The sequence below is a fragment of the Rhamphochromis sp. 'chilingali' genome (assembly GCF_963969265.1).
Source record: "Rhamphochromis sp. 'chilingali' genome assembly, chromosome: 21".
In the NCBI taxonomy this organism is placed as follows: Eukaryota; Metazoa; Chordata; class Actinopteri; order Cichliformes; family Cichlidae; genus Rhamphochromis; species Rhamphochromis sp. 'chilingali'.
In genome coordinates this window covers 16,207,233-16,278,536 of record NC_137949.1, presented here as the reverse complement: position 1 = coordinate 16,278,536, position 71,304 = coordinate 16,207,233, and the positions used below count along the sequence as shown (strand labels likewise).

Sequence of the window (71,304 nt, the reverse complement as noted above, 5' to 3'; positions counted from 1 at the left end):
TTGCTGATGATGCCCAGCTTTAGAACTATCAGAAGATGGGTAAACATCTTCCAGCAAGATAACACGCCATGTCAGAAAAGTCAGGAATGTTTCCAGAACCCTGTTGAATCTATGCCTTGAAGAGTTAAGACCGTTCTAAAGGAAAAATGATGAACATCCTTTCCAGTGTTTCAATGATCATGGTCTTTAGGCATGTCAGGTCATTGGTTCAATTCCCAAATCCTTCTGAGTGTAACAGTGCATAAGAAAAGGATATACAGTGGAGGGCTTATTCCAGTGAAGTAACAAAGTGTCTGATATCAGTATTGGTGATGTGTTTGTAAGGGGAAATGTGGTGAACATCATCCTTTCTCACCACCTATGATGCTATTGGTAGTCCAAGTGTGTTTGTCCTCATCTTAGTCCCCAAGCATCCTGGATCTCCTTAAAATATTTCTAGGTAAGATGGAAACTCTCTCATTTTGTAAATTATGAACTTATTTACAGTATAATAAACAATAAAGCAGTGAGTGATAAAGGGTGTGGCTTTTTTTGTGATTGTATAAGCCTGCAGCTTCAGTGGTTTCTCAGTCAGAAACACCCTGTGCTTGTCTGGGTTGCAGAAACTGAGATGGCAACTGCCAAATTGCTCAAATTGAGGCTTTACGAACTAGCGGGTGGCATCCGGGATGCATTGTTGAAGCAGCAATATGCCTTTTTTGTGTTCAGTCAGAAAGTAAGGCTGTCTGTGGAGGTCAGGCTTGTGGATGGGTGTTCTGAGTTTCTTGGAAGAGATCTGCGTTCTCATAGAGATGTCTGCTCTAATGTTCTTGTCTGGCAGCAGGGTCATGTACTGAAGCGTGATTGATATTGGATGATATTTGCTGCTCTGGTAGAAATCTGTGTTTCTTCTAAAAGTCCTGGCTGAAAACTAAAAAAGTTGGAGGTTATGTTGCCTGGGCCCTGATGCCTAAAGTGCTCAAGAAGATAAAGTTTCTGAATCAGTCTTCTTTTAAGACTCTTCTCAAAAAACCTTTTAACTGAGGATTTTTTGGATTAAAGTGCTTTGCGTTGACAAAGAAATCAGGAGAGCTTATCTCATCATCATTATGACTTTAATTACTAGAAAATATTTCACAAGTGGAAGGGCTTGTAATTATAAGAAAAGGTTGAGGTAGTTGCCAATGGGCGGGTGGTGTTGCTGCATGATTTACTGCAACGAATATAAGCTTAAATTAAATATTAGGTGTTTGTTTTTTTCGACACAATACTTTAGATTTTTTTCTTTTGTTAATGCAGTGTGTGTCTGTATTGTTCTAAATTACTTGAGGTTTATTTTCTTAAGCTATCCATCCGTGAGTATATACAAATCTGTCCATCCAGTAAAATCGAAAAACTACGACACTACAACCTTAGCATCATCATCAACTGGCAAAACATCCCCAAAGTGAACACTCTCACTTTCCTTCTGGCTACATAAAGAGTGCTCTACTTCCTCCACTGGCACTGAAAATTGATTTTGGACTGTGAGGTGTGAAAATCCCCAATATGGATGGAATTCCTAGCTGCAGGTCAGTACAGTCGGTATCTTATGTAGAACTGGCTACACTGACATATTTACCCTTTATTCAAACACATCTACTTTTCCCCTGGACCTCAATGATAAAGACAGCCATGGGTACTTGGACATTTGCGATGCTGCTGCAGAGTTGCCATAACTTATCAAGCCTCTAAGAAGATTTTTTGTGCTCCTGCGTTCTGTTCATTAGTCCACTGATGGCCATGGGCTGTGGGTGCAGAAAAGGGAGGGACACACTAGCTTGACAGCTTTGGCAGCACAGAGAAAAAGCTGACTGGAGCTCTGCTATAATGTCTACGTCCTCATTATATACATTTTTCTTTTTAAATGTAATTTGTCCCTATAGTTTTGAAATTGCACGTGGATTTAGTTTTTGGTTGTTTTTTTTTAACTGATACTACATATAGCACTGTTGTGCCATTTTGGTGTTTGTCTCAGTCAGCTTTTATGCATTCCAAATGCATTTCAATGCTGTATGCCACCCTCTGAGTTGGATCTCTCCACAGTTGATTGGAAGAATACAGAGTTCATCTTAACTGGGATCGCACTGAGGAAAGAAAAAACATTAAGGGGCAGCATGTAGTTTATAATTCTGTGTTAATCTGCTTCATGCTTAATCGATCATTCAACCAGGGCTTCAAATTGAGAACATTTACTGTTTGCTCTGCATGTATCTGTTATTATTATTATTGTTATTCTGGTAAGAAAAAAAAGTAGAGAAAAAGTAAAGTTCAAACAGGTTTTTAGAGGTTTTAATAAAGTCAACATGTGTCAGCAATTTTACACATATAAAGAGCATCAAGGGTCAAGCCCTCATTATAAATAACTTACTCATTTGTGATTCATTACTATTTATTAACGTAATATGTAATGTTTAAGTTTATTTTGCCCTCAATTCATTGGCAACATCTAGGTTTCCACTTGGAGCTAGTGTCAAATACTAGCACCTTAAGGCTGGGGCCAAAAAGTCATTCCTCTTGGACTCACGTCTTACAGTGCCCAGCTTATTAAAGAATAAACAGCCTGGTACAGAAAATAGTTTGCTGTGTATAGCTAATTCATAACAACTCTAGCGTGCTTGCTAGCTGGCATTGGCATATTGCAAAAATCAAGGTTTCATGATGAACTCCATAGAAATCTTTGGGTGACATCACAGTGGCTGCAACCATCTTTTGTATGCATATATGTTTTTGATATTTAACTGAAGCCAAAGAAAACTGCTGAATCTTGAATAAATAACATTTAAAGCGAACATTTAGAGCTATGTAACTGTGTTATTAGCCTGTATCTGCTGATGCCTCTATTGCTATTGCTGCCTCCACTACCCTTCTTGAGCCTTGGGTTTGGCAGCAGTTGTTTGTCTCACATAGTGAGGTCACATGGGAAGTCATTTTGGCAGCTCCTGCCATCAGAGCGTGCCAGTCCTTTTCTCTCAGCCATCGGTACATGGTGCCAAACTGAGAAATGAAGCATGTTATCTGTAACTAATACAGTCCATCTCAGCTATGGGATTATCTGACATCTATGACTGGGCTTTCTGCTGTATTGCATCCACAGGCAGGGTGAAACTCTGCTCATTAGTGATGCGTGGGTCAGCCCATAACTTGCAGGTCTCAAGGGTTATGGGTTATAAAAAACAGAAAACATTGGAATACTCTAGGCTGTGACTACTAGTCCACCTTCACCCTGCCCTCCCCTCTGTTTCAAACACACACAACTACACACACATTTACGCACAGTATACTGCAAATCCTTTTGTGCCGTGGCTGTCAGTAATCTGCATTACTGAACCACAAAGCATCCCAGTGTTAGCTGGGAGTGAAGCAACAGCAGCATATGAGTGAGGAAATTAACCTACACTGACAGCACTGTGCTCAGCAGTTACATTTGTACATGATTTGAGGTCATGTAACGTAAAATGCCCCTGCTTGTAGTGTACAGTGAGAGGTATGACAAAATCCTGCCCGAGTAAAAATGAGGCACATTTCAAATGTTTTTACAAATTATTTGAATTTATAGAGTTACAAAAAGACTGTGCAGGGGGTCACAAGTTGTTACAGGCTGCGTTTGTTATGGTGGTGTAACTAACTTAAGTGTGGATGTTAAAACATTTGGACCTGAAACAGCACTGCAAGAGGAATAACGTCAAAGCTAGTACATGCAAGACAATGCTTTTTGATGACAGCAGCTCGAGGAGAGATCCCAGGTATTTTTGCTTCTGTCAAAGTGTGTTCTAAATGTCATATTTAAAATGTAAATGAATACAAATATTAATCCCAGTGTTTGTTCTCACTTACTCTTTGATTCCAATTTTCATCTAAGATTTCAAGCCTTCTTTCATCTGCAAACTACCACTTACTCACAGGCGGCTGCACCAACACAAGTAATATCCCTATGGACAGCAAACAAACAGCAAATGCTTATATCTTCCAGGCATGTAGTTGACAAAACTGCAGAACAGTAGGTGTCAATTCATTGACCAAACACATCTAAGTTAAGCTTCGAGTCAAATAGAGCTTCAAAACTTCCAGTGTGTTGACGTGTGTGTTCCACAACGCTGTGCCCTGGGGAAGGCTACACCGCCCTCTGTCATTCCTGCTTATATGGTGGCTCTTTCAGAGCTGAAGACAAGCTGAGAAGAACGCACTAAAGATGGTCTACTTTCACAGTATTATGCTTTAAAATTCTTTGCAACTCATGGAAAAAAAAACCCAAAACAACTATGACCTAAAATTAAAACAGAATCGTTTGCTTGACGCTGATAAACTGCACATCAACTGAACTGAAAACAAATCTGCTTGTATTGTGATGCAAATATCCAAACAATAATCTCTTGTGAATACACACCAGGAGTTGGGTCATTTGAGCAGTTTACTGCCAAAAACAAACCAAATAAAAATCACATTTAAACACTGATTAAATGCGTGGCATACTTTTTAAATTCCATAAGCACAATCTGCATAATTATTGTATAATCAATATTCTGATTTAATTTGCTGCTGTTAATCTTACTTTACGTTTAAGTTTTCGATTTAATGAATTCTTTTATTTACAAAATATTCTAAGATAATGCATGATATGCAGTTAAGGCCATTTTTTACTTTTTACTTTTAAGTAGCTCCACTCCTGTTTGTTTTGAAAACATTTGTATGCTTGACAGATCATGTTTTATATAAAGACCTTCCAAGACGTTATAATTGAAGAGATATTTGAAAGGAGATAATTCTTAAGGATCTGGGAACAAAGATGAAGATGATGGCAGGATTTACAATACCACAATACATGTAATTAAAACACTTTATTACCAGACACTGGTTTACAAACAGCATGATTCACTGCCACCATGTTGCTCTAGCTAAAATAGCAGTTCAACACAATAATTAGTTAATACAGTTAAAGACAGGCCACTTGGGGAGGCAACCTACAGGGTGGAGTGCTACCAGTTTCTCACCCTGGACGTCACAATGCAATTCTCACTGCAGCTTAAATGGTGCTTTATACTCATATCATGGTGTTTACACCCATATGCATAAGAGGGAATCTCACCAAACATACCTCACCAGACTGTGTAAAACAGGGAGGTATTTAAATTCATTTTTATATTGATTTTTGGCTGACTTTTTGTGTTTCCTGAAGTTATTTGGCTGCAGAATTACCAAAAATATCAAGAAATGGACTGTAACTTGTTCCCTTATCATGTTTTACATTTTCTTTCATGTGATCTTCAACATCCAACATTTAATAGTTTGATTATTAAAATCTGACAATTCTACATTTTTCCATTCATCCAATAATCTCAACAATATTTGATGTCGATGCCAATAGTAGTTCTTGACACTGGTTAGAAATATGATAGGCTTGCCTACAGGGAATTGTTTATTCTGTCAATGTTCATCTGCAAACATGTTCTTTAAAGTTTTCTTAAAACACTTTTTTTCCCTTTTTATTTTGGGGTCTACAGGGACGTATTGTTTCAGACTTGCGCTTGCATACGTAGAACAAAGAAAGGGCTGTTTTCCAGGCAAATATCAATCTCTGGGGAAATTGCAATGTTGCCAAAATGATTGATGAAAAATAAAGAAAAACAACACCATGGAATGTATTTAAGGCACAGCACTTAGTACTTCACTGCAGTGTATTATACAGTAATCCAATTCTAATTAAAAGTTTTGGTTCAGTCAGAGAAAGGTTTGAAGGTGCGGTGGGGTCAGATCACTGACCTCTGGATAGAAACAAAGCTTTGGGAGTGGAAAGAGAATGTGAAGTTAATCCTTTTCTTAAATATGTTGAAGTCATGAGCATAATGGTAACATAACTGAAAAGCAGCTATAGGATATTAATTTTATTTTTTAAGCATAAATACAAAAACCCTTCCAGTCATTTCAAAGTCTATAGGAAAATGGCTTTCTGTCTTCCTGCTGAGTTCATGGGCTCACTCACACATTATGGGTCATACTGACTCATTTATTTTTGGTATGAAACTGCATGCTCATTGGATAACGACGTGTTAATCACGCGCCTTTAGCCAATAAGCGCGTGGTTTCACAGTCAGACCTGCTCATCTCTCATCACATCTTTTTTTTTTTAACTAAATGGCAACGATTGCAAAAAAAATCTTGAGCCTTCAGCAGCTTCAGAAACCAGTGGGTGATGTCACAATGACTGTGTCCATCATTTATGCTGCCTGTGGTAACTAGGCTCTCTTGTCCATGACAGTAGATTGCTTTCCATCCAGATTAACTGTATGTAGTGAAAGCAACTGACAGTGTATGCCTTGCAGCTATCGTCGATTATTACCACACAGAGTGCACACTTGACAATGAAGGCTGTATACCTCCCAACAGATTTGTATTAATTAAATGCCCTGAGGGTAGGTACCACCACAGTGTTATTCCTTTTTATTTTCCTACTTACACATTTTTATCTCTCTTTCACCTACCTAGAGATATCCAGTCCTTAAAGTAGACTTGGTTTAAATGGATACCATCGAATCTGCCTAGGGAATGCAGGGGGGACAAAGAAGCGAAGTCATGTAGTGGAACATTGTTTTAATAGAGCCACTACAGACAAGAGGAAGCAAATGAAGCACAAAGGGTCAAGAGCTACAGCAAGGCTAAAAAAAGACAAGCTGAAGGAGGAGGAGGAGGGAAAAATAGGATATGCTGACTTCATTAACGCAATCTGCAAATGTACACCAGAGGCCATTGAAACTCTATTCGAATCTATAATAATGAAATTCTTTGTAGCATCAGGTCTTTCAGTGGGTAACTCTCTGGATTACATGGGGAAAATGTAAGATTACAGATATGCAGATTTAAGCTTTTGTGTTTTGCTACATGTTGAATTTCATTTGCAATTCTGCTTAAATGTTTAGTTTTTAATGTAATTAACATATCTCGTTTGATTTTAGTATGTACTTGGTCAAACCTGATGTATTCACAAAAATGTGTATTAGGAGAAGCTGTTAACATGAACAGATATTCACTCATTCCATCTTTAAGTCTGAGATTATCTGGCTTCACTGATTCTTGTGAAGCTGCTTGTAAACTCTGGGTGTATTGATTGGGTTTTGAACATTTTCATGTTAATGTGGAGGAGTTGTTGGAAAGCATGAAGAGTCAACATCAGAACCATGAGTGATAGTACAGGTTAATTAAGCTTGACTTTAGTTATATTGAAAGTGATACTCCAGGAGGAGAGCTGTTGGCTCAGACAGTAGTCTTTCTTGTTAGTTATTTTGTTTAATAAAGTCTGTTTTATTTAAATAAATCTTTTGGGTCAGCTCCTTTTTGTCACTTTCTTTGAGCAAGTTTGTTGCAAATTTCACATAATGAGAACAGAAGAAGATGCAGAAACCGGAGACCTAATTTCCGAATATTTAGGATATAAATAGAGTGCTAGAGTTATTAGAAAAGGCTAATAATGAACAAATGTGATTTACTGAAAAGAAAAAAATGTCATGTCAGACTGTTTCTGCTGCCAAAACCCAAAGTAGAGGAGGAGGAGAAAAGTAGTTAATACCAGACCTTGTAATCCTGGGATAATACAAGACAACCATTTCCAGTTATCATCACAAAGACTCCTGGTCTTATTCTGAGCTTTCTGTGAAGAAATAAGAATGTAAATGCTTCAACATTGACAGGTACAGAATTAAAGTAACTGAGCCTAGAAGACTGGAACAACAAAAGAGTTTAGCTGATGAATGAAAAAGTCACTTTATAAACTCCTGTTTCCTGTCAGGGTATTTTTGAAATGATGAATTTGTATTTGAGGGTGAGTTGTTGAGCTTTATAGATGTTTTAATGGGATCTTCTAAAGATAGCTGCACAGCACGGGTCAAAATGAAGATCTGTACCAAAAGTGTGAGTGAAAGTTAACCTGAATAACCTGATTGGGTTCGTATAATCGTAAAGTTCCAATTTCAAGCTATACGTTGAATACTGCAGGAGGCACAGTGGTGCACTGTTGCCTCACAGCAAGCAGGTCTGTAAGAAGGCTGTATGAATGGTGGTCTGTCTCTGTGTTAGCCCTGTGACAGAATGCCAGCCCGTCCAGGCTGTACGTTGTTTCGCACCCACAGAGATAAGCTCCAGCCCTCCCGCAAAACTGAATTTGATAAGCAGAAGGAAATAGGTGGATGGAAATTGTAGACGTATTGTAGACATCATCATCTTGTTTCTATAACACTCAGACAAGAATGAAAATGTGTTGTGGTTTTGACTGACAGACTAAGGATACTGCAATTTGTCATTAACAGCCAGGCCCTGAAGCATAGTTTAGAAGGTGGCTTTAAATCCCAGATCCATGGAGTTATGTCCATCCTTTATATATGTCCAAAAATAGCTGAATAGCCCACTGACTCTTTGTGCTGCTTCTGTCAGACAGACACAACGAGTCAGACATTAACAACATATATTCCTCCTTCATACTTCCATATTAACATCACTTGTCACTCTGCAAAGACTAGAAGCTAGTTAGCATATACTCTGCATGGGCTTTAATGTTCCCCACATTGGGCTCGCTGGAAAAATGGTAATGCATTAGTGTTTCTGTCTAACTCGTAGACATCTCCTACAAAGTAGGAGCTTTCCATCAATATCTCTTAGACTGCAGTTCAAATTTACTAAAGAAGTATGCCACCAACTTGAGGCTATGTTTAGTCCATACTTCTCTAGATCCTGTTATCTCTCACTCCAGGACCAATGACCCTTGCCCAGTCCTCCACCACTAGTGGCATTATCCCACCAGATAAGGTCCTCTGTCAGTCGCATCAACCTGTGCGACATTGTGACATTTGGCGAGACGATCAGTGCCGCCGCTTTTTTGCTGACCTTTCACAAAGGCTTCAGCAACACTGTGTCACAGGAGTTGCCCTCGACTGCATTTGTGGCCGACACAATCCTGAACTCAATTTGCGCTCTTGCTAAAGGGTGTAATGATTTTGCAGGTCTAAGAGATGTGCTTCTTTAATTCTCCACTTGCAGACAGGTGCATTCTAATCTTCAACTATAAACATGGATGAGTGAAGGTATTATATATAAACAAGCAAAATATCCATCTTCACATCTCTAGCATTAGATTAAATTGTGCCTCTTATTGCAGCATAACAACAGCGATGGTAAATGAGACGTAAGGTATCGCGACAAGAATGCCTTTGGTAACACTGCCACCCAGTGTGCAGAAGAACAGCTGCAGCTATTTACTGCTATTTTTCTCAGTATCAGTGCCTAAATGCTAATGCAGCTCCTTCATAGTGCCAAACTGAAGTGACTTTATTCATTCCTTATATGAGAGCTACTGCAAACATTACACAATAAAAGACTTTTAACTGCATTTATCTAATCAAGTCTGCTCCTAGTTTGTTGATATTCTCAGTCCAGCAGAGTTTACAGACCTTGAATGCTAATGGTACTATTAGAATGCAGTGCATGTCCGCACTGTGCAGGGACTCCAGCCTTCTTGCAGTGAGCAAAGCCCTGACATGTATACACACGCGCTGAACTCATAGTTCTTTCTATAACATATAAACCCACTATTTGTCTTAAGAGATGCTTGGGCATCTTGAAGCTTAAAGATCTATATTTCCTTCTTTGCTCACCCAATCCCTATAACAGTGACCTGTTTGCCCTTCTCTTTCTCCTCTATGTCTTATTTTTATTATTGCTTGTTATTACAACGACATCTGATTGAACCTGTTCCTGTTAATCATCAGTTTTCATCCAATCATCGCTCAGACACTTAAGCAATCTGAAAATTCTAACTCTCACATTGTTGCAGATCTTTGATTGCGCTATCTATATGCAAATGATGTGTGAAATTCGACCACAGCTCGTATTTTGCAGGCTTTTGTTGGGAACCTGTGTAACTCAATATCATCTATTAAAAAACCAAGTCACATATTCGGTAAGTTATAAAGAAGCTTTGTAGGGGGGGGGTATTTATTTGCAGCAGCCTTGGATAACTGTAATAACAATTTTCAGCACCAATCCATTCAACACTTAGTGTGTATGTGTGTTTACAGTTGCCTAGTTGCTGAATGTGCACAGCCTCGCGTTCTCTCCCAGCAGCTGCGTGTTTCCCAAGGCTATCGATTTTCTTATACAGCACATAGCAGAACAGCATGCAAATCTTCCACATGATCAACTCTCAGGAATGAGGTAAGTAACGTTTAATGGAGTTTAGTGTTCTGATTTCAAACTTTCATGAGGCTTCATAAAAGCAATTATGTTAGATGTCGGATACAAATGCAGAAGATTCAAGAGAATCAAATTCATATAACAGGATAACATGTGCTCACATAGACTTAATTCAAAATGGTTTAGTGTCATCATCATGTTTGAGATTTGTGTATTTAGAACCAGGATGTATCTTTATTAAAATGCAAACCAAGCTATTTTTAGAAGACTACTTTGATTTAATAGAGTGATTGTCTAGCGCTGGTGTGATTATACCAGCTTCAGTTATTCTAGAGGATCAGATTAAGTAGTAGTAGCCAGTATAGTGTAGTATATTACAGCTTCAGAAGTAAAACAGCAACCCTCATCCTGGTGCTCTGATGATGTGGACAAGGAAAGGAAACGTGGGTTTTTTTTTTATTTTGTTTTGTTGCTTTTGCTTGTTTGTTTGTTTTCTGACTTTTCCTTATCCATACAGCCCAGATTTGTTCATTTTGGCTTTACAGTGATGGAGCTTTCTTAATGGACTTGAGGATAAATTGTTCAGAATGAAAACTCTAAAGTGGCCCAGTGCAGTTAAGGGACTGTACAAACTCATTTGAGTGGAGTCAAGTATAAGACATTTTAATGTTGTATCTGGTACAGAAAGAGAAAGCTAATTAAGACATTAAGATTTTTTTCTGTATTCTGTCAACTAATATCCCAAACCCAGATTACAGGGTATATAAGTAACATAGTTCCAAATTTTAATTGCAAATGCCTTATGTCTCCAAATCTAGCTACTGTTTACCACCTTATTCTCTAATATAAACAGTAATAAGTTAATCAAGTTAATGTTTGCACCCTAGGCACCAATATGTACATTAGTAAGATTAGAAATGTCCAAATATATGGTCAACACTGAAAAGTTATGCATATTCCAGTCAGTCTAATAACTTGTTTTTGCTTTCCAACACTATTAAAACTCTCATTTGCTCTGCCTTTTTCTGACACCTGGTCCTTGCAAGAAATAAATCTGATAATGAAGGTATTTACATAAATGTCAACATGTGGAAACTGATGATGAAGAAATGAACATTGCGAGACTTGCTGTAAGTGCCACTGTTGATCAGTGAAAAAGAATCAGTCTGAGGCGACACAGATTAGATAGGAAGGAGCAGCTGATGTACAGTAGCTACAGTAGCTTCTCTCTTGTGTCTTTTTTACATTGCAAAGCTAACAGCAGCCAATATGTCAACAATGTAATGCTCATGTTCAAATAGATACCCATTCAGGTAACTCTAATAATGTGTATATATATATGGCTTATACCACTAATCTTGAGCGTACATATGGTTTCCTCCAACTTTGAGGAATAATCTAAGGATAAATGCAGTACTATAGTGGCTTTTAGCAGTGTAACAGGCCCTAATAATCATATGATTATGTAACTACAGTTTAGCAAGAGTGAAATTTAGAAGAAAGAAAATTTAAACTAACATGTCTCATCTGCTTAATCAAATTATAAATGGTTTAGTAATTACAATGCCTAACATAACAATGCTAGATCCATGTCAGTCAGGTGGTGCTACACGGGCTTGTAAAGAAATCTCAAAAGATTTAGAAAAATATTTAATCTGTTCAAAACCTCTTAATTAGTTCACTTGCACTTCCAAGCAGTTCAAAAAAACAAAGTGTAAAGGTAAGGTGATTTTTATTTTAGGAGGTTAACAGCTATTATTTATCATACAGCAACATTTTTATGCAATAACATATCCGTGAAATAGGCTGGAGATGACATCATATACAACCATATATCATAGTCTGACTAGTTGCATTGTGCAGCAAGTGCAGATACTCAAGTATATATAGGAGTTATTTTTCAGCTGTAACTGCATTTTTGCAGAACGTATATTTGCATCCGTTTGCCTAAAATGTGAGAAACCACATTCATCTTTCTTAAAATGCCAATAACAGCAGCAACATTGCCTGTGCCTGCTATTAGTCAGTGATTCAGGCATGCAGATGAGATGTCTCAGTGAGCCGTCTTGCCACAAATCTCTGCACGCTTGTCACGCTCATGCTCTCCCATTAGACCATGTTTTCTACATCTCTGCATCTGCATCGGTGCGTCGCAGCTTGATCTAACCTTCAGGTTAAGGCCGTTTGACACAGACGGTTATCAGATAGTATTATCATGGAATTGCCATGTCCAGACGAGCACTGAGCACATACAAGGTCTGATAAGAGGCATCCATGGCAGTTGGTGGGTCGTGTTTTTTCTTGAGCCCCACCGGACCAGAGTGTTCTGTAGTTGTAAGCCAGGTGGAGGAGGCAGCCTGTGTAAACTGGATAAAGAGAAACTCTGTTGACCTATGTATTTGCTTTGGTCTAGAATTTTGTATAATGATTAGGCTCTGAGGCCAGTTCAGCAAGATAGTAAGAGCTTTAAATCATGATAGTGGGTTTGCTGGTACAACAGCTGGTGCCATCTTGGAGTACTAATGTGTCATGAGTGTAGAGTTGCCTGGCAGGACTGTATGTGACATTAAAACTAAATTAAAAGTAAAAATACCATTCATTTTTGTTTGTTATTCGTTCAACAAACCTCCAATAGCAGATGGATTACAGAAATACTTGTAGTTTCAAATATTTTACAGTTATAATTGTTTTAAAAATTCCTGTTTTGACTGTTTTTGTACCACACTGTATTGTATTGGTCCCACAATCTGGAAGGTTCTCATTCTTTAGCCTACATCTGAGCTATGATTTTGTAGCATTTGGCAAATTTTGCTTGTGTGCGAGCATTCATTTCCATTAGTATTCATTTCAACCCATGTTTCAAGCTACTAAATTGATATAGCTCCGACTCCGAAAGTTCAGCTCTATCCGTGCTAAATTCCTCGTTGTTCACTAGCTAGCAGATGTATAGCTGTGTGTGTTAGGATGCCTGGGTCGTTGACCCAGGGTTTTTGAGTTTATTATATTATTTATAATTTCTAGTCTTTGGGTTTTTGTTAGAGTCATGTCTTATGGTTTGTCTCTGTGTAATCCTTAGTTGCTGTCTCCCCTGTCCGTTATATACCCCCGTGTCCAGTCAGTGTTTGTGTCTGCCCTGGTCCCACGTCTCTGTTCCCTCTGTTGTAGTGCCTGCATGTGAGTCTGTGTCTTTGTTCAGTCTGTGTTATGTGTTTCCTGTTTTACTTTGAAGGTCTCTGTCTTATCTCAGTGTGTTCAGTTTATGCTTCCTTGTCTCGTCAGTTCTGATTTTCCCCAGCTGTGTTTCCCTCCTGTTGTCCATTCCCTGATTGCTCCCTCTATGTATTTAAGCCCTGTGTTGCAGTTTGTCATTGTCGTGATCTACCCTTATCTTGTTGTGTGTTCTGTGTAAGGTTATTTTGTAGTCTCAGTTTTGTTACCCTTTTTAAGTTGAGCATTAAAGCTGTTTTGAGTTCAAGTTTTGTTTCTGGAGTCTGCACCTTGGGTCCTTTTCCTGCCTGCACACAGCCGTCACATAACAGTGTGTGTCTGTTGCTTTGTTTGGCAACTGGCACTGATGGGTTTTTTTTAGAACTTTTATGCTCGATCAAAGCTGCTGAAAGCAAGCAAACGATATTAAAAAAATGTGCAGTCTGTAAATATTCAGGTTGAAACTACAACTACTGTAACAGTCAGAAAATGGACCTGCTCGCCCATGTGACCAGACATTCGACGGATACTGCAAGTCCTGTCTTATAACACTCGTGGCTATTTTCACTATTGCAAAAACTGTTAACTGATATAAAAATTACCAAAAAAAAAATAATAACCTATTATATAAACTAAAGACTAATATTTTAATCATGTATAATATTTGATATTTAATATTTAATCTAATATTTTTAGGCATCAAGCCATTAAGTGTGTAAAATTAGAAATACCAAGGGTGGGTGGAGGAGCTAGAAAGGATACGAAAGGGGAAGCCAACAGTAATAATTGGAGCCCTCGGGGCTGAACTGGTAGAGTGACTCCAGCAGGTTCCAGGAACGACATCCGAGAACTCTGTCCAGAAGAGTGCAGTCCTAGGAACAGCTAAGACACTGCAAACTCCCAGACCTCTGGCAGAGGAGGAAACAGGGATCAAAATACTGACGGTCTCATCTTCTCACAGTTCCTTCATTCTCTTGCTCTCCAGTATTTTTTACTGTTCTCCTCCCTAATCCCCATCCCAGATTCTCTATTCCACAGATAAAGACTGACTCTCCATCCCTCACATTAAATTTTGGGGGACAAAGATGTCAGTGCTGTTGTCCTGACTCTCTAGAAAAGGCTTTCCTCTGAGATCACCAGAACTCGATCTGTGGACATTTTCCAAAAAGTAGTTGAAATAATAGTTATTCAAGCTTTGGGGCTTTGACTTGTTACTTTGTCATTATTATTATTATTATTATTATTATTATTATTATTATTATTATTATTATTATTATTATTGTTGTTGTTGTTGTTGTTAATATTAGACAACACATTCTACCTCCTAGAACACAGCCGCCATGAAAAGACTTGGATTGCCAACTGATAAAGAGGGCAGGACTTCCAGATATCTGCATGTGCAAAAACCTCTCTGAAAAACTTGTCCATAATTATACTGAGTTTATTTATCGAAATGTACATTTTATAAAGATATAAAGCTTCTCCATCACCTAGTGACCCTGAATTGAATAAACAGCTAAGGGGATGGATGGATGGATATGTTTTATAAAACTACTTTAATTGTGTGGTGCCTGTATGTAAAGTAATTAACCAAGAATAACCTCAGGCAAGGTTGTACTTTTCCATCTTAGGGGAACTATGAAGCTGCACCCACCAATTATCTTTAATATGAAGTGATTTTTAATTCAGGTACCTGAACGTAAGGAGGGGAAATAAAACTCAGCATAGATTGTAAAGTTCACAGACAGATGGTTAAATAATCAATTAGAAAAGATGCAGCATATTGGAGAGCAAAGAAAAGTAATGTGCCTCATTTTAAACATAAGTTTTATGTTATATTTTAAGAAGTTGCAAATGATGAAGAAGAAAGTTTCAGAGCTGATGGGCACTGACTGAAAAAAGCCTGCTCACCTCTAGCTAAAAGAGACATCGCTGTCCTCAAACACACCTAGCCTTTTGGCTGCTGGGCTGAGATTTTATAGACAGGGACCCGAGTTGTTTTGCAGAGAGGATATGGGCAGAGGGCAGGAAATAATTGTATCAGATTTATTTCCATTTTGCTGGAGGGAGCTGTGGGACATCTAGTACTTGATTTCTGAAAGAGCAGACATTAGCTCCTGGAGGTTGCTTTAATCACTGTTTTCCAGTGGGACATAGATCTGGGTGCTGTATGCATAACAGAGATGATAAGAAAAAACTGTGCTTGCATATAATGTGTTCTAATACTTATAGGCCTGGAAAGGTGCTTTGAGCTGCATCGCATGCTAATTTAAAATGAACCAACTACAGCATGTTAATGGTGTTAATAATTGATTATCTTAATCAAAGCTGTGTATGTGCTGTTCAGAGATACATCAAACATTAAAGATACAATTTATTTTTCTAAACTTTTGCTAAAAGCAGTCATTTGAAATTCAATCAGTTGAAGAATGAAGAATAGCACTGGAAGAGGTCATAGAGGTCATTTTGCAAAGTAGTAATAGACTTATTGTTTAGGTTGGAGGGCTCATTCTCATGATGGATTCAGTAGAACTGCACCTTATTAGCCATTTACATTCATGAACCATCTTACACAATGGTTGCCAGAAGGCATTTAATCCCCCAACAGCTTTCTTGTTTTACATATTAATTGTATAACTGTTTAGTTCTACAACTATCAGAATTAATTTTCAGCTAGATGACATCATTAATGGATATTTCTGAGTGTGTCTACTTACTGTCTGTCCTCTACTTGTTTAGCCAGCGTGGGTGCAGCCCTATGTGAGGTGATGTGAGCCAGTCAGATGAAGACATCAAATGCCATTGCTGGAACCGTGACACCCACTGAAGAGCTGGAGAGCAGGGCAAATGTTGATTTCCCTTCCTGACGGGCTGAGCAAACATGCAATAACAATATGGAGTAGGTAATTATGATGGGAACTCATTCAGTAAATATCACTTTAGCTCCATCTCATTAACAGAGGAATAAACCACAATGTTGAACAACATTAATAGATTGTTTAACTCATCATTAACCTCCAGTGCTTAACTTGCCAGATTCCACATTGTTTTTGCGCTGGAAGGAGAACCGGCGTGTCGGTCTTTCAACACAGCAGCTTCAGCAACAAAAGGTACTGTCTGTACCTGGTTTTCTCAGCAGAGGAAAGCTGCCTACACATTTATTTTCAGATCTAGAAAACACCGGGTGCACTGGCAGTGTGTGTTTAACATCCCCTCTCTGTCATCGCCCACAAGAGATAAGAACTGTTAAACATTCAGGTGCTCATTTGAGTCTTCCAGGCTAGCTAAAAAGAACAGCTTTGTAACAGCGCATTGCCTATTTGCTAAATATACTGCTGTGACATTTGTTGTCATGGATTTTCTCATTACGTGTGATAGCACGTGAACAGAATGCAAATCCACTTTGTCTACAGTATATTTATTTATATATGATTTCTAAACTTGTGGGGATAGGTTAATTGGATAATCCAAATTGCCACTAGGTGTGAATGTGCGAGTGAATGTGAGTGTGAATGGTTGTCTGTCCCTGTGTGTTAGCCCTGCGACAGACTGGCGACCTGTCCAGGATGTACCCTGCCTCTCGCCCTATGACAGCTGGGATAGGCTCCAGCGCCCCCCGCGACCCTGAAAAGGATAAGCGGAAGCGAATGGATGGATGGATTTCTAATATTCTATATAACTTTAATTTATAGTTACAACACTGGAGCTCATTGTGTATACAATATGTTATTTAAAACAAGTTTCACTGCATGCAGGTGGAATGTACTTACTGTACTCTTACTGTAAATCTATGTGCATGAAGCAATCAATTTGATGCTGGTGAAAATTATACATCAACCCATGCCTTCATCGATTGTTGGGGGGAGGTAATTTTCTCTAATAAAAAGTTAAAATCAGTTAAAATAAAAAATTCATAGCACAAATTAAAGCCAGTGATTAAAAATGTCTTGTTGATTAGAGGAGAATAGCCAGACTGTTTTGAGCTGATAGGAAGCCAATGGCAACTGAAATAACCACTCATTATAACTAAGGTATGAAGAAAGGAGTCTCTTGAAACACAGCATGCTTAACCTTGAAAGCAACAGAAGACCTGCATTGGGGCTTCTGAACACCATCTCCAGTGTCTTGTTGAATCTATGCCATGAAGACTTAAGGCACTTGTGAAGGCAAAAGAGGGACTACAAGCGAGGTGTAACTAACAAAGTGGCCAGTGAGTGTATTTGATTTTGACAAATTCATACTCTATGCCTGGCTTCTTCGCAGAACAGTTGTTTTTGTCCCTACATTTACATTAACCATTGTTAACTTTGCAGGTGATGCAACAGTAACTGGGCTTATGTCCAACATAAATGAGTCAGCCTACAGAGCGGAGGTACAGAACATGAAGAGCTGGTGCTTGGAGAACAACATGTTCTTTATTAAAACAAATGCCAAGTGGCTTATATTAACTATAGAATGTCAGAGAAGGCCTTTTCGTCAGAAGAGACAGTGTAAAGAGAATGCCTAACACATCTCACAGGGTCTCACGCAGTCTACCAACACTGTTTCAGTCTAGAAAGAAGAGCAGCTTTTCTTGAGGTAGCTGAAGAAACCATGTCTGGCACAATTCAGCACTGTAGAGTGCATCCTAACAAGTGAGCCACACAGCACCTGATAAGAAAGCTTTTTACAGTCTTGTCCTGCAAAAGGAAAACAGTTGGGTTCAGCTCAGTTAGTTCATCTATGTCTTGCACTGCAGCAGGAAGGCATAAGTGTAAAGCCTTCTTTGCATGCACCTCCAGACTGACAATAGTTTTTTCCCAGTGCAGTGACTGCTCTTAATCAGTCAACAAACTACCACACATGAGCTACTACTCCTGTAACTATACTGAGGACAGCTTACTTCATAGACACATGTTTACTACAGCATCACAGTAGTTCTATGGTATGAATTCTCAACTCGTCTCAATATCTAGATCTATAACACAGTGACAAACACTGTTATCATTATACCACAGTGTACAAGAGCTAACACATTTTATAATATTTACTTATTTTTTTACTATTACCAAATACTATTTTTTTGCTAGTTATTTTACAACAATTGCTTGGCAAACTTAATGTTGCTGAACGTGTGCAAGATTATTGAACTTTCTGTAACAAAGCTATGCTAGTCCCTTCTATCTTTATGTTCACTTCTATATGGAAATCCCTGAAACATGAATCATGGCACACACCAAATCATTTGTGCTCTAAGCAAATTTGCAATGTCTGTTGTTGTATTGTAAAACTCAGAATCTAAGATAACGAGTGAGAGAGACATGAGTTTGAATTATGCTGCTGAACTGTAACTAATATAAGCCAGCTGAGTGGAAACAAACAAAATAGTTCTCCCATTGTTAACTGTATTTCTACATGAAAATCTGTCCCATGACTGTAACTATGGTGAGTCAACATGTTCTTTAAGACTTGTTGTTAAAGAAAGTGTTGCACTTTTACTTTGACCTGTCATTTCAGGTTCTTGCATATAGGCCCACTGTCCCAGTAAGTAACTTCCCTTCTTCTGTATTCATAAGCCATGAAACAAAATGGATACTCCTTTCAATCAACTTATGGATTCTTGATGTTCACATTGTACTGGTCTAGATATTGTTAGTTCTCTTGTGAGTTTTTTGTTTTTTTTGCCTGTCCCGTTTGGCTCTTTTGACATCAGAATTATTGTCTAAAGGCGAAGAAAGATGCCCAACGTATTTGCTTTACCAAATTTTTACTTGTTAAATACGGGACAGACTGTGGAAAAGAAAGGGGAGAAAGAAAGAGGGAAAGAAAAACAGCGGAGAAGAGGGACGGGGATAAAGGGCAAAAAACAAAAAAAACAGCAAAATAAGCAGACAAAAAATACATATATCAATCACCTGGATCACCTGTTGAGAAAGAAAAAAGAAAACAAGCAGACGAAAGAAAAAAAAGAGCAAGATAATAAACAACATCACGATGATCTATGGGAATGTAACAGTAAATGCTAAATATTAAACATTATTGTGCAGCACGTAAGATCGACAGCGCAGTGTGGTTTGAGGTAGGAGCCAAAAAGGGTGTAGTTTGTGTGTGTGAGTCCCCGTGTGTACACCTGTGAGCATGAGCGCACTTGTATTTAAAAGGTTCCTTCATGTAATGATCTGCTAGAGGGTGTGGGGGAGCCACTGCCCCGTCCTCCAGGGCATGAAGCAGGTATGGAGGAGATCAAAACTCCAGACATCCAGAGGCCCCCAGAACACAAGAGACCAAGGAAGACCAACAGAGGGGCAGCCGCGCCACTGTCCCAGAAAGAGCTGAGGAGAGCCCCAGATGAGGGCTCACTCAGTGGCCGCGGAGCAGAGGCCAGTGAGCTCTGCCGGCTCGGTCACTCTGGCAGCCAGCTGTGCCAGAGTGACCGAGCCCCAGGCCGAGAGGCCGAGGGCATCCCACCCCCAAAGTGGCCCGAGCGAGCCCCAGGCTCCAGGCCCCGATAAGCAGCCACCAAGGAGTGAGCCGGTGTGTACCTGGACGCCCATCCCCGGACACAAAGAACCACCGGCAGGGGAAGTGGTGGGGGAGATAGACCTCCAAACCTTGGAGGGCCTGAGATGTCCCTAGAGAGGTGGCGTCTGACACCCAAACTGACATATAGACACAGACATACAAGCACACACAGATACAAACATCCATTCCCACCCTCGTGCTCTCATATGCAATTACTCAACACTCTCCCAACGCGGAGACAGACATAAAGAGACACTGTACACACAATCACACTCCCCAAGCGTACTCTAAGAGAGAAGCAGACCGCCCCGACTCGGCAGCAGCAGGGAGGCCCCACATTCCAGACCCCATTCGGCCAACTTCTCCTCCCAGCCCCCCCCGCTCCAGCAGGCCGCAGAGAACGGGGGTGTGTGAAGACTCCAAACTTGTGAGTTTTCCTAAGTTGTGTTCTTACACAATGGCAGCATTTGTTATTTTTCCATAACTAATAATTATGCTTTTAATGGATGCTGTTTAGCTACGGCTTCATTATTTACATTTATACTGTTCAAAAGCTATAAGGAAATTAATAAACTTCATTTTGTATCCCTGACATGAACTTAAATGGTAAATTTACTGTGTTTAAAGAAAATTTACCAGGGTTTCTTAAAGGTCTAGTGTATTCTTCATCTCTTGACTTTGAGATACTATTTAGGAATTGTTAAAATGTATCATATCAACTGATATAACACCATCCTGAGAGTCTGGAACCAGCTAATCAGGTATAGCCTGAAGCTTATCCCAGCTATTATAGGGCGAGAGACAGACAACCATTCACACCTATGGGCATTTTGGAATCACCAATTAACATATCCCCATTAAGTGCACTGTGGACTGTGGGAGGAAGCTAGAGTACGTGAAGACAACCTGGGCAGACACTGGAAGAACATGCAAATTCCACATAGAAAGGCTCTGGACAAGTAGTGCAGTCAAACTAAGGACCTTGCTGTGAGCTAAAAGTGCTAACCACTGCACCACTGCGTTGCCATTTCCTTAAATCTACATTCATTTTTATGCGCAGCAGAAGGCAATGACTCTGCGAAAAGAAGCCGCTGGATGACAAAATGACCTAAAGACCTTAGCAGAAACATCTGGTTAGTTTATATTTTTAGTCACTAGTTTTAAATCTTATTGAATGCAAAATGGTGTTTATTATGTAAATTCTGATTTCTTTTAGAATCTAAAGGAGTAACTACAGGGCTTTGGAGTTGACGTCACACCGCAATGCATTATGGGAGCGCAGCGCCATTTTCGGGGTCTACGAATCAAACCAAACACACTGTGTTGGAACGACGACTACAAGAAAGATGCTTAAAAGCAGCTCAAAAGAGAATGAACTGTATAGAGACCGATTTCATTCAGAGGCGAAGCGGCGGTACTTGCAGAAAATAGCGTGCATTGGAAATGTGGACCCGTATGAAATAAGGCCGTGGAGTAGAAACCCTGAAGACCAACCGCTATTGACGTAGCCTGACATATTCTCGTACCTTGTCTGTGGAGTCTTTTTTTTTTTTTTTTTTTTTTCTAAATGACATCAGAAACAGCAGTATGCGACATTACGTGATGGCAGAGCTTCAGTTCATCCTTTGTCATTTTTTTTTTTTTATTTTTTATTTTTTTTTTAATAAATAGGACAGGGGGAATGAATGAGAGAAAGAGGGGGAGAGAAAGAAAGAAAACCAAAGGGGAGAAGAGACGGTGAGAAGGGGGGGGAAGAGAGAGAGAAAAAAAAAGAACTCCTGGGTCACCTGTATGGAGAAAAAAAAAAACAAACAACAAAAAAAACAAACAGAGGAGACAGCAAACAACAAAGAGCAACATAATAATAGAGAAAACAAAGCACCATCACAATAAACTAGCTAGTCATAGATATCAATATTTACTAAATAATAAACGATATTGTGCAGCACGCAAGATAGACAGCGCACAGTGTGCTTTGAGGCAGCAGCCAAGAAAGCTTTAGTCCGCGTCTGTGAATACCCATGTGTGCATACCTGTGTGGATCAGCATGCTTGCATTCCAAAGGTTTCTCCATGTAATGATCTGCTAGGGAGTGTGGGGGGGCCACAGCCCCGTCCTCCAGGGTGTGAAGCGGGTATGGAGGAGATCAAAACTCCAGACATCCAGAGGCCCCCAGAACACAAGAGACCATGGAAGACCAACAGAGGGGCAGCCGCGCCACTGTTCCAGTAAGAGCCGAGGAGAGTCCCAGATGAGGGCTCGCCCAGCAGCCGCGGAGCAGAAGTCAGGGGGAGTTGCAGTGACGCGCCCGTGAGCTCCGCCGGCCCCCAGCTGTGCCTGAGTGACCGAGCCCCAGGCCGAGAGGCCGGGGGCACCCCACCTCCAAAGGGGGCCCGAGCGAGCCCCAGGCCCCGACAAGCGGCCGCCAAGGAGTGAGCCGGTGTGTACCCGGACGCCCACCCCCAGACACAAAGAACCACCAACACACCGACACCTGAGGGAGTCCGCCACCGGCAGGGGAAGTGGTGGTTGGTGGAGATAGGCCTCCAAACCTTGGAGGGCCTGAGGTGTCCCCAGAGAGGTGGCGTCTGATACCCAACCTGACATATAGACACAGACATACAGGCACACACAGACACAAACATCCATTCCCACCCTCATGCTCTCATATGCACTTACTCAACACTCAACCAACGTGGAGACAGACATAAAGAGACACTGTACACACAATCACACTCCCCAAGCGTACTCTACAAACCGGGTCTAGGTACCCTTGCCCCTGGAGGGGGGAATTGCACCCAGACCCAGGTGGTGTTACCCTTTTCCCTGCGGTGGGGAGAGGCAGACCACCCCGACTCCGCAGCAGCAGGGAGGCCCCACACCCCAGACCGCAGTCGGACGGCCAACTCCTCCTACTAGCCCTCCCGCTCCAGCAGGCCGCAGAGAATGGGGGTGGGAGAAGACTCCAAACCTCCCTCCACCCGCTCATTGTAGTGTTGATGCATATGTGTTCTAAGGTGCAATTAAAACCCAGGAGGGCATGGAGCTACCTGCCAAGGAGCAGCAGGTAAGCGCATAGTCCCTCCTGCTAGCCCTCAATGACTAAGTGTATTTAAAATTGAGAGGTGGGCAACGACGTCAGGGGTGAGGTATACACCCTGATGGTAATTTGGACTCCGTGATTGTGCCCACCCCCAAGATCCTATATGTATGTGTAATGAGAGTGTGAATAATGTGAATGTCTAAGTTGTGGGATAAAATTGAGGCAGAGGCAGCCAGAAGGGGACGGGGGGGGGGGGGGGGGGGGGGGGGGGGGTAGCCTCCTCTGCACCCTGGTGACATACCCCCACTCCAAGGCCCTGCATGTGTGGGTGGTTGTGGAGGAGCGGGAAGAGGGAGGCAGCTGGAGATGGGGAGGGAAGGAAGGGAGGGGCAGGTAACCCCTCCCTGGGGCCAGCTCCCCCGCTGACCCCAGTAGGCACTCCCACCCTTCGCGACCCGCCAGGGAAGGGGGGCCCAGGCCCATCAGACCGGGGCCCAGTGCAGTAGCGCCCTCCGGCTCCACAGAGCCCTGGACAGTCCACCCAACCCCACCACAGAGAAAACTGCACCCACCCCACCATCCACACATCTTCCAGACTACATAAGACGGTAAACGCCCAGGCTGAGATCTTCCTCCACCTCTCCTGTATCTCCCCCTCCTGCAGAGAGTTCCTGAAGAGAAGAAAGCTCCTGCAAGATGTGACCATCCCCCCCACCAGTTGAAGAGCCCCCCAGGCGGCTCGACGCACCGGCGGCACCCTGCTCCAGGGCCGGGCCCCCATGCACCCACCCGCCCACAACCCCGGCAACACACCAACCAGGACCCAAGCCCCCGAGGCCCGGCCCGGGCCCCAGCCCAGAGACGGAGCGCCCCCAGAACCTCACGCCCATCCCGGACCCACCCAGGGGCAGCCAGGTTGCCAGGTCAGTAACCCACGTCCGTCAGCACAGACCCTCCCCTAGCCCCGCTGCACGCAGCCGCGAGGAAACAGTCACCTGAGAGACAACAGAGCCCCTAACCGGACATGACCGCTACCCCGGGTTGAGCCCCCCAAGGAAGATGCCTCCGGGGAACCCCCCGACGCCCTAAGCCTGTCCCTACCCCCTCACCAATCACAACAGTGAAGGCGGGACCAAACTATGACCCCCCACCCCCACTAGGTGATGGAGCTGATAAAAGGGGCCCAGAGCAATTGATCTAATGTGGTGGCAGAGGCTGTGTCAAGACTAATGTAATCTAATAGATAATTTCTATATTGGTTAGAATTAAGATTATTTTTATTTTTCCAGTTCATGAGGACTGTTTTCTTGGCTATGCATAGGGCAGTGAAGATCATATGGGCTATATTCTTTTCTGAAGTGACATTATCTAAGCTGCCCAGTAAACACACTAAGGGGGAAGTTGGAATGTTACATTTCAGACACTTTGATAAGTCTTCACATATCTCGCGCCAAAACTTTTGCACTGGTGGACAGAACCAAAGAGCGTGGATGTAATTGTCTGGTGTATTGCCTTGTCTGTGGAGTCAGCGCGTACAAGTCGTCATTCAAGCAAAGGTAAGTCAGCTTGAGTACTGCGAGTGAAATGCGTTTGATTTCCCTGCAAACATTCAGATTAGTGCAGCATAAATTCATTCATGAGGGGAAATGACAGTGAGAACATGTGGAGGCTGTTAGGTGGATAACATAATGAGTTCAGTGCACTGATGTGACACTGTCCTGAAGGATTGTTATTCTTTATGGTTAAAGAAATTGCACTAATTTATTAATGTTTATTATAAATAATCCTTATTATACATCTTGCTTCCATGTTTGTATCTTGTGTCACTAAAAATACATTTTATTTTAATTTTATATATTGATCAATGACCTGCAGAATCTCCTTATCATATTAAGTGATTCATAATTGTCACTTTATGCTTTCTCCATCTCTAAAGTGATGACATCCTTGCATTACATCCTTTAGGTTCATTTTCTGCAGGCAGGTTTCTGACAGAGAACAGGCAGATTTAGAATATAACATGCAGCGTTCTATAGATGGATACATAAAAAAAATGAAAAATTACATGTATGTGCTAACTTTCTAAACACTTTGTTACATTTATGATAAAGTAGATAAAACACATTTACGTCGGCCTTGGCTCATTAGTTCTTGTCTATAAATGAACTTTGTCTGTGTGTGTTTCAGGTCCTGCACTCTCAAAGACTGAATGAACCAGCATTGCAGCCATGGGTCACTGTGAGCATCACAGGGAAGGTTGAAGCCGCCCACTGCACCTGTATGGCCGGAGTCGCAGAGACCTGCAGCCATGTCGCTGCTCTTCTGTTTAATGTAGAAGCAACAGTGTTGATCCGTGGCACAAGGACTGTTACAGATGAACCTGCATACTGGGTTTTGCTGGGTAATATTACCAAGATACAGCCAGAGGTTGGCCATAAGATAGACGACTTCTCTTCAGCTGCCCAAAAAAAAGGCTCTTGATCAAAACATAAACAGACCATCTGTAGTGACAGGTAAAAGGAGGGGTCCTCAAAACAGAAAAATCCCACCTGCTACTGTGGAGGAGTTGTCACTGCTATTGGATACTTTGCTGGAACACAGTAAAGCTGTGGGTTGTGGGAATGACCCATAATGTTTTATCTAGGGGTCTAGATTTATGCCTGTAGTGCACTGTCATGTAAATAATTTGCATTTACTGAATATATACTGACTGAGTCCCACTGTTCAAAAGTTGAATAAAGAAACAAACTAATTTTTGTCTCTTTTTTTTTTTATTGAAACCACCTTATAGAACATCACATCAGTTACAATGTAGAATCCATGTCATTTATAGTTTACAAATGACAAAATGTTTACACAAAATCATGAGTGTTTACATGACATCACCCACTACTAACATTATTTACTGTATCTTTTGAAAAAATACAGCTATTTTAACAGCACAATACTTAAGAATATTTAACAGGAGCAGGTTTCATTCTTCCCTGGTTTTATTATCACACTGTTCATCAAAACGGCAGCAAACCTTCACCATCTTATCCAGAAGGGTCACCTCTTCACCCTCACATGGAAGAAGTAATCTGATTGGCATGGTGGTATGTTTGCAGCAGGTCCCTTGTGTAGCGCTGGAACCCAGTCACGATGTTTCATCCATTTCATAGGCTGGTTTGCTGCAATAATGCCAAATAATTAGCATCTGTATAGATAGAAGGTAGTTCTGCAAAATCACTCAGTAGGATGTTTGTTCTAATTTGCTATGACCTCAGAGCGCATCGAAAATAAAACTAATAGGCTATAAAGAGTGATATGAACATATTTAGAACTTACCGGAATGAAAATGTCTGGAGCACCAACAGATATTTGGAGATGGAAGAGAACTGCACGTCAGCTCGTCTCACAGCTGCTATCCAGGCTAGACGCCTTCGTTTGGTAACATCAATACACGAGCTGCCTCATGTTGCTTCCAGGTTGGGAAAGAATGAAAAGATAAACCATTTTCAACCTTATTCTCTTGCCGGTGTTGTGTGTGACTTCGCTCCCTTTTCACTTGCGCTAGACCCCCAAAATGGCGGATCGGGCCAAAATCCTTTCCACGCCCACCCCCCGTGACATCACGCCCCAAAGCCCTACTGACTGAGCGTTCAGTGTTTCTCAGCCAGATTCACCCAAGACAGCAAAAACATTCAACACAAGGTGTACAGAGTGGATCTACAAACCACTGAATGGTATTTTAGATTTTTTTTATATACAGAGTATGTTCACAGAGTTCCTGATAGTAGTTTTAAGGAAAGTGGGTGTCTTGGTTGCATGAGGAGATTTATTCATTTTGCATGTTGATTTCAAAAGCTGTCTTTAAAGAAAGAAAAATCAGAGTGGGATTATTATTCATAATTCACACAGACATTAGGACAGTTAGACTCCCACCACTTGTTTTATATCATCCTCCTTCAGCATTATTTTTTGGCAATAAGCAATAAGTCAAGGCCACATGAGGTCGTTTTATGACAATGCTTCACTGTAAAAGCCATGTAAAATGTAAAAGCCAGGGAATACACAATAGTATACATCAAATCAACAGCAGTATTAAACTATACCATATTTTCACTGATCCCTATTGTCTTATCGGATATTAGTTTATTTGTATTATTAGGCATCATTTATACACAAAGCTGGTGGGTGCATTGCTACATTATTTGAAATAAATCTTACATAAAAGAGTAACACAGCATATATCTAAAAGCACTGTGTCTCACTTTCTGAGGGATTACTGAAAGATTCATTGGAGTAGGACAATGAAGACTAAGAGGATATAAACAACACCATTATGAATAAATCAACTATTCTTATGTCAGTGTTTGCTTATCAACATGAAGATTGTTTTATTTAGTCTATATCCTTTGGTATAATCTGCAAGTTTGTATTCAAGTTCCTTCAGAGAGGCGGGAATGAATTGGATGTAGCACATTTATCACAGTCCTCTGTGTTCTCTGTATATTTTCTCTACTGGGAAATTATGCTTCAGAGACTGTATAAGTCATTCATTGTATTGTCTAACACATTAGAGCATTCACTGATAACTCATAATCTAAGCAAAACAAACAATGGGGAGATTATGCTTCCATCTGTGTCTTTGAATCATAACCAGTTTCCACTTGATTGCACAGGAAGTGCAGCCTGATGGGAGACAGATTGTGAGGCGAGATGCTCCTCTGGTGGAGAACAGATGTCATTGCAGGCATGACTTCATGTAGCCTGTCCTTGATAGCAAGTGAGAGGACAGAGCGCTACTAATCCACCAATCAGATTACTGCAGCTCGTTAAAGAGAACATTTCCTTTAGTAAAGTGTAAAGAAAATGATTATTACACAGACATATGCAGTGGCCCTTTGTACTATTTAAACATAACTTTAATTTGGATATTTTACATCAGTTATTTTCTATATCTACTAAAGAAAAAACAGAATTGTAGATTTTGTGTTACTGCCCAAGATTTTATAAAACAGTAAAAAAAATGTACATCCTATAACAATGTTTGAGAATAATTGATCTTAGTAATATAGCAATATATTATAATACAGTAATTCAATTTTATAGATATTCTATTTTATACTGTGCTGTAAAATCAAACGTCTCTAATGTATATTCCCCACTCACCCTGTAACCATTCGTTTACGCTTTTTGCCAATTTTCAAACAAACAAGTCATTACGTTAGCCTTGAAGACCTTCGTGGATGTAAGATGAATATTAATGGATTGTTGACATGACCCCACGTTACACCCCTTCAAAGTCTTATCAGAAAATTGTAAAAATCTTAAAATGTTTCAATCATGAAAAAAAAACATACATGGAATTGCACTCAACAGCCATTTCATTAGTTAAGTCCTGATTAAACCCTTTTTTGGTCTCAGTTCTTTGTGGCATAAAATCACCAAGAGACCGGAGACATTCTGCTGATTTGCTGGCTGCACATCCATGAGTTTCCACCACATTCTAAGGTTGCTCTGTTATATTGAGATCTGGTGAGGCCATTTGAGTACAGTGAGCTCATTGTCATGTTGAAGAAAACAGCTTGAGAATATCTGAGCTTTGTGACATGCTGCAATATCCTGCTATAAACACCCATCACTGTGGTAATCATGATCGGATGTGCAACAACAATACTTGGGAAAGCTATGGTGTTTAAACAATGCTCAGTTGGTACTAAGGATATAATATAATATAATATAATATAATATAATATAATATAATATAATATAATATAATATAATATAATAAAGAAAACATCTCAACCTCAATTTTCTGTTCTAAGCTGTTCGATGTATTGTGCATTCAGAGATGCTCTTCCATATACCTTGATTGCAGTGAGTGGTTATTTGAACTACTGCCTCCTCTACTTTAATTTACAAGGCATTTCTCCCCCTCGCTGAACTCAAAGCAAGATCAGTTTTCTTGGGTACATACTGACATATATACATATACATTACATACATATACAGTATGTAACTTTTATACCATCTCTACTTACATTTTAGCAATTTTATGCTGTGCTGTACAAGTCAAGCCTGTTTACTGTGTATAGCATTGCAAATCAACACTGAAGATAACAAAGCCTAAATAAGAAAACATATTGAAAAAAAGAAAGATTTCTGAAAGAAGTCACAGTTTCACTTGAGGTTGGTTTTAAGAAAATCGTGACATTATTTTAACCAGATTCATGAGGTCATTACCTGGATTACTTTCCCTTGTTGCACTTTGCTCATGCTTGTTTCAGTCCAGTTAGATTGTGGAGGCTGGATGAAGCACACAAATACGACAAGGACAATATTTTCTTAAAAGATCATTAAAAGACCATTTCTACAGGATGCTTGTATGCTAAATGTAAATGAAATGAACGTGTTGCAATGAAAGAAAAAACAACAAAAAAACCTTCTGACTCATGGATGGAAAAATAAATGTCTATACATTTTTTTTCTTGTGGTTCCCATCTGTGTTTTTTCCCTCAACATTAAAATAGGCTGTTTTTTTCCTGATGAGATATGATTACAAAAGTATACAAAAAGTATTCTTTCCCTATTCTCTTTTCTTTTATCCTTACATGAAAGCTTTACTTAATTATCAGTTAAGAAAACAGAGGATTTTTTTCAGTAAAGGTATATGTTCCATTTCTAGCCAGGATTATGGTAAAAGAGAAAAACGTGTAGGGGAAAATAGGACATTTTTAATAGCTAATTTGGCATTTTTAGTTTTCTAAAGTGTTAACATACATAGAAGAAAAACTAAATATACATTGTAGTTACAATGTAACTACAATGTATATTTAGTATATAGTTACTGGGGAAGAAATATGTAGCATTCGATTTATCTTTTTTCTCATTATTTTGAGAACTTGATTTAACATTCTTTAATAATAAAAATATGAAACTGGAACCTTGAAATCTCCTTATAATTAGAAAGTAATTCATAACTATAAGAAAAGATTTGTAACTTGTTGATCTTTTCTGAATACAGTGAGGATTAATGTAATAGATGCCGAGAGTGTAAGACGCTGTAACGTTAGGTCCAACCATTTCTCTTATTCTTAGTTGCATTCCCATTAAGTTCACCAGGTCGCAACTTCTACTTTTCCATTAATTACAGGACATTAATTTCAAATTACACATAAACATAATTTGCCCCCTAAAGATAAAATGCTGGCATCACCACTGTGAGCATAATAGCATAATGATGTTAGCAAGAAATACAGTATCCTAAGTCATTTTCAGGGATCATGAAACACCTAAATGCAGCATTATGACAGTTGTTATTGATAGTACATGCAAAGTTGGGATGGAATTATTTTTATTACAAAACAATAAAAAATAAAAGACAGAATAATAATACTACAGTTTAAAAAAAACATGAACATACTTTTTATTTATGAATTTTGATGCCGAAATGAACTTAAGGTCAATTTGTGAATACTTTGTGATTAAATACCAAAAACTTAGTCATTAGTGGGAAGACAATCTATAAAAAAAGAGGAAGACTAAATTGTGATGTAAACATGAAGCTCAGGAGCATGTTTTTTTTTTTCAGATACAGTGCAGACATGAATGCAGTGAAAAACACCAATGAAAGAATTACAACTAATAAAACCTGAAATACATATAATTATAAACACTGTGGAGGTGTGTTACAGCAGAAGAGTGGATAGAATTAGCTCTTCCTCTCTTCCAAGTGGAATAAACAGCATCGACTTAAATCCTCAGTAAGGCCTGCTAATCCATAATCCTCCTGGCTCTGCATTGGCCCCTTTAGTCCTTGTGCAAGGCACGTCCAACAACACACAGGTCTGGGTGTGATGCAGAGCGTGTTGTCGTTCTGAGGTCTGATTGGCTACCCCATGAGTCATCATCTCTGGTTGGTTCATAGTTTAGCCTAAAAGAAAGAACAGAAAATGTTGTCATTAGCAATTAGGTAACTGGGCCAGGTGAGTCCGAGTCACTTGGTGCAATACTGACTCGTGAAGTACGAGAGATTAAATGTTTTATATAAATCTAACGTAATACAGTAATAACAGCAGGGGAAAATCAGTGGGAGGTTGGAGCGTAGCATTAAGTACAGAGAGTTATTTGTTGCATAATGTATCGTGAGAATGAGCTTCTGTTTGAGAGACACCTACAATGTAAGCATTTTTTATATTTAATATAATTACTCTTTAAGTGATAATGTGGCCTAAGAGTGGCATCACTTCATATCAGAAAATCTCTATGAACTGAAAAATAAGTCTACCAAAAAAGACAAAAACTCTGTCATTATATATGTTGCTGCTTAATTTTCTTTGTAGCAGTTTCTATCTGAATCACCAAAATCTGCAACGCTTGTGAATCTTTGGTCATGTCTAACTTTTCCTGACGGTTACAGAATTAGACAGACCATCATTTAACTTGAATAAAAAGCTGTCCCTTTACATGGATTAGGTAAAAGCCATGATTTAGAAAAGTGCATATCCTCCAAAAACATTCAAAATAGGGAACATTGTTTCAAGGTGTGGGACAGGAGGACAAAGAAAAGAAATCCTGTGCAAGGAAATCTTGTCACCCTGCTTTTATTATATTGTGATATTCAAAAATCTTTTAATTGCTTCCCAAGTGGACCCCATGCCACTTAATTGTTATGTATGTTATTAATACTGTTTTCTTTCCAAAACCATAACCAAGTAGGTGTTTTTAAAATAAAATAGGGTAGCTCCTACCAAAGAGGGGCATTTGTCCAGAATTTCTCTCAGAACGTTATATAAATTTAAGGTAAAAAAACAAACAAAAAAACAAACAAAAGTCATGAATAATCATTTAAGAGAAGTACAAATGTGGTAAAATCTCACCCCTGTGAATATATCGCTGGTTCACTCCCACAAGTCTCAGCCACTGAGATGCGTTGTGATTGTTGTGGTAGACTTAGACTCTGCCTCCGGTCTGAATGGCTACGTCTGATAAAGGGTCGTGGCCCATGGACAGATGCAGGAGTCCTCCCACGTGTCTCAAAAGTATGTAAGAGGAATGAAACTTTGGTTGAGGTCCATGCTTGCGGGGGCTTGCTTACTGAACAAGGCTGGGCTTCAAACATGGACAGAGAAACGGGACAGAAGACTGAACGTGCATTACTAATTGTCCTAGCACTTGATGAGTCTTCACTGCTATTTTCCCTTGACCATCTTTGTACTTTTGGCGAAGCTGGGGGAGATGGTGCTTTGAAAGGGTATGAAGCGACTGAGTTTGAGCTCGAAATGTTCTGCTTTGATACGGGTGGGCTGGGGAGTCTCCTCTGAAGAGCAGGTGGTGTAGGAAGTGTTCTGTTAAGAGAGGGGCTAGATGAAGAGGGTGGAGTAGGCTGATTTTTGAAATTGTGGGGACTGGGAAGTCTTCGATGTAAGCTGCTTGGAGTAGAAGGTGTGGAAGGCAACATTCGGCCTCTAGACACAGGTGGGGTGGCAGGTGTTTGGCTAGTCTCTACCGAAGCAGGCACAGAAGATGCTGTGGTGTTGAATCCAGGCACTGAAATGTTACCACCATCTTGTATGTCTCTCAATTCTGTTTGAGTGACACACGGTCCTACGTAACTTGTTGACAATTTCTCTGACTGAGAGTTTGAAGAGGGTTTTAGTTGTATGTTCTTTCTGAGTTGCTGATATAAGGAATCCTTTTTGATTTCCGAATCTGGTTGATTGACCTTAGACAGAGGAAATGTCTCTTGTTGTTCCACTCTAACAGGGGAAATGTGTTTGGAGGTTTGTGGTAAGCCTCCTTTGCTTGGCAGTACCGTCACTGACTGAACTGAGGCCTTCAATCGTTGTGATATTAAACCCCTTTTCAACAAAGGTGATCTTCCTACTTTTGTTGCACCATCTGCTGCTACACTAGTTGATGTACTCTGAGCGCTTTCAAAGGAATTGTCCAATAATACTTCCATTGCTGGTGGAGGAAGACTATCCAGGTCTAAATCTGTTTTCTCACATGTTGTAGATTCAGACCTACAGCTAGTTATCCCAGCAGTCAGCACAGCTTCTACATTTCCTAAACCGGGTAACACTGGAACACCACATTTTCGCACACCTTTGAGAGGCCCCAGGACTTTGGGACCTTCTAGTTCCTCTATTCCTTGACTGAATGTATCAATCAGTTTTTTGACTGAATTCCTACCTCTGTGAAGGCCAGAAGATGGTTGGGGTGATAAAGGGGGGCTAGGAGGTGGAGTGGCTTTTATAAGACCCTTGGGTATATTCTTGTCTTTTTGTTTATCATCATCAACTTCACTGGTTGCCTCCTGTTTTTTACTATTGGACTTTGTAGGACTTGCCTTGTCTTTAGGTGGTTGGGGGTTGTTTTTCTTTTCTAATGAAGGCTGTCTCTGATTTATTGCTGGAGATTGTGCTGGTGAGTTTCCTTGGTTTCGTTTTAAAGGATCAGTCCTTGTTTTTCTTTCTTCTTTGCTTTTATTTATGCTCTGCAATCTCCGGTTTAAATCTTTCTGGGTCCTTTCTAGTTCAAGAAGAGTAGGATCTTCCCCTTTGCTCCGAAGGGAATCTGCTGACCGGGAACGCTGACCCCTGTTCACCGGGGTCTTTTTCACTTGTGCCTTTCGTACAGCTGCTGCTGTTTGAGGCCTCCTTGGAGATCGTACCTCATCATCTGTCCAATCCTGTGTGCTAGTTTTTGTGCTCGTTGATGCCTTTGTTTTAGAACTAGGGTTTTGTGACGATACAAACTGTATCCTACCACTTATTGCATTTTTCATTTTCATAGTCATTTCTAGATTTTGAGGATTTTCTATCCTCTTTGGGGGTAAACGTCGAGGTTCTTGTAGCTTACAGTCTACAGGAGAACAATTAAATTGCTTTTGAACTGCTTCTTGGATATCTCCTATATCTCTGTCCACCTCATCATAATCATTGACATCCTCTTCCCCGTACTCTGTGGAGACAGATCCGAGCAATGAGTCTCTTTGGTCATTAGCCATTATGGTACATGTAGAACCTAGTGAGTTGAGTGAGGTAAGGGACACACTAGGACTTATTTGACCCCGAAGCTTTCTCCTTGACACTCTTCGCAGAGGACTGACAGGAGTAGCTCTATTTGTCCCGGTAGACTCACAACTCTCTCGTCTTTGGCGTCTCTCAGATCCAGCAAGGGATTCATTCTCAGCCCCAATTCCACTGTCCTCACTAAAGAGAGCTGAATCCTCTGGGCCAGGCTTGTGCAGAGAGGCCATTTCAATGCGGGATAAGAGTTGCATTAACCTACTCTCTGTTGCACGTTTGACTTTAAGTTTCTCCTCTAAAAGCTCTGAAACGGAGGCAAAATACTCCACTGCCTCTTCTAAAGCACAGTCCCCAATTCTTCCAACAGTCTGGCTCACATTTCTCATTCTCTGTGTGGTGTACTGAAGCAGCTGCTGCAACAAATCCGGTGGGGGTTCGATATTGGGAGAGCCAGACTTCAGAGGGGTAGAGGATGAGAGATTTTTCATTTGGCTTGGCCAAGCAAGATGTTCGCCATTTTCTTTTAAAAATTTTTCTCCCTCCTCCACCATGTCTTCTAGTCCCTGAATTATTTCCTCGTAACGTAGAGCCATGAAGGCAACCATAGGCTGAACAGAAACCTGAGTTTCAGCTGCTTGTTCTAAGAGTCCAAGCAAAACATCATATTTGTTTATGCTAGGATTCAAAAAGGCATACGCAGCTTGGTGAGCTTTTACCAAGGGTTCTGGAAAGTCCACTTTGTGCTCTTCAGATAGCTTGTCTTTGTCCTTCTTTTTAAGAACTTTTGCACCTTTGGCATTTTTCTTTGGTTTCCTGTTAAGCCTTTTGTCTGCCACATCCTGTTTGTCATTGTGTTTCTCTTTCCTCTGTGATACTGTGCTTTTTTCTGTTGCTTGATTCCCCAGCTTATCTATGTTAACTGCTTCCATATTCACTTGCTCAGTATCAAGCCTCTTTTTCTGTGGTGTCATGTGTGACTCTTTCTGAAGTACCTGGGTTTGTCCACCTGTCTTCTTTTCCTTTGTAGCTCCATTTGTAGCTCCAGATGAAACATGATTTTCCTCATCTTCAAACTGTGGATCTCTGGGGTTGTCTTGAGGTGCAGGGGGTAGCATTCTCCCCTTCCTCATAGCACCCAGAGTGCCAAAATTGTTACCTTTAGATGGTGAGCAACCCATTTCTGCTGTACAGGGTGTTTTTTTTCTCTCTTCTCCCTAGATAACACTAATACAGACAGTGCAGTCAATTGTGTAAAAAAATAGCAAAGATTCTTAGCCACCAGCTGTCATTTTCAGATGGCTAATGTCGTTGACTCGTTGAGTAAGATCCCTTTCCGCAAGTAGACTGCCAAAACAAAACGTAGATAAATCCATTTTACGAATTGCTTCCAACTGTCACAGACAGACAGAATAAATCCACAGTTTGGTGGCCATGTTTAATAAAATTTCCTTGGCGCATGTTCGGAAAAAAAACATCCCTCTGCACCTTATGAAGGACAAGCAGCTGAAAGGATTAGTGAGTCTTTCAGTGAACTCCTCAGCCTGCACATATGTCACGTTAAGTCATATAAAACTCACCTACTTCTAAGAACTTAAGCTCATTTGGGTAATGAAGGCTGGCTTCAGGTGGGTTTTTTATAGCCTGCAAAACAATACATCCTAACTTAGCCAATAGAAAAAAACAGAAAGAAAAACACAGCATTTTGTTTTCATCAGAATTAGAAAATGTGCTACACTGATTCTATTTTATCCACATTTGACAACATTAAATCAAATATAGTTGCGTATTACACATCTTTCCTTCAGCCACTTTCTTAAACAATCAAATGAAGTGAGAACAAACCACCAAAACTAACTACTACACTAAATAAATAAAGTAAGAGTAAATAAAGTTCATGATTTACTCCTTTGTGATTTTGCCTCCTACAAATTAACTTGCAAAAGTTTCCCTTATATAAGATCAGTTATCCCCAACGTAAAATAATCATTTGTTACAGCACCTTGAATGTAACTCAAACACAATAAACAACCACAATACACAGAAAAATAGCATAAATAAGTAGATTGGTAGCCTTTGTTGTCTATTTCAACAAAATAAAATGAAATATAACAAAACAAATATCTCATTAAGAGAAAAAGTCATTAGAAACTGATATGTGATTTTTACACTCTAAGTGCTTGGTGTGTTTTTAATATAGTATTCTTCATATTTAAATTGTTTGGCTTGTTAATAATAACTCCACACAGAGATCGCCATAAGCAAAGAAAACGTGGCGCCAGTGCGTGCTCGTCCTCGCGCGCAGGTGCACCGCTGGCACAGATCTCGAAGCGCGCTCCAGAAACTGCCAGAGCTGCCAACAGCAAACTACTATCTCGTCTGGTCAGCGTCCTGAAGCGACTGCTTTATACTCACTTTCATCCTATAAAACGTGTTGCTGGTTAGTATGAGAGTAAAGCTTCTCATAAGAACAATACTTATTTAATTTTTTAGCGTCTCTTTGTGCCGCTAAAAACAGTCGTCACTTAAATTGAGTGATTTTTTTTTTTTTTAGTCAGTTTTCTAGCTAGCTGATAGCTCGTGTTGCTGAAGAGCTGCGGGCTTTCTCTTTCTTTTACTGCCTATTGTTAATGACGTACAGATAACCTGCCTAACTTTAAACACTTTAAACTCTTTAAACTTATTCGGAAAAATTCATTATTAAATAATGTTCCCATTTTTCTACGCGGTAATCCAAATCATTTAGGGAAATTAAGCATACGTGTCATTCTAGTTTTGCCTTAGTCACGCTCGTGAAAGTTCGTATTGATAGAGACACTATAGCAGACCCCTCCCCAAGGCCTTAGTTAAAGTAATTTTTGAGATAATTTAATTTTTACATTGCCTCTTGAAAAATGTCTGAAAAGAGAGAAACATTTAGCTCTTTAAATGTGTCTTGAGGGCAAATGATGGTAAGAAACTCGAATTTGGCACAATTTAGTGGACCCCTTTGACCCCCCCTCCAAAAAAAGTGACAGTCTATAGTGATGATGCTCACTGCTCATACTTTTTCTCTCATTTGCAGTGATAACATACCAGAGGACTCCTTTCTGCAGATGATTCAAGCTGAAGCATGATGAAAACTCCTCCCTCTGTTACCCTTCGGGTCAAACGCAAAAATGTTCGCCCAATCAGAAGAAACCTCAGCCTCAGCAGACACCGTGGTCAGAACACCCGGGGTGTGGTGTGGAGTATCCAGTCAAACCAGGGTGACCTGTATTTTACCAAAGTGCCTCAGTCAACTGTTGTCCAGCGGCAGGAAATGGCAGCATATTTCCATCTTTTTGGTAGATAGATCTAACAAGAAAGCAGGATGCGCTCAAGAAAATGTGAAATTTGGTTTAAATTCTCATATATTAACATCTCTTTGTCTACAGAGGATGACCTGATAAAAGACTTTCTAAGGGTGGATGGTTGCTATAAATTGACAGACAAGGTAAAGTTATTACTTTGATGAAAGCTACAAAACTTTGTTATGCTTTAAAGTGACACCATCTTTTCCCTCTATTTCATCAGTACCTCCTAGCCATGACCTTTGTGTACTTCAAAAGGGCCTGCTTCACTAGTACTGAATACACCAGAAAGAATTTTTTCATTGCACTGTAAGTTCAGAGAAAAGCCTGAAAATCCTGCTTCTGTATTATATTCTGTCATGAAAAGGAAACTTTGTTTGCTTCTGCTTTTATATGTGATATTTCTTGGCAAACCTACAGCCCTGAACTCGGCTTTCGCTCTCCTCCTGTAGGTATCTTGCCAACACCATGGAGGAGGATGAGGAGGAGAGCAAGTATGAAATTTTTCCGTGGGCACTGGGCAAGAACTGGAAAAAACTGTTTCCCCGCTTCCTTGAGCAGCGAGACAAGCTGTGGGCTCGCATAGAGTACAGAGCTGCTGTCAGCAGGCGCTGCTGTGAAGAGGTACACACAAGTATAATTGCCTGAGGAGACTGATAAATGGTGCTTCTCTGGGAATTTTTAAGGGTCTTGTTTTTGCTGCGCAGTGCCATTTTTATTGCTTGGGTTTAATGCCAGACATTCCATCTCTAGTGTCTGTGAGTGTGTTTTGCAGTGATGTGATTTATTTATTTTGTTATTTTTTTCTGTTTGAGCTGTATTTATTTCTTCGACCTGTCTTCCAGGTGATGGCCATTGTGTCCTCTCATTTCGTGTGGCAGCGGCAGCGTTCCGATCACCATGGCGGTGCCCAGCGGCAGTATAATGATGGCGACCGTGTCCGTTTTCCCCGTGGGCCCTATGCCTCACCTGTGTCCTGTTCCCTATGTAAGCGTGACACCAGAATAGGCCACACCTCCTCCCTCCAGAGGCTCAGCTGTGCAAATCCCAAAGGAGGTACCAAGTATATATAACTAATGCTGGTGTCTCTGTTTACTGTGTGGTTTATAGTGTAAAGAGCTGGTCAGTATAGGATGCCCAGTTAAGTTTAAAACCAACGTTCAAGAAGCCCTGCAATCCAAACTGCAGAAATAATTTCCTCTTCAACAAAAACGCATAATGTTAGTATTTTTTGCACTTGAACCTATTGTCCCACTAAGTGGATTAGTGGGATCATTCACTCACTCATCCAAATAACTGAATTCAGATGTTCCAATCACTTCTATTGCTACAGCTTTCTTGTTATATGTAAAATTGTATTATATTATTTAATTTTTTTTACTTTAAAATATTTTACTTGCATTTTTAATCACTCTTATATTTAAATGTTCATTTTCTATTTTATCTAGGGATTGAGAGTAACGAAGTTTCTATTCTCTGTATGTCCTGTACATGTGGCAGAATTGACAATAAAGTTGACTTTGACTTTGAGCTGCATAAAATCAATAGCCCCAGGCATGCAGACTGCTTCTATAAACATTTGTGAAAGAATGGGTCACTCTCAGGAGCTCAGTGAAGTAGTACTGTGATAGGATGCCACCTGTGCAACAAGTCCAGCTGTGAAGTTTCCTCGCTACTAAATATTATATAGTCAACTTTTAGTGGCTTTATAACAAAGTGGAAACGACTGGGAACGACAGCAACTCAGCCACAATATAAGGAACACAGGACACGTATTTACAGTGCTCGTATGTATACAGATAAAGCTCTGCAGTTAAGATTTAAACTCATACCTAACTACATGTTTCCATCTTTTTTTCTTAGGGAATGACTCTTCCTGCAAGTCGACATTGAACACCTTCATGGACTGGATTAATGAGTAGAGCATCAGCGACTTCCTGTTTAAATCAACCAAGCAGTTAATGCTTCCTTTACTGGATTTAATAGCACTTTACTCTGAAGTAAAAGTCTGAATCCCCAGTTTGTCAGTCGCCTCAAAAGTTAACAAGGTACTCACAAGATATTTGAAGTACAAGTGACAACGATGAGCTTATGTCATTTAAAACAAGCAAGTTGGCTGTTTGTGGGCACAAAACCCTAAAAGATTGTTAGTGTGAAACCTAGATTTGCTTAAAATGTTGTTGGTATTTATTTATTTATTTAACTTATTTGTGGACTCTGTCACATACTATTTTTCACAGATGTAAATGAGTTAAGCACTGGATGCTGTCAGTTACACAGAAGGGTTTGTTTGTAGTTTGTATTGGTGTTGTGTTGCCAGTGTGCTGTTTGATGATCCAAGACTTTTGAATTTTCATAGTCTTCATTGCAACCTGCTTCAGTACACTAAACTGTTCTGTTGCTCTTTACTCACACACAGATTCTGTATATTCACTATGCCACAGAGCCATTTTCACTAAGAAGGCAAATTTTGCATTAAAGGACAAATCAGTTTTGACTTTTTATTATCTTCTTTAAGACAGTTTATTTGATGTGTAACAATCTGTGTTCAGGGTTTCCCCACAGGTAGAAATGTTACTGCACACACTTCCTCAGTTTCACCAGGAAAGCTGAAAAAAGGCAAAAATTACACATTTAATATTTTTAATTATATCATCATACAATAACTGATACTGGGACTAGATGCGTGGTAACATCTGACCTGTGTGGCTCATTTGTTCAGGGTGAGGTCGAGCAATGTAAGGGATACTCCCAAAAGGTGGGTCGGGGTCTTCTGAAATGACAATCAAACTTGAGTGGAAATACTCAAGGGGACTCTGTGAGACTCTGCCGTGTTACTTTTAATCACCTTTGTCACTCTCCTCCGATGCCTCGCCGTCCTGACTTAGGTTTTCATCCAGGATTTGGGCTTTCTTGTTGCAGTATCGTCCATCCTTCTGAAGGGCTGGAGCCACCACCCATTCCCGGAGTGGAAGCTCTATGACGCGTTCACACAGTAAAGGGAGTGTTGAACATCGAACTCCTTCCAGCAGGTCGGTGACTTGAGTTATGCTGTGGTATATAGACACAGTTAACAGAGCAGAAAAGACCAATATTTTTAATTTCTGAAAGGTTATTTTTTCCTCATGGCACAGAAGCTGTAGCGTATTTGGTCTCCAATAAATTAGCTAATGTGTGCTGGAAATACTAGCAGGTTAGCTTTGGTACCTTCAGACAGATCAAGGCGGGCTGTTTTCTCCTGTGTCTATTCTTTGTGCCAAGCTAACATTCTCCTGGTTCTGACTTGATATGAAACATACCGATATAACAATAGTAGTATTGTCTTCATCTAATTTCAGCCAAGAGAAAAGTGTTTCGCTTCAGAAAGCAAATAGCTGTTTCCAATGGGCCCTTCTTGTGCTAAGGCCAGTTTCACAGCTAAACTATAGAAATCTGGATCTACAACAAATTTTTCTTCTTTTGCAAGTTTTCCACTTCTCTAGAAAATGTAACCAAGCAGGTAATATTACATAGTGACGAAAAAAAATGTCTAAATCTGCTGGGGTGAGAGGAATAAACTACATTTAGTTTATAAGTAGAAAATGACACGGTCGAGCTTCATACTTGGCGAGGTAGACGGCACACACAGCTCCGGGGTGGAGATGTGGAATCACAGTGGGTAAAACCAGGTGAGGGTTGATCAGATCAAGAGCAACCTGCAGTAGAAATTATCCACTTGATAATCAGATCTACGTCTAACCAATGATGTGTTCAGGTGGTGTTGTACTGATAGAAGGACAAAAAATGTTACAAATGAGGAACATTTCAACCCGACACTGACCGCATGAAATCCCCGACCAGCAAGGAGCGAAGAGGCTGTGCAGAGGTCAGCCTTGTGAAACTGGACGTTATCGGGCCACTCCTCCCCTCGTCGCAGACTCCATGATGTCCTCCAGCGGTTGTAGTTAAGCACAGCTCTCCTGTGATGATCCTCCCTGACTTCTACGCTCAGCACGCTGCCCTTAGAGCCGACTGGGGAAAACAAAAACATAATCAGGCTCCACAGCAAGCAGTTACACTTTGTCTAAATGATTTTTTCCCTGAGGAAATGTGACATCCACCACTTTCCTTCACATCACAGATTTGACTTTTATTGGTTTTCATAAAGATTAATGAGGACAGTCAGCACTTGAGAAGTTGAGTCGTTCCCTGGACAGCAGTTCAAATGGAAATTTGATCCACGCTGTCACCCTTCATCTTTGCCTTATTATAAAATCAGTTCACATAAAACTGTTCATTTAATATGTGCTTTGTGTTCATTTAATGTGTCAGTCTGCTGTAAATCTTCTATTAATTTTTACCTTATGGAAGCACAAGGCCATTGTGTTTACTTTTTTTCTACTTTTTTTTTTATTTTTTTTATTTTGGGGTTTTGAGCAGAAATGTACAGTTTATATCCTCTTGTGATTAGTGTAATGAATGGGCTTATTTTGCTTAAATTTGAGATGTAGCTAAATTATTTAACCATTTGAACATTTAGTCTGTTTATGTGGGGGGGATAAAAGAATTCGAATAATAACTGTAGCTTATGTTGTTGATTTATTTTAAGTAAAGCCACTTTGAATTTATAAAAACAGACACTTTTGGGAGATCATTAATTCACATTCCGGTTTGCTTTCATTTCCAAATCCCACCCTCCCCACACCTTTCTTAGTTTTCACCTTCTCTTATCGGAACCAGACCCTCACTGAGTTCTTTGCTCACTCCAACTTCCATTCTCTTTCAAAAAATTTTGCCCAATCATATTTGAGGGTGTGGTCCCGGCTAGTGAAATTGAGTGAAATTCTTTCATTTTATCACCTGCCTGCATATCCAGATATGTCAAATGGAAGAGAAAAACAATCTGCTATCAACTTCTGTGTGTAGCGAAACTGGTGATTGTGCTTCCATATACGAGTTCAAACCTGCTTTTGACAGGAATAGAGACATGGCCCCCGATCCAGATCCTGACTCCAGGACACAGTCTCCCTCTGTGACGTCCATCATCATTAACATAGAAGCTGCATCCTGAGGAAAGAAAAACATTCAATAGATTATCTGTCAGAAAACTCTGAAGCTGAAAGGCAACTGTGTACATATATCATTCATTTACTGCTCTCTACCTTAGGGTAGGCAATTGCAGGTCCCCGCTTCATACACAGCACATAATCCTCCAAACTAGCTCGCCTTATAAAGATGGGGACCCCCCGGTGGGTCTTCAGAAACAGCCCTGCTGGCTGCCCTGCAATGTCATTGTGCAGTATGACCCCCCAGCTGCTCTCCAGACGGGCCCCTGTCTGCAGCTGGAACATCTTCCTGAATTCCACGCGCTTCTTTCTGCGATACTCTGCAACAAGCAGCTCTCCACAGGTAAGCAACCTTTCCCCGGGCAGAGCCGCCCACACCTGCTTTTCCCGGTGATGAACTGAGCCGGTGTCCAACTCTTCTGCTCCAACAGGTGGACTGTGAGCCTCATGTTCAGACTTTTTAACGATATCCTCATCCCCAACTTCTACCTGCGTGCGATTTGGGACTGATCCTTGGATCTCTGCCCCCTTATCTGACTCCTGCTCTCTCAGCTGCATCACCTCAGGGCTCAATGCGTCCTGGGGCAGCAGGCCACTGATCCTCTCCAGCGGGGACAGAGGTCTCCTCTTCCTGGATGTCACCTTGGTACTCAGGCGTGAATAGTCGGAGGTGCCCTCCTTATTATCGTTACGCTTCACAGCAGCACCTGAAAAAGTTCTTGTGTCTCTGACACTTTCACTGAGATTCACAAGTAAATCCCTGTGCCGGCTGTGTCTCTGACTGGATGCCCAAATTGTCAGCGTTCTGTGCGTAAACACAAGTCTGTGGAGCGCGACTTTCAAAGCCATTGCGACATTCAAAAAAGTGACAAGGTGGAAGCTGTGGTGTCGATCCCATCCAGTAAAGAAAGCAGAAAAACCTAGAATGACACAAACAGCGTGTAGACCTGCGGATTAAAAGCCAGAGCAAAGAAACATTAAAGGCTGCTTAAATGGAACTTACGCTGTAAAAGCTTTCAATCAGTTTACATCCGTTTCTCGATAACCAGGCTGTTTACAGACTCAAGGAGGACACCATGCTGGACACTGACATGTGTACAACGTCACAATTAGGCGACTGCTGTAATGATTAAAATCTACCGGCAGAGGGCGATGTTGTAACTTATATGCCTCATTCAACTATGATTTAAAAATGTAAAATAAAATGTAATTTTGTATCATCACGCCTAATTTAATATTCCAAACTTTTCGATGAATAGACTTTTTATTACGGTGTGACTTTGAACTCTTTGGATTATCTTTCAAACCGTTTCCATCGACAGTTTTCGCTCTACTTTACAAGCATAATTAATTTCACACTAAATTTCACAATAAAAATGTTTTCAACAACAGGAGATTTATTTAAATGGAGAACGAGAATCATTTTAATGAATAGAAAAGTTGAACTTACGTTAACAATTTTGTTTTATTTGGAAAAAAAATAATTCACAAATGTAGGTTTGTCAATGATGTGTATAGTATGGAAATTTGTTTCTGCCACGAGGGGATGCAATCCATAACTTGATATTTGGAGTTGGGTATCTCAAAATTTCAAGTTTATAAGTCACACAGATGCGTGATCAGCACTACTTGATAAGTTATTTAAAGCTGTTTAGTCTAAAATGAAGCATCCCACAAATTATTCTCTTAAAAACGAATTAAAAATGTATTTTTAGTTTAGCTCTGACCCCTTTTACTGGTTTATTGCTTTGTACAAGTTGAATCTATTTTGGGTTTTTATCTTTGAATTTACTTATTATATATTAGCCTGTGTTATTGGTCGGTGCGAAATAATCTGCCATTTGTTGTTAATTTTTGAATACACATGATGTTCAGCACAATAAAAGGAGGAAAAATGGGCAAACAATGAAACTTAAAATAATTATTTAATGAAAATACAACGCTTGACTTTAGTATTTTAGTACTCATAAGAAAAAATTAAAAGACGTAAGTTAGTAATTTAATGTTTTAAGTAATAACCTAAAACATTAACATCATTGGACAGCCTGTTCTACAGCTGAGAATATAAAACTGAGTGCTTGAGAGCTGTCAGTTGTAGAATTTGCAAATTTGGAACAACTTTTAAGGTGAAAATAACTTCAAACAGTAACACGTCTAAAAGGAAAATTTCTGTCTTCTTGACATTTAATTTCATATGACATTAATATTTTGAAAATTTGTGTTGAGTTTATGTTATTTACAGCAAAAAAGCTGTATCATTATTATTATTTATGAACTTGCATATATAAACCTGAATGTGGACATGTACACTGGATGAGTTCATTTGTTGGTGATGCATTCAAGAGCCTTGGGAGAAATTTACAGTGTGGGGATATGAGGATCCTATAGGATGATACAGAGATAAGTACCCTACAAATTGTGTTATTTATAGGTAGTTGTAAAATAAATGGGAACACCCAAGTTACGACCTATTTTGTCAGTACAAGTAAATGCATTGACCGATTTTAAAGGCTGATATTTACAACTAAGGATATGCTTGCTTTGGAGGGAAACATGAACACAGCATAAATCAACCTGCTTGTTGTCTGGAAGGAACAAGATTTCTGTATTTACGCTGCCCTACAGATATGTGGTGGCTAAAAAAAAAGAAAGAGCTATTATTTAAAATCATACATTTAATTCATTTTTATTCTATTTACCATTGATTAAAAAAGGAAGAGATATATTCTTTTTTTAATTATAAACTGAAACAAAATAGTTATCCCAGTGTATATATATGTCACTTTTTTTAATGTTGAACATGCTGTATTAATAATACAGCACAATGCTACCGTGGTTTGTCTCACAGCAACATTTCTGTTTTATCTTTGATCATTTTATACGCACGAAATCGAAAAAAATACTTGATTAGTACCACTAAGACACATGAAATACAAAATAAAGAGTAGTAAGAGGAAACAGGAAACCGACACGAAACAGCAAGGAATTCTAGCGGATAGATCCTGACTATTGCTGGCTCTTGCACTGATATTTGGCAAGAGAAATGACTGTTGAACAGAGCAGTGGTTAGCTGCAAAGATTAGGTCGATAAGAACAGGGTTAAAGGTCTACTTGACTGTGGAGACTCGGCTGATGAGAAGTGTTTTTTCGGGCTAATTGCTGCACTGTAAGAAATCATAAAGTGTGAACAGTTAGTTATTGACGACTAGGAGGCAGTAACGCAACCTGAAATGTTACCTGCTGCCGGGAAAACCCAAAGAAGAACGTAATACGAAGCGAGTGGGAGGTGCTGGGACAAAGTGCGCATGTGCTCAGAGGGCCACACGTGGGTTGTGTACACCACGGCGCACGCACGCAGACGCAAGTAGCGCTTCAGAAATGGCGGCTGACGGTGGCAGTTCTTCGCTGCAGCTACCCTGCGTTTTTTCACCTAAATCACGACAGTTCTTAGCGCTGTGTGCCCAGGATGGCAGACTTCGAATTTGGAACACAGATAGTAAAACACTTCACCAGGAATACGTGCCTTCAGCTCATCTGAGTGCCACCTGTACGTGCATAGCCTGGGGACCATGCCGGACAGTCAAGGTACGTGAGGCTGTTGTTAGCGTCAGCAGCTAGCGAGGCCCGAATAAAGCCGCATTTGACAACGTGATATAAAGGAGCAGTTGTTAAATCGAGAGAAGTGTTACTTTTCAAAGAGTGAAGTTTTTACTCAGCGCGGAAGGCCCTGGCGTTTGCCGTTTGAAATGCTTTACGGAGCTTACAGACGTGGTTAGCGGCGGAGCCACGTTAGCAGCTCGCTAGTTTTCCACAGCTGCGAAGAACGCACATGTTAGTCCCACATGGTGGTCCAAGCAAATGACGAACATGTCTTAATTTCGTATATTATGGCGAAGTTAGTCTGAAAAACTCTGAAAGTGGCGACTTTAACTAAAAAAGATGTTTTTCTTTGTTTTTAAATGGTTATTATGGTGAATTAACGAGTTATTGAAGTTAGCATCAGCTCAGCGGAGCGTGCCACCATGACACTTCTAGAAGCAGGGTCCGCTAGCTGTACCTCAGTTTATCGAGGGGTAGTTTGTTAAAAGTTTGTTACGAGGCCAAAGTAAACATAAATTGGGCGCTGAAAGTACTGCAGTTTTAAATCCACGGATGATAACTGAGATTAGAAAACTAGTTTTCTGTTCTCGGATTCAGTTTTATGATTCTTTTAAATGTCATTAAGACGAGAAATTGTTTGCAGTTATTCTTTTAGCAGTCACTGTGCTGCCGTAGAATTGGTTTAATATGTGGAACGTTAGTACTAGGCACTAATGCCGCCGTATTCAGTGATGCACTGGTCCTGTTTTCAGTCCCCATACAGATTCCTGGCTTTGATTATATGTTAGTGTTGACTTGATACCAGGACCTGAAAGAAATTCTATTAATTCTAATTGCTTTACATTATGTATAATATCATCACCTTAAATATGCTTTGTGTCAGGAGGGGCCTCAGAGGAAGAAGAGGAAATCGGAGGCGGTGCAGGTGGAGGAGAAGGCAGACCTGTTGGCCATGGGCACAGCAGCTGGAACTGTGCTCATCTATAGTACAGCAAAGGGAGCATTGCATTGCACCCTGGTAAGTTTGGGACCTTACATGGTTTGCAAAGAATCGCTTCTTTGCAACCTTATGCAGGATGAAAAATGTTATGTTTTTCTTTGTATTTTTGTCTTTTGTCAGAGTTAATATTTTTTTTAGTGTTACACTCACTTTTTTTCCCCAATATAATAGGACTAGTTGTTTACAGTTGCTAACTGTGCAATTTGTGTGCCAGGATGGAGCCCACAGTGGAGGAGTGAACTGTGTCCAGTGGCACCCTGAAGAAAGCTTATTATACAGTGGTTCAGATGACACAAACATTGTAGAGTGGGACTTGCAGACTGGCAAGACAAGAAGGTCAGTAACTACTTTCTCTTTGGGATAGTTTGTTTAAACCAAGAACAAATGACCAATCACTGATCAATACATTTCCTGTAATGATAACTGGTTAAAAACTGGTTTGTTAGCCTGAAAATTATTTCTGATATTTGCTATTTAGGCTCTCTTTATTTGTTCATGCTGCAACACAGTTTTTTCAGCTATAATACAATTAGTTGCCATTGTTTTATAAAAACCTGTTTTAGGTTGTTTAATAGATATCCCTTTAAAGTCACACAATGTTATCTAGTAATGTATTTGTCAGAAATTGTCTTTGTGCAGCCAGAACTGTTAGAAAAGAACAGTCCAACACGGTGGTGGACGGTGTCATGCTCACTGTCACAGGCTTCTTTAACACATTTGGACTTGAAGTGCTTCCTACATTTAAACAAGACAGTACTTTAGAAGCATAAAAAGACATCTGTAAACACTTGAATGTTAAGAGAAGTTCTAAATACATCTATGTGACATTGCAAGTTTGTTTGTGAGAAACACTTGAAGAGTTCACACCTGAAAATCTGTTTTTCAAAAAGGATGTCACATTCTGGGTATAAATCATGTCCTTCTTAAAGTGTTTATATTTTTGACACTAAACTATCCTTCACATAGAGCGTATATTGTAATATTACCTCTTAAAATTGCACTGTTTCCAAAAGGACATTGTTTTCTTGTTTTTCTACCTGTAGAAACAACACTGGTGGTGAGAAAAGTAAGAATGTGGTTCCAGCTTAAGCATGCCTGTCTTTCACAGACCCACCAAGGCCTAAAATACACCAGCATCATTGAACGTTATACCATCAGACATTTACTATCACTATATTTCATCATGAAAGCCTCTTGTCTGGTGACAGATATATTAGCTACACAGGCACAGTCAGCAGCAACAATCATGAGCACTAATGCCACCATGAATCTTCACTTGATGCTCAGTAAAGCCAATTCGAGGTGCACAAAGTGGGTTGGAGAGTGTTTGTTTCTTGCTGTTATTAGGAGAGAGCACCAGTAAATAGTATGCTGTTGGCCATAAACTTTTTAGGTTCATCACTTCAGTAGGAGAAAGAATAATGCAGTGATAGAAAACACCATGGTGTTTCTCACACATCACACTTCACAAGTCATTATCTTCTTTTTGTTGGTGCAGTTAGTGGAGCATTTCGTTTAACTGCTTGCATCAACCAAACGAGTTCTACTTTGGTTGTTGTGTGGCCAGCTGTCTGAAGGTTGTCAAAGTGGTGCAAGTGCCATTCAGGTCCAGCTTTCCACATCGATCTTTGCTAACCTTAAAAAGACTTCAATTTCATTCAGACTTAAATGGTTTTTCACTCTGTGCTCACTAGAGCAGTTTGTGATTTAAGGGATAAGAAAAGGGTGTTGTTGTTTTTTTTCTTGCTGTTTTTAAAAGGTTGAATGGGCTGCTGATATTTAAAGCTGATCACGAGGAAAGAGGAGAGGAAAGTGCTTTAATGTGGTTTCTATGACATCAAAAAGAAAGCATGAAAAAAACTTAAACTTAGGAGATGTAGTCAGCTGCCTCTCCAATGAGTCTTTCACCCTGCAGATGAGCTCAAGCTTCACTGCCTTGGACTGCAGTTGGTCTTGTTCTTCTCTTCAGCGAGCTTCACATACTCACACATGACAGTACTCTGCCTCATGCAGGTTCTGGTTAGTGGCCTTGCTCACAGTGGCTCTCCAGAGTGGATTGAGAACTAGAAGATGTAGTCCTAAATACGGGACTTGAAATATGTATGACTGCAGGACAAGATTCTCTCTGGAGAAGCAGCTGAATGAGGACAGCTACAAAACAAAAAGTCTAAGAAATGGAGGGGGGAGTGCCAAAATGAGCCACTAGATGTGTGTGGTAGATGTTAATATATCATGGAAGCCTGCCCCGATTAAGTTGTTTTATGGGAAAAGCTAGTAGTGAACCTAAAATTGTCATCGTCTCTCTCACAGTAAGTGGAAGGCAGACCATGCAGCGGTGACCAGTTTGTGTGTGAGCCCTGATGGTAAACTGCTGCTGTCAGCTGGACACATAATAAAGATGTGGGACTTGGACACCAAGGAAGTTTACAGGGTGAGCTAAATTCCAGATTCTTTAAAAAAAAAAAAAAATTATTATTAGACATAAGTCACCTAATAAACTTGGTTTTAATGCAGATATGTTAGTCACACTCCAGAAGAGTCAGTATTGTATTATAGTGTTATAATAGTGCTTTACTTAGACCTGAACTCAGCTGTTTTTTTTGTTTTTGTCTTTTTCCTTGCAGAAGTTCACAGGCCACTCCACGGCTGTGACGACCCTGCGCTTTGCCACCACACGACCCCCTGACAGCAATGGCCTCTACTTTCTGTCAGGTGCTGCCCATGATCGACTGCTCAGTGTATGGTAAGTGCAGAGTTGATTTTAGTATGTTTGATGTTGTGTAATTAAGTGCATGTATGAAAATGCACTGCAGTCAGATTTGCATGACTTAATTCAAAGCTATCTTACTGAAGGCAAGTACGAGAAGATGGAAAAGACAAGAACTCAGTGGTGTCCTTCACACTGACGGATGAGCCGCAGCACATTGACCTCGTTACATCCAACAGCAAGGAAGAGGTAATGCATTACTTCTCCTGTATGTTAAATTACTTGCAGTCGGTCTTTAACAGGGTAAAAGATAATAACTTGAAACAGAGTCGTAGGCTCTATGTTGATAATTTTCTTAATTAGGAAATGAGAAAATATTCATACGTTTTTTTTAGCAAACGCTTAGAATTTAATGATTCAAAGCATTTGCTAAAACGTGTCTTCTGTACTGCGTTTCTGTTAGAACTTTTGTTCTTAAATATTTTTTCATGTTAGTTCTCGTGTGTGAACATTTTGGGCTTTTTTGTGTGTTTTACAGGCAGTGAGGCTGGCAGTGGTGTGTAAGGATGGGCAGTTGCACCTCTTTGAGCACTTTTTAAATGGGTAGGTTTCTAAAACACTAGTTTTATACAAGACAATGTACGGCAGTGCAGGGTAATGGGATGAAATATTTCGGCAATAAGCATTCATCTTCTGCTCAAGAGAGGCTGTGTTGCACTTTTCATTGTTTATAACATTGTAGGAAGCCACTTGGATGTAATAAACAATCTTTGATCTTATACAAATGCAAAGTGGACAGGTTAAAAAAAAATCCTGACTGCATTTATCAAACCATAGACTGCAGTAGAGCCATGGGTAGGCAGGAAAGTATGGACTGACTGCAGCGTAATAAGACCAACATTTGCATGTGCATTAACACTAGCACTGAGATTAAAAAGCTAGTAAAAGTGAGACAGCCAAAAATAAAATGATCCAAAATGATGCAGAGAAAGCAAGAGAGAACAGGGTGAAACGGAAGGGCAGCATGAAAAATTAATAAATAAATGTGTGTTTTGACACGAGCAGGTAGCAGAGTGTCCTTGGCTGAAAGCAATAAAGAGAAGAATGAGTTGCACTGCACAAATAGTGCAAACTGGAGAGCTGCCAAGCAAAATTTAAGCATAAAAAACATTAAATTCTACTCTTTAGAAAGATGTGTTTTAAATGTTTCCGATCAGAAATTCTTAAACTATACAATACATACATTTGTTCAGTTTTTCCTTCTGGCCATCACAGGAGAGCTCACATTGTCTCGGCCCCCTTTCTGCTAATAGTCATCAAAAAAGCAGTTAGTCACTCCGTGGTGGATGAACTTGACTTTTACTTTCAAGGATCTATCAAGGATCCACCAGCCCACAAGGTGTCAGTTTTACAAGAGCTTTTATTGTTCACTAAAACGAGCACAACAATGAATGGATTTACTGTAATCTCAACATTAAGTGTCCAAGTAACCCTCCAAAAGCCGGTTGCTTTCTTGCAGCTTGTTTTTGTCCAAGTCATTGGTTGTGATGTTTGAGAGAAGACTGACTCACAGAGGACTTTGTGTAACTTCTGTTGCTAATTGTTCAGTTACACCCGTCAGCGTCAATCTCCACCCTGCAGTTTTTCAAGGTCCCTCAAAAGGACCACATCTAAAAGAGATCCTACAGCAAGCAAGCCAGACTGCCTAAATGGCCCTTTCAATAGAAAACAGACTGCTGTTCCACTTTATCTAGACTTTGTGGCACCAGTGCCATCCTTTTGAAAAATTAGTCTAGAACCCTGAAAATTGGTGCATTTGTAGCTGAGGAGCCCCTTTTCCATTAGTACCTACTTGCCAAGGTTTTCAGGGTTTTCCATTAGGTCATAATACCTGTACCAGGTACTAAAATAGTACCTGCTCGGCCAGGGTTCCAAGTGACCTGAGCAGGTACTAAAATGTGACGTCGTCAGACAGCACGCCACCGATTGGTTGGTCATTGGCACCCCTCAATGAGTCGGGAGAGTTCACAAAAAAATCTAATCGCAGTACTACAAAATTTAAAATGTATGTCACATGGATTTCAGGTTGTATATATTAAATACCACCAAGTACATGTTCAGCAATTTTGTATGCTGTCTATGCTAATGGTTGGTTTGTCCCCTCAGCCCCTGTAAGAAGCCCTTGTCACCATCATGTACGGTGCAGATGTCAGACACAAAGGAGTCCCCGATCCCAATCCCACTGCTAGCAGCGGTGCTTGGAGCGGATACTCGAACTGTGATGCTGGCGTACGGCAGCCACCTACAGCCAGTAATGGAGAAAGTGGTGAGTCTTCTGAAGGAAACCGAAATACACAATGTTATATAATAAGTAACCTGGACAGTCATGTGTTTTCTTTTTGTGTGTGTTTTTTGTTTGTTTGTTTTAATAGCCAATAGGACAGTTCTTTCCTCTTATACAGGAAAAATTTCAACTAATTTACAGTCTTCATTAAATTTCCCAGATTAAATAAAGTAAGTTGATGTCCTGGTATATCATCTTGTACAGTATAATTAATAAAATATACTTTTTTTTTTTTTTTAAATCTACACTGGGTGCCCTTCCTGGCACAGCCCCAAAGAGATTTGTGTCTCCTCTAAGGATCAAGTTGGGGATCTCTCGTTTATTAGGCAAACACGTAAACCACTATACAGAAACTGGCAAAACATCTGAAGTGGAATTCATGCTCACATTAACACCACAGTCATGCGTGGGCTACCAGTAACCTGATAGGAGCTGCATGTTTTAATGAGCACCTTGATCACTTGAACAAGAGTCATGGTAGCATTCTTATTGGACCCCATTAAACTATATTAAAATATTACTTTAAAGACTACATCAGTATGAATACATGTACTAGAATTAACAGATACACACATGTCAGTACCTGCCTAGTGTCTCTACAACAAAGTTTCTTTAACACTAAAAACGGTGCTTGTTTTGAATAGGGCCATTAAGACCAATAACCTCTACAAATACCATTATATGTTGACAGCTCTGTTTCTAATTTGCACTGTGATGCATTTCATTAATTCCAAGTTTGGTCCTTCACTTTCATAAAGTGTATGTGAGGGACATGGGTAGGTCAAGCTTGGTGTCTATACCTTCTAAAGCCGTAGTCTCAAGATTGGCCAAATTCTCATTGGTCAGACAATCACTAGGATTAGTTTCAGAACAAGAAAAGCATGGCATCATTAGCCTTACAGGGTTGGTCAATAATTCTTTGGCAGCGCAAGAACGGAGCACCTGTGGAAACAGATTTGGGCTTTGTCCATCAACAGGAGACTGCTAGGGCTGATTTGGTTCATTTGAACATTTACTACACATTTGTCCAACGACGAGGAGGTTAAATGTCTCACAGAGTAGTGTAGTGAAAGATAAACTTATGCTGAATAGCCCTAAGACTAAATATGTCATTGTGCCCTTAAGATCTGCAAAGGCCACAAAATCCACACTTTACATAACACGATTTTCACCTCTTCATCATTTATCAAATATTTGTGTGTTTACATCCAACTGTTCTCTCTGAGGAAGCTGCATCAGGCTGTGCACTCACCGGGTGAATTTCTTTAGGAGCACAGTAGAGAGCTTTTTGTCGTGATTTTATAGTTGCCTTTCTTATTACCATTTTTTGTTTCTTTTAGAACTACTTTTATCCTTTGCTGTTGGTTGATCCTCTCCAAACAGAATTTCATTGCGTCTTTCTACAAATAGAGAATGTTAATTCTTAAGTAGTGAGCTCAAATTACAAACGCCGTCATCTTCAAAGAGAACATCTGTGTGGCTGCGTTCTCTTAAAAAGGCTGGCCAAACAGCTGGAGTAAACTTTGCAAAAAGGCAGCAAGGCACATCTCGTCCGGCTCTAGGGTCCAATGAAAGTATTAGTTATGGCAACATTAAGCTGGATGATCAGTGTTCTCTCATTTAAAATAAAAAAATGATTTATTGATTAGAATTGTTTATTTTTGTTCATGACATGAAGTCCATAAGTTATTCATTAATATTTCATGTGCTGCTATCACCATTTGATGTAATTATAGGCGGGTGCACACATGTCTCTGGTTATCATTTCATTCTAAAATGTGATGTTCAAATGATTTAATACAATCCAAGTAATTGCCTTTTATCTTTGTTTATAAGTCCTTTAGGCTGATAAGGCTGCCGGTAGCATGTACCTCATACACTGGCACATTTTGTTAATTAAGAGATAACATATAAATGACAGACCACTGATTTAACAGATTACTGCATATCTCACGTCTGAAAAAAGGACTTGGAGGTGATGAGCGCCTGACAGTGTACAGCTGATAAATAATACAGTGTTGTTTTTGTCCGTAATATTCATCAGGTTTGCTCACACTTACCTGTCAACCTTCTTTCCTCTCATCTGTGCAGGAGATCAACACAGCAGAGAGACATGTGTGTTTGACCCGGGATGTTCAGACCACTTTGTCCCTTTCCATGGAAACCACAGTCTCCAAGGTAACAATCAAGTCTTCATTTTCTTCACTATGTCAAGAAGACTGGTCTGGACAGGTTATTTGCCAGTCCATGTGCACTCTAGATAAACTCCCAACAGTTCGAGCCACAGAAGTGGAGGGTGAAAAAAAAAATTATGAAATTGCTTCTTCCAGGTGAAAACTCCAATTGTGAATGCCAAGAGCAAAGTGCTGGTCCCAGGACTTCCTGGTCACAAAGCCCCACTTAAAGGAACCTCACAGGGATCAGAGAAGAGGAAAAAAGACACAGACACCAAAGAGGTAGGCTCAGCCTCCGGATGAGTGCATCTGTCAGTCTCTCTGATTCTGACAGCTTTTTGGCTTCGGCCCCAAAACGACTAAATGAGCATAAATGTCTCCACCACATTGTTGGCTCAGTGATTAGTCACACACCAATCAGTCAAGAGAGGCTGTTAATATGGGCTCAAATTGTGGTCATAAATATTTTGTACTTGTAAATCAGTTTTGTACTTGTGAATCAGGATTTGTATGTGTAAAAAGAATTTGTGTGCATAAAAAAGATTTGTGTGTGGACTTAGCCAAAACATACGTGTGAAACTCTGCTCTCAAGTTTCAAGTTACAAGTACAAATTTTGACATTGGTCAATGTCATGTCAATCACAAATTTAACTGTCCAATCAGAGAACAGATGGGTTTGGCTGTCGATGGGGCGCTTTTTTGAACTGCAGGTCCTTGAAGGGTAATACAGTTTGAAGCTGGATGATCTCTGTATAAATATCCGATAGCAGCTAGGTCCCCTAACTTTCAGTAGCTGTTGAAAGGATAAAGTTGTGGTATATCAGTGGTTAGAAATACCATTATTACTTTAGGATTAGTTTAACACAAAGTCAGGGCTGACCCGCGACCATTGCTGTGAGTCACAGTGCGCAGCATAAAGGTACTTTCACATCGGACGCAGCATGTGCTGCTAATGCTAACTGCTAACTAAAAGCCAAGGATCCAGAATTTGTTGCGCTGGCTGCTGGGCTCTGTGGGTTTTTGCGGCAGCGCTACCTGTACTACATGCACCTGCTCCTTGTCGTTTCTATCTCTGACTTTGTCCTCTACAAGAGTTTGTGGGAGGTTTTTTTTTTTGTTTTGTTTTGTTTTTTTTTTTTTAACCTTCAAATGTTCAATAAAAATAAAAACTCGGACCACCACAGACTGTTTTCCTTCGTGGTGATGAAGGAAAACGCTGGGCTGGGATGTAAAAGGGCATTTATTCCCTCAGGACCTGAAGCTCCATAAAGCACCCCTCCAATAGCCAAACCCATCTGTTCTCTGATTGGATTGTTAAATTTGTGATTGACATGACATTGGCCAATCAGAAGAAAGGAAGAAAAATAGTGTCAAAATTTGTACTTGAAACAACGTTTCACACGTATTTTTTGGCTAAGTCCACACACAAATCTTTTTTTTTTACGCACACACAAATTCTTTTTACACATACAAATCCTGATTCACAAGTACAAAATATTTATGACCACAATTTGAGCCCATATGTTAACAGGTGATTTATTATGAGAAGGACATTGTTACAGTGAAAGTGCATACATCCTCATCCAACCCACTCAAAAGCCTGTTTGCATCTGATCATTTATCATTCTGCAGTAGAGGGTTTCTTTGTTTTTTCTTAAAGTTTTGCTTCCTCATTCGACATTGTTCATTCATTTGAAAGGTTCAGAAACTCTCTCAAAGATTAATCACACTAAAATTTATGCATATGTGGTATTTTAAGTGTTATAGATGTTTCTGTTTTTGATGTAGTTTTGGTGCTAAACTCTGTTTTGAAGTTTGCAACCCCCCTGGCTAAAAGATAACTCTGCTTCTCTGCAGATGTCAATAGCAGAGCGACTTGGTGAAATTGATCTGTCTACAGTCTCTGAGAAAGGAGCATCTAAAGGGACGGCTTCGTTAACGACAGACAATTTTGCAGTTCTGCTGGTGCAGGGCCTGGAGAGCAATGATGCTAGCATCCTGAACGTAAGTTCTCCTTACAGAGTCTGATGAAAGGCTTAAAACTTTGAGGTTGAAAACAATCTCAGTTGATTCCGGTGATAAAATTCAATATCAATCCCCAAAACATCTTTCAAAAAAATCTTTGAAACCATCTGTGAAAGTGTTGACTTTGATCAACTTCCCACAGTAATGCGAGGTGAAAATAAATGGAGCCAATTCTTCTGGCACGTCTTGGGTTTTACATTAACTTGTTCTGTGCAAACTTCTTTTCCCCCCTTTGCTCCTAAAGAAAGTTTTCCAGACTCGCAAAGAGATGGTAATAAAGAAGACGGTGGCTCGGTTACCCCTCTCTGCAGTTCTACCATTAGTGGAAGAAGTAAGTGTCCCCTTTATGGTCAAAAAGCAACATTTTGTGTTCCTGTGAAGGGATGGGATGGTCAGGATTTTTCAGCTTTCATCAACTTTTTAACATTTATATCAGCACCTGGTAGTACATATTAGGCTCCACAATCAAAATACAAAAACTAGACAAATGTTGCACAACCTGTGTGGCATATTAGAAGTTTTTGGCTCTCAGTTTTTTTTTTTTTTTAATCTTTGTGCCGTAGCATCTAAGAGCTAAGAGTCTTGAACTTCCCATTCCTACTACAAAGCTACATTAACCTGCATCTATGTTTTGTCCTGTTGTCAGGATTTGTAAGTAAACTCATGTTAACTGGAGTTTTTAATAAACCCCGTATCTCCTCTGCAGCTCACGAAGAGGCTCCAAGGGCACCCGTTTACGTAAGTGAAAGCTTGACGGATCAGCTCGGCATTTAATTAGCTTGAGTTCAGTGTTTGTCCACATCAGACATTAGTCACTGATGCAGTTATTTGTACCGCTGCTTTTTATTCTGCGTGCCTCTGGCATATGGCATCATAGTGAGTGCTGCAAGAATGAGGCCAAAACTAAGAAGTGAGCTAACATCTTGGAACTGTGTTGGTCTCATTAAACATTTCATTAGATGATCAACACAAGCTTAAGACATTTTTGCTTTTGTGCTACAATACACAGAATGCACAAGTAATTCCTCCCATGTGAATTTTAAAGTTAAGGTGTAATACATTAAAGGTGTTTGCTATCAAACATCTAAATGAAACTATGGAAAACTGTTGGGAGAGTTATATGGAGGTTGAAGTATTTTGATTATAGCATAACATTGGCATTTTACATTTATGCTTCAAAAATGTTTGTAGATTATCCTGCTGAACAAAATATTCAAGTGAAACCTTAGTATCCCACAGAGCTTGTGGAAGAATTGCTAACTAACTGAAAGGTGAACAAAAATCACTGTCCCTGCCTCACTCCGAGTATGAAGCTGGCCTGCTCCCTTTGCTTGACAGCATATACATTTGTTCTTTCTTACAGGGCAGCCTTAATGGTACGGTGGCTCAAGGCTGTACTTATGCACCACACATCATACCTAGCATCGGTGAGTTCACTCTGCCTGCACTCGCTTTAATTCCTGCACTGTCATTTGTGTAGTGACACACGCCAACAGTGCTTATTGATGCATAAGGCCAGAAAGCAGCCATTCATATTTAATGAATGCATATTGGGATGTAGATTCGTGTTGTCTGACCATCAGTGTGGCTCTGACTAAAAATATCCTCACAAGCAGGAGGTGCTTTGATTGACATTCAGCTTTCCAACCTGCTGTTCATACCACTCTAAACAAGAGGAAAACTAGCTTTTTGTTGACCCTTCTGCTTCCACAAAACAGCTGGAATGTCATTATAATTTTAAATGTAAGCTGAAGCCTGGCTTGCTTCATGTAAATATCACCTGAAAGGAATGGTTAGCAGAGGAGACAAAGCTTTGGCAGAAGCCACTTTGGGTGCTTTCTTGTTGTCTGCTGAAATGTTTTTACCTTCAGCTGATCTATCTGTGTATCCAACAGCTGCCAGACCTTGTTACCCAGCTGGGAGTCCTTTATCACATGATTGAGAGCAGAGTGAAGATGTTCCACAAGCTAACAAAGCTGGATGGGAAGCTTTATCTCCTAATGACACAGGTAAGTGCCAACATATGCAGTGTTGTGCACAGTATCATTAGCTTTAAGTATTTTCAAATGACTGGATTTTGAGTGTTCGAGGGGTGAGTCGTGTGTCAGGGACGACTTGGATGGCTTCCCTCACGAAGCTGCTGTGTTTAGCGGCACCCTTAAAATGCAGAATGTCCTCCCCGCTCACTCTTGTTTGACGTTTAACTGTGAAATACATCAAATCCAGGATCCGGTGTGAGATAGAGGCATGGTTTGTATTTGAGGACAAGTAAAGGATGAATATAGTGAATTGTGTCAAAACAATAAAAGCCTAATGCTTTTCTGTTTAGATTTATTTAGAGAGGAAAGTTTGAATGGAGTGGGGGTTTTTTTCCCCCTTTCCTGCAGTTATGCTCCTGTAGGCAATGTCAGTTTTACATTATGTTCTTCCAGTAATGTGTACATAATGAAGATCCATTTTACTAGTAAATATTACAGCTTACTCCTTGAGGGAAAGACTTCTTTAAATAGGCTGTGTATAAATAACAAATGTGCCGATGTATGCAGAATGATTGTGTTATGTTTCAACCTATTATTGAGTAGCTGCACAACATTTGTGTGTAGATTTGTAAAGAAGCTTTAAACATTGGAAACATGTAACTGTAGTAACAAAAATGACATGATAAAATGGAGACTAGGCTGTCCAAAACAAAGGGTCTTTCCTTATACATACATTAGAAATGCGACGCATCATTCAAATCAGTGTTTGAGGACGACAGTCTGACTTCACAGGAGCTTTCTTTATCACACAAAGAACGCATGTCATTGTCTTCTCCCCACTTCTGCTCGTACACACCTGGGAGCTGTGAGGCTGTGAAGACGCAGGCAGAAAAGTTTGAATGTTGTTTCTAAACATTTGGTGACTGCTTTGAGAGCTCCAGGTGATCGGTTTTGTAAAACTGAACTCGGCTTTGTATTGTTCAGCGTTTGATCGTGAAAGATGCTCTATTTATCCCTCAGGAGAAATTATTTTGCCACAGCAGCCTTAAATGCAAACCAAAAATCCCGGAACTTAAATTACCCAAACAAGATAAGAAAGCAGACAGATTAGACTGTGTAACTACACTGTAACAAACAGATGTCACACTATGCATGTACAATTTTATGCAGATATGAAAAAATTGCATCCTTTAAGGCTATTTTTCACAGTCTAGTAAATAATCAGCCAACTGTAAGGTAGTATAAGAACAGTTTATGCTATTTGTATCCATAATAGCTCCTGAAAGTATATAATGAGCACTCTGGCAGTGTACACTTTCAGTAATAAGATGACGTTTGCTCATTATGGCAGTTTCTTTATGAGCTGAAATGGAAGGGTATAAATCCCAATGTGGCAAAAACATGTGCACACACTGATTTGAGTTTAGTTTGTAGGTTTCTGGTGCTGGGTGTGTTTGGTTCTTTTAGTTTTGTTTCTTTAGTAAAACCAATAAACCCCCCCCCCCCCCTCCCCTTTTTTTTTGTCTAGTTGTAATTACAAACTGCACACATAGTAATGCTGTATAAGTATGTGATATTGAAAACTGTTTAAGTGAAAAAACATTTTTCTTGCAGATAGAACAAGAAAACATGTTTCAACCATGTATTTTTAGTCATGTTTTTAATGTTGAGTTGAAAAAAAAAGTCTTGTGCTGTATCTAAAACTGTTTTCCCTTTCACCACCAGATGGCGACAAGTGACAGCAGCAACGTGGTTTCAGATGTTGACCACACAGCTAAGCTGGTCTATGAAGACGGTAAGTGTTTGTTCTTCTGTTTAGTTTCACTAACCTCCCCAATCCCACCTTTCTCCTCTCAAACTTACCTCTCTTGTGGCATCAGTTCCTTCAGATTTCATGCAGATCATTGTTACCTGTGAATAATGCAGTCCATCGAGCAGAGGGTGTGGTAGCTAGCTGTATTAAAATAATCATTGTTTTTTCAGCCTGTACTCTATCTCTTGTACATTTTCAATGGGTGATTGACTGGATTGACTTCTTGAAGGTGATGGAGTGCAACAGGTCACATCGATGCCCTGCTTGAGTCTCCGCACTGCTACACTATTGTCTTCTCATTATTTTGACTGGCATTCATTATCTTGTCATTTCACCTCAACTCATCTGGGACTCTGGCTGAAGACTGCGCTGAATCGGTTAAGATTTATGAAAACAGCGTTGGCCATCATGCAGCCACTCTTGGCAATGCATTGCACGGAAACATGACTCCTGTTGCCTGGCAACCTGACCGGCAGCGTTCAGATCCTCCCCTTTGAGGGAACAACAAGGCCCCGCTCTGTTCGCTCTCATTTCTCATTACCGTACTGTATAAAACGCTTTATTGAGCCACATAGAAAATTGGCTTTCATGAAATAATTAACCTGCGCCTTGAGTTCCAATATCCTCGTCAGTGGTCCAGGATGTGAAGGTTCATTGAACAAATAAAATAAAAAAAAGTTCATAAAAGAAGCCGCTGAACAGGAAGCAGAACTTTGTTCGTAGTGTCAGGAATGATGCTATGCTCTGAGCTTATTATGGGTCCAACTTGGGAATCTGACAGGAAGCTTTAAACTGCCAGACTAGTCAGAAACAGGAATGATTAAGCCATCTCTCTGCTACCTAATTGTGTTAATTGTTGTTTGTGTGAGTAACATTAATTATACATTGATTAGTCCCAGGCACGATGCAGATAACACTGCCAGTTAGAAAATTGTATTTGTCATTTTGTTACATAAAATCTGCATTTTCACAAGTGGCAAAACTCTTTAAAAAAAAACCAAAACAAAACAAAAACAACTTTTTATCCCTGGCTCCAAACACACGCTCACAGAATGGCTAAGAGCAGCGGTCTCCAACCTTTTTTGCGCCACGGACCGGTTTATGCCTGACAATATTTTCATGGACCGGCTTTTAAGGTGTCGCGGATAAATACAACAAAATAAAACTAGTACTGGTGCAGAAAAAAATAAGATTTATTCATAACACACGTGAAAAGACCCAGGAAAACAGAGTTAACGATAAAAAACGATAACAAAGTAACGCTAAAAACCAATAAAAACCCTGAAAACCATACATTTCACACCCGAGCCTCAACTCTCGCGGCCCGGTACCAAACGGCCCAGGGGTTGGAGACCGTTGGCTAAGAGCATCTTACAAGGATGATCGTGCACTTCAATTTGTGTCCACTTTTCTTTACATGGTTTGTAAAATGGAGCTTTCTTTAATGTCAGCTGGCATCATTACCGAAGAACTGACCAGCTTCTCTCACTACTTGGCCTTTTAGACTGTACATAAAAGATGTATGAAGCTAAGAAAAATGCTGCAGTACTGAATTGCCTTAACCCTTTGTTCTGGGCAGCTGGGGACAATGGCTCTTGAACTTTATCTTACTTAATCTGACCTCAGTGATATCTTTTCTGACCAGTTTATGGTCTGAGTTGTTCATTTCAGTTCATGAAACGGAATGTTTATCTTTTAAAATATGGTAATTGAGTCAAATAGGAGGATAAAGTCGGGTATGCTGCCCATTTGAGAACCCTTTGATGGACGGCTAAACAAAGGTATTTGAAACCATTAATCAAATTCTTCAATAATGCAGACTTTGCTGTGTAACTGTGCAGCATCTCATCTCATCGCATTGTGAATTGCAGGAGAGTGTCAGATGCTGTCTTGCGCTGTTGAACACTTACATACTGTAAAAGCATTTAATGGCTTATTTTATAAAATCCTGAATATAACTTGATGTAACCATGTTGACATTGTGCTGTTGTAATTTTTACTTACCGAGGCTTTAAAAAGCATCGATTTTTGTTTTTTAAAATGAGGCAGCAACCCTCTTTATGATGTCGCCCTCGCAGTGTCCCATATATTCACGGTGATTACTCCTGCCTGGTTTTACTGTTGGACAGCATGTAAGCATATTTACAGTTATGACATATAGCAGCAGAGTGTTTAGCGAGGTCTGTAACCAAGCCTGGCTGGTCAGTGTGCAGGCAGCAGACAGTGGCTGGCTGATATAATGGGACAGATAGAACCATCAAATCATAATGACCTCCAACACTCCTGCATCATAAAGTTCATATTGTTGTCACAACTAAATGGCCCTGCTGTAGTGTTGAAATGCAAATACCTTCCTTCACTCTGTATGAAATGTAAAGAACTGAAGCATGAAACACTTCCTTCCTTCTTTCCTTCCTTTCTTTCTTTATTACCTTTGTGGAAGGTTTGTGTTTGTGTGGAATAAAAACTTGTTTGGCTTTGTCAGCTGAATGATTTGTTTTCCTTTGCCTGCGCTTTTCAGAGTCATCTGATGAAGATGAGGCATCTGGTGATGAAGGTCTTCCCGATGAAGACTCTGATGTAAGTTAGACTAGAAATTTACATTCTTAATGAACTGTTTTTCCAGCTCTTCCTCGTGCTATTTTTGCACATTAAGGCAGTGTAAATTTGATGAGACACAGCAAACAAATATCAGCCAGTGCCATCTATGACTTTGTAGAAGCTTTGCAGATATTAGGCAACACTGGTGCTGGGAAGGAAAACAAGTAGATTAGTACCCCTCATGCTGTCAGGCTGTCCATTTCTGAGTTAAGCTGAAGTCTTATATTTGTGTCCTCAGCACTGGGAGGAGGATGAGGCGATGACAGAAGACAACCAGGAGGAATCGGAAGACGAGGATCCCGGCAGCAGAACAGAATCCAAAGCAAACGGCGAGGAGGATATGGAGCATGAAAACGAGAGTGAAGAAGAATGAGAACACAAACACCAATCAAACATAAAACGGACCTGATAGAGTTACATATACTTTCATTTTATTTTCATGCATTTGATTTTATTATTGGAATAGAATGCAATTTTGCAGAATCAAGGGACACATTGAAACGAGGCCAGATGGCCCCCCTGCCTCGCTGCAGCTCGATTCAGCCGTGGGTTTGGAATTGTCGAGCTTGTCTCTAAAAACTGAAAGTTGCTCGACTGATTTCGTCCATCTGCACTCCGACTTTACACCCCGATGTGTTTGCATTGACTGCCAGGCTAATTTGGTTGTGTTTAGTTGACCTACGTTCTTGAACCTGCATTCCAAATTTGATGTCATAATGTTAAAATGGAATAAGTATGCATGTTCAACTTTTCATTTACAGCACTGTGCGATCGGTTTATTTTAACTCAACTCTGTAGGCTATTTGAAACACCTGCAGAAATGCAAACACGGAGCAGGAGTGGAGTTTGGATGTAGCTCCCCCCATCCCGGGGTCTGTGTTTGTGCAGCATACCAGAGGTGGCATTGCCAGGCAGGACCATACATCATGTCCCCCGCAATGTAAATCTGTATGTACAGTGAAGTGTTTGTATGAGCTCTTCCCTCTACAGCCACCCCCAGAAAACCTTGGGATTAAATGAACTCCTGTAAAGTCTCCTAAATGCTGTTTATTTTTTCTTTTTTGTTTTTTTACCGCCTTCAGATTTGTTTCAGATTTGCAGCCTTCTCGTTTTTAAATGTGTTCTTTTTGTGTTTAATATCAGGACATGTCTTTATGTCCACTGCCTACCACCCATAGTGACAGGGGCAACAGAGGACAAGAAATTGTGAACTTTGCTCGAGTGGGTGAATAAATGGGTTTTCAAAGTGGCTTGTGGTTTCCAGGGTCATGGACATATTTTAGAAATGTAGGCAGCTTCAGAGTTGAGATGGGTATCTTTTATAGACACTCATTAAGAAAAGATTGATGTAGCCTCTATTTCTGTAAAATGAAGCAAATATGGAAGTGCCTTAAACTTGCATTTATTTATTTATTTTTTTTTCTAATGGCCAGCCTAGAGGGGGGGCAGCAGCTCCGGTTACAGAAAATTGTCTGATTCTATAAAAGTCTAAGAGAAAACGGTCCTACAGCTCACTTGATTTATGACCCAAGTAAAAATTTTCTGATGGGTTTACGGTCTCAGTCGCTAGTTTCAAGTCTTATTGAATACAACATAATTTATTTTTGCCTTTTAAGGCATTTGTTTGACATTTATTTGAAAGTGGGAAGAAAGTGAGGGAATGACGAGCAGCAAATGGCCCGGGGCGCACAAACCAGAGCAGCTACAGAAAAGACTTAAACCATCAGTACATGCTTACTCTCCCAGTTTAAAGAAGAATTCACAAGTATGTGTTAGGCCAGGGTTATAGACAGTTTTTTTTTTTCTTTTTTTTTTTTAAGAGGACCAGAAAGTAAATGAAGAGCTACACATTGAATAAAAAGAAACATGACACAGACTGCAGAAACAAGACAAAGCAATTCATTTTGATTGCCAAAAAAGTGCTTCAAAAGAAAAAGGAAAAAAAGGCCTGGATCATGAATCACCTGAGATCGGTTTCGCTCAGTGAGAGTAACTATCACACGTGATACCATCACTACAAACCTACATCATTAAAAGCTATGGTACATGATAGATTTTAATTCCCACTGGAAAATTCCTGTGCCCTTATTTTAAAATCTCACCCACAACTAATTACCTAGTAACCCCTCCCCCTTCTCTATTTCACTACTGGTATCCTGATTATGTCACTATCGTAGAAATCCCCAAAGGCTCTTACCCTGCCGTGTAACAGAGTTCAGCTACACCACTGGCCTACAGCTGATGACGGTGTTTCTTCTGTTGTGGAGAGATCTACTGTAAACTGGAGGGTGACTCCAGAACCTGCAGCAGGTGGAGAACTGTTTCATGTGTAGCTCACAGATGCTGCAGAACAAGGTCTGACAATGCAAACCACAATTATAGACAGCGGAGTTCAAGCTTTTCCACGTAATGAGAAACTTACTGGAGAAAGTTGATATGCCTTTATTTATGGTCACAAAGTATAAATGATTTGGAAGTGCTACAGGCTGGTGGATTGTCCAGGGTGTACCCTACCTCCTGCCCCACTACTGCTCTTGTGTGTTTTGTCTGTACTGGCAGGGCTGTGGTGTTTTTTTTTCAAGATCTTCTTGCGGATAGAAATTTTTGTGGTGCTAAAGGTACATGTGGATGACTGACAATGAATATGACACCTGAAACAAATGCAGAACATCACATTTGCAGAGGCATGATGCAATTTACTATACATCTGAAAATCTAAAGATTTGGGATTTGTTTAAAAAAAAAATGTTAATAGTTGTAGTATGTGTGACGATGCTAATTTTTGTTGAGCTCCCTCCACCCATTACAGAGGAGATAGAATGCATATATACATACACTATGATCATTAAGATCATGATCAGCAAGATGCTGTGGTTACTTTGTGAACAGACACTACTGTGTGTTTAGTGTTCTTAGCACCTCAGTCACATCTAACTGACCTATGAGGTCTGCTTTCAAAGCAACAGGATGGCTATAATACTGAGCTTGAGGCCACAAAACAAGACTTCACAAACAAATGACATCACACTGGCTACATCCTCTTTATGTCCAGTCCTTAGCTCGGTGGTTCGCAGTTGGAGTATGTGATGTTGAGAAACATCCTATCCTGTCTAAAATTTCAAAATTGATGTATTTATACTTTTATAAATATTTAAAAAATTTCATGATCTGGTATATTTTTTGGCTAATCCATTGAAGTGAATATCTGAAGGAGATCTTTACTTCTCTCAAGAAAGAATGACAGTTGACAGTTGCCCCGAGGTAGTTCCACCGCCCTGTTCACAGTGGCCTAATATAACCTGAGGTGTTATAAAGATAGAGATGTTTTAGTGGGTCACATGTTTACACTTACAGTGTACTGTTCATATCACCATGGCCCCTTGCAGTATGAATGGAATAAGGAATATCAGGGCTATAAAGATATCCTGGTTCTCCTCTATTTGGACAGGTAAAACCAAACTACTACAGCATGACTAACCTTATGAGAATGGATAACTTTCACCTCTGGAAACTTCTAACTACTGTGAGTGCTCAACTTCCAATTTTTCTTCTCTTCAGTCTGTATGACGTCATAGGGATCTCACCATATTAAGGATATCATTAATATGGTGCTTTTAGCCACAAAGCACTTCTGTTTGTGAGGGGAGCTGGAAAAAGGTTGGCTTAAACAAAGTGTCTTATTACTTTAAAACACTGGAAATAATGTATAGTGTACTCAAAATAGGTTTGACTTAAACTCAAGAGTAAATCTGCATTTTTTAAAAACAGAATCTCATTTACTCATTTCAGATTACTAATTTGTCATTACTATTATTATTATTTACTCCACCTGTTAGTGTTCCTCCTGATTACTTCTGGTAAAAGTGAGACAGCTGAGAAGCACGTCTGTTATTTGTTTGGCTATATTGGTTTACAGTAACAACCAGAAAGAGGTCTCTGTGGTCTTCTCTTGTGGCCCTAAGGTACAATAAAGAGAGTGAGCCATCTGATTGTGCCAGACTTTAACCGCTTCTTCCTTTGGCCTACTCATGCTCTACCTTTCCAGCAAGTTTCATTAAATTAGGCCTGGAGGAACAACAGTTGTCCAAAGAAGTTTCAGGGAAAGCAAGAAGGAAGTGGTTTAATCTCATAAAAACCTTCCGATTTATTGTCGTGGTTGTATTATAACATCAAATAAATCAACGGTGAAATAAAAAGTGGTATCTTAAATATTTATAAGCCGACAGATCACATGGTTTGGATACGTGTACCTGTTTTGCATTTTTGTTGGCCTTCATTTTGCTCTTATTTCTTTTTTATTCCTAAGTTTTATCTCTCTGTTTCTTCTAAATGTACCTCCCTTTTAGAGACTGTGTAGGGGAGAGCGGGGTAAGTTGTCACACTTTTCACACTGACTAACTTTTACTGAGCACCATACATTACAACGTAATAAATGTTTCACCAAATGAAAGAAGGAAGTCTCGGGCACATATGATGTATTCATTACATTTTCATATCTTATCTCATTACGGAGTTGTAGACTGTTGAATGGAGAATGTGCACTTGTGACAATCTGCCCCATCGGCAGGTAAGTTGTCACACTAGATTATCTTAAAATAAGAACACAAATACTTAATTGTGATCATTGATTTTAATTGTTAAATTCAAACCAAAACTGGAAATTTGAACAATTATGCCAAGAGAATTTGGAAAAAAAACAATTATTTCAATCCAATACACATTTTAATCATAACATTAAGTAGAAAGAAAACTTTAGTTTGAACTTTAAACTCAAATGTTCTCTGGCTTGCACATAAATCCATCATAACTGAATGGAATGCTGCAAATAACTTGCTTTACTTAACATGTTTATCCTCTGAACAAAACAGATGCCCTATTTCTGATTAATCAGACTCAACTTCAGAGTCACAATTCTGGCACACATAAATTGCCTGGCCTGAGGTGCAAGCATCATGGGCCCATTTGTTGCATTTTACGCATTTTACCCAGGTCTCTTTTGGACGACTGTTTGAAAATGGCTCCACACAGACAAGGCAGAAGCACTCTTCATCATCTGATGATGACTCTTGAATTATTTTTCTTCTTTTAGCTGCGTTGTGTCGGTTAGAATTGCTGATTTGCGTCGTTTTCTTCCTTTGCTGGATGGTTTTCGGCGGCCAGCTTTTGGATATGGCCGGATGTCCTCTGGAGTTGGTAGTCCCCTGTCAGTAATTGCAGTGCTGGGTAAGGGTGAGCTCGTGATAGAGATGGTGCTGGAGCTTGGCAGTTCAGAGTTGGTGCTGGGGCCTAGCAGTGCAGAGTTGGTGCTGGGGCCTGGCAGTGCAGAGTTGGTGCTGGGGCCTGGCAGGGCAGGGTCCGGAATAGGGCGATCTGTGACGTAGGATGGTGCAAACTCGGCTTCCAGAAATACATTTCTGTTGTAAGGTTGAATCCCAGCCACCCTAAAACCAGCCTGAATGTTCAATGGGGTTGCAGCCAGAGGATATGCAATTGCCACAATCCCAGGAATGTCATAAATAGACATTGTCTTCCCAGGGTTGTTCCTCATCCAGGCATCACATGTGCTGTTGATGTGCCTCTTTAGTGGCCCGTAGACAGACCTGTCTAATGGTTGGAGCCAATGTGAGCAGTGGGGTGGGAATGACAGCATGATTATGCCATTTGCTTTGGCATAATTGAGTCCATCAATGGACAGATGAGACTCGTGGTTGTCCAAAAGGAGTAAACAGGGCTTCTCCTTTGAACACTTTGTATGTTCATTGAAATGTTGCAGGAATTCAACAAAGTGTGTGTCTTTCATCCATCCAGAGGAATTTGCCCCTCCTTTGCTGCCGGGTGGCCCGTTGATCAGGAAATGGTCACGGAAGTGGACACGCGGGAAAATAAAGTATGGAGGTAAACTATTCCCTATGGCTGAGACAGCACAGGCCAGTGTGACAAGGGTTCCCCTTTCAGCAGAGGTCAATGACCCTACTTGTTTGAATCCACGTCTGGCCAACACTTTGTCTGGTTTATGTACAGTGGTGACCCCAGTTTCATCAACATTCCAAATGTCTCCTGGTCCAAACTCATATTTGCATAACACTTTCTCTAAGTTGTCAAAGAAAGCATTGACATTCTCTCTGTTGAAGCTACTTGCCCTGGCAAGGCTAGTTGCTTCTGGCTTTCTCAGTGACAATGTTGTATGCCGCTTTAAAAAGCCTGTAAACCACTCTTTGCTGGCCTTTTCTTTTTCTGCCCACAAAGGCACAAACTTCAGTTCGTGTGCCACAGCAAACTGGTAGGCAAGCTTTCTGACCTCACTTGGTGACAGACCAAAATAAATGTCAGCTGACCTAGTAATATACTCAACAAGCTGCTTTTCCAAATCAGGGGAAAAAATCTTCCTTGGCGTTGTATAACCAACCATTGTTGTTGGCATGGCTGTCTGACTTTCAATTTCTTCTCTGGTAATCTTTTGACAATACCGAGTTAGAGTACGGTAATTTATGTCAAAATCCTTTGCTGTACTTCTGATTGATTTGTTCTGCATCTTTACCTGCCTGACTGCCTTTAACATAATGTCAGGTGGTGTTCTGCCACGCTCTGTCTTTCCTTGATAATTTCGAACCATCTTACTTTCTTCCTTCCTTCCTTAATTCCTGCCTCTCCTTCCTTTCTTCAAAAACCTTATTACAAATACAAATGAATTACAATATCACAATTTTTTGGAGCATTTATTTGTACTGGGGCAAGTTGTCACATGTGACGACTTGCCCCAAAGTTAATGAGACAACTTGCCCCAAACTGACATTTATGCTAATTTTGGCTAAATGTCAGGGTTAGCTCAACATAGCACATCAGCTGAAGTATCAAAAGACACGTTAATGTCTCCTCTATTTTGTGTAAAATAATAATTTGTAACATCTATACCTAACAAAGTTGTACTGAAGAAAATTTAAAGTGATTTATTTTTCCTTTTAGGTCAAAAAAATAAAAAAGATGTGCTCACCTCAGATTAGAGCAGTCTTGACCACATGTGAACAGGAGGTTGACTATAGAAGAAGAAGTCACACAAAGTGGCTATTTCATTTTTGAGATAGAGCCTCTAGTGTTGGAGTTATGAACAGTGTGACAACTTACCCGTGTGACAACTTACCCCGCTCTCCCCTACAATATCAGAGTTTAATTTGGAAAATGGAGTGAATTTATGATGTCTGAAGTGGAGGACGCTCTCTATTGCCGCAGTCACTTTGTGATTTAAGCCGACAAGACAGGTGGGATGCTCTGAAAGTCCCCCAAAGTGCCTCTTTTGTCTTGGTCATATTGTACACCACGGGAGGACTATCCATCATAAATTCACCTGGTGTTTTTAGTTCTTCTGTGAACAGGCTTTGAGCTGCATACTGTACTGTATATAGCCTGTATAAGCACAAAACCGAATAGGAGAAAGTGCAGCCATGTCTTTTGTTGGATACAGGTCAGGTCTTATCCTTTCAGTGAAGGAGCCTTTGATTAGGCAGAGAGAATCTTGCTGTTGTAAAGACTCCTCTCAATAAAAAAAAGAAAAAGGCACCATTAGATTGTTTATACTAGCAGCTCATTAACAATCCATAATCCACCATTATGCTTAATTTTTAAGCAGCTTCTAGTGGTTGTGGGAAACAGCATCAAGTCTTTCAGAATAAAAGGTCAAACTTTCATAAAATGTCTTTTGTTTTTAAAACTCTGCTCAGACTTCTGTTGCTTTTATTTGTACTGGTAACATTTAAGAATGATACTGGTAGATGGGATTCTAAATATCACACTATAATTTACATCCAAATATTATGTCACATTTGACCTGATCTCACTTTTACATTTAAAATATGCCTTTTGTTAAAGTTGATCCCAAAATGTGTTATTTTATTGCACTACAGACCTCGTAAAGTACGTCTGAAAGGAACAAAGAAAACAAAATGTATATTTAGAAAATATCATATTTTTCCCTTAAAAGTAAAGACTGAGTGAGAGTCAGCTGCCATGGTGGTGGTTTGTGCTTGTTAGTCTGGAATTATTACATTTGGATTTATCACATTATTAAATGTATCTTAAAACTCAATGGACCATCTACCAGAGTCCTCTAAAAAATAAAAATTCACCTTCTCCTTCACATTTATTTATTTGGGCTCTTTCATTTATTGAGATGTGTGTTTTCTGTTGCCGCAAATGACCTTTCCAGCTAAGGAAAGGTGGAATAACATGTTTACTACAGGTAGACACTTTTATTTATACTCACCAGTGACTTCATTAGTACAAGTACAAGGTTGGGTCTGCTTTTGCCATCTGAACTGCTCTAATTCTTTTTGACACAAATTCAAGGTGCTGGAAACAACAGATGTTTGTATGTACTGACATGATAGCATCCTGCAGTTGCTCCTTATTTTTTGGCTGCACATCCATGATGGGAATTTCTAGTCCCCTCAAACTGAATTGAGATCTGAGGACAGTGGAGGCTATTTGATAACAGTTTATTCATTTTTGTGTTCAAGAAACCAGTTTTAGATCATCTGAGTTTTGTGTCATGGTGTGTTATCCTGCTCGAAATAGCCATTAAAAGATGGGTACATTCTGGTCATAAAGGGTTGGATATGGTCAGCAACTGGTTGCTATACTGGTGACCAACTTGTGACTGGTCAGCCTGCTTAAGTAGGCTGTAGAATTAAAACAATGCTCAGTTTATATTAATGGACCCAAAGTATGCCG

At 40.0% G+C, this 71,304-nt stretch overlaps 4 protein-coding genes across 6 annotated transcripts; 2 read left to right on the top strand and 2 right to left on the bottom strand.

Moving 5' to 3' along the window:
- The first annotated feature begins 23,208 nt into the window (after positions 1-23,208).
- On the top strand, positions 23,209-39,767 carry spdya (speedy/RINGO cell cycle regulator family member A). 2 transcript variants are annotated; one of them, XM_080871560.1, is made up of 7 exons: positions 23,209-23,868; positions 37,025-37,286; positions 37,377-37,435; positions 37,516-37,601; positions 37,745-37,916; positions 38,138-38,348; positions 39,156-39,767. In XM_080871560.1, exons 2-7 carry the CDS (start codon positions 37,073-37,075, stop codon positions 39,212-39,214), a joined length of 801 nt encoding a protein of 266 aa, XP_080727686.1. In that variant the 5' UTR covers positions 23,209-23,868; positions 37,025-37,072; the 3' UTR covers positions 39,215-39,767. The 2 variants fall into 2 exon arrangements, with proteins under 2 accessions (XP_080727686.1, XP_080727685.1); XM_080871559.1 differs by lacking the exon at positions 23,209-23,868 and adding an exon at positions 36,154-36,400.
- On the bottom strand, positions 30,740-35,419 carry pcare1 (photoreceptor cilium actin regulator 1; the record flags this gene model as incomplete). Its single annotated transcript, XM_080871498.1, has 2 exons — positions 31,810-35,419; positions 30,740-30,863 (listed from the first exon to the last, which is right to left on the bottom strand). Exons 1-2 carry the CDS (start codon positions 35,139-35,141, stop codon positions 30,740-30,742), a joined length of 3,456 nt encoding a protein of 1,151 aa, XP_080727624.1. The 5' UTR covers positions 35,142-35,419.
- A 12-nt stretch (positions 39,768-39,779) lies between the features above and the next one.
- On the bottom strand, positions 39,780-43,444 carry trmt61b (tRNA methyltransferase 61B). Of its 2 annotated transcripts, none has more exons than XM_080871557.1 (8): positions 43,341-43,444; positions 42,434-43,257; positions 42,236-42,338; positions 41,113-41,303; positions 40,896-40,987; positions 40,141-40,343; positions 39,994-40,065; positions 39,780-39,901 (listed from the first exon to the last, which is right to left on the bottom strand). In XM_080871557.1, the coding sequence occupies exons 2-8, from the start codon at positions 43,184-43,186 to the stop codon at positions 39,867-39,869; spliced, it is 1,449 nt and encodes a 482-aa protein (XP_080727683.1). In that variant the 5' UTR covers positions 43,187-43,257; positions 43,341-43,444; the 3' UTR covers positions 39,780-39,866. The 2 variants fall into 2 exon arrangements, with proteins under 2 accessions (XP_080727683.1, XP_080727684.1); XM_080871558.1 differs by having other exon boundaries at positions 39,994-40,062.
- A 2,209-nt stretch (positions 43,445-45,653) lies between these two features.
- Positions 45,654-63,621, top strand: wdr43 (WD repeat domain 43). The gene is made up of 18 exons (XM_080870075.1): positions 45,654-45,922; positions 46,821-46,955; positions 47,152-47,273; positions 49,248-49,368; positions 49,562-49,680; positions 49,791-49,893; positions 50,183-50,247; positions 51,811-51,970; positions 54,080-54,166; positions 54,319-54,444; positions 56,020-56,166; positions 56,432-56,518; positions 56,894-56,925; positions 57,551-57,614; positions 58,083-58,196; positions 59,892-59,961; positions 62,501-62,559; positions 62,819-63,621. The coding sequence occupies exons 1-18, from the start codon at positions 45,716-45,718 to the stop codon at positions 62,951-62,953; spliced, it is 1,953 nt and encodes a 650-aa protein (XP_080726201.1). The 5' UTR covers positions 45,654-45,715; the 3' UTR covers positions 62,954-63,621.
- The last annotated feature ends 7,683 nt before the right edge of the window (positions 63,622-71,304 follow it).

Excerpts from the sequence above, each read along its gene's own strand:
- spdya (XM_080871560.1), top strand. The coding sequence starts at position 37,073 with ATGATGAAAACTCCTCCCTCTGTTACCCTTCGGGTCAAACGCAAAAAT. Across the intron at positions 37,602-37,744 it reads AAGAATTTTTTCATTGCACT|GTATCTTGCCAACACCATGG; the intron begins GTAAGTTCAGAG and ends CTCCTCCTGTAG. Across the intron at positions 37,917-38,137 it reads GCAGGCGCTGCTGTGAAGAG|GTGATGGCCATTGTGTCCTC; the intron begins GTACACACAAGT and ends CCTGTCTTCCAG.
- trmt61b (XM_080871557.1), bottom strand. The coding sequence starts at position 43,186 with ATGGCTTTGAAAGTCGCGCTCCACAGACTTGTGTTTACGCACAGAACG. Across the intron at positions 40,988-41,112 it reads CTGGTCGGGGATTTCATGCG|GTTGCTCTTGATCTGATCAA; the intron begins GTCAGTGTCGGG and ends TTTCTACTGCAG. Across the intron at positions 39,902-39,993 it reads TGAACAAATGAGCCACACAG|CTTTCCTGGTGAAACTGAGG; the intron begins GTCAGATGTTAC and ends GCCTTTTTTCAG.
- wdr43 (XM_080870075.1), top strand. The coding sequence starts at position 45,716 with ATGGCGGCTGACGGTGGCAGTTCTTCGCTGCAGCTACCCTGCGTTTTT. Across the intron at positions 54,167-54,318 it reads TGGAAACCACAGTCTCCAAG|GTGAAAACTCCAATTGTGAA; the intron begins GTAACAATCAAG and ends TGCTTCTTCCAG. Across the intron at positions 59,962-62,500 it reads TAAGCTGGTCTATGAAGACG|AGTCATCTGATGAAGATGAG; the intron begins GTAAGTGTTTGT and ends TGCGCTTTTCAG.